The sequence below is a fragment of the Glycine max genome, chromosome 8 (genome assembly GCF_000004515.6).
Source record: "Glycine max cultivar Williams 82 chromosome 8, Glycine_max_v4.0, whole genome shotgun sequence".
Classification (NCBI taxonomy): domain Eukaryota; kingdom Viridiplantae; phylum Streptophyta; class Magnoliopsida; order Fabales; family Fabaceae; genus Glycine; species Glycine max.
In genome coordinates, this window is record NC_038244.2 from 38410075 (window position 1) to 38482163 (window position 72089).

Below are 72089 nucleotides of genomic sequence, written 5' to 3' on the forward strand. Positions count from 1 at the left end.
AATGACAGCTAAATAATCTTTCATTTAAGATAGATATTCTAATCTATGTAAATACATGTATACTTTTTTTTAGTTGTATAAATTTATTTAAAATATAAATATAAAATATTGTGTTTTTTTTTTTATGAAAACACGCGTCTTTTTTAAGAGTTTTAATTTGTAAAAGAGTTGACTTGCAGATTAAAAAATTATTATTATATAGAATACTGTTGATTGCCTTGACTTTAGACAAATTTCAAACCCAATTAAAGAAACTTCATTATATGCTTGAAGAAGATTTATTACCCCTTTATATTATATTCAACTAGTTTTTTGACCAACATTTTGAATATGTTTATTTATTTGTAATAAAATCCATTTTTGTATGGAGGTTAAATAAAAAAATAATGATGTTATATTATATATTGATATGATATTATATATGAAAAATATCATAATCATTAATATTGTATACATAAATATTGGGTAAATACAATAAAAAATATCTCATATAGTTGATCTTAATATAATACACATGATGGTTGCCTTCTCTAACTTATCTAAAAAAAAAATGATAAAAGAAATAAATGAAGATAATTTTTACGTAAATCCATAATAGGTACGATTGAATTGAATATTTATTTATATAAGAAATTGAAATTTTGATGTTGGTCATAGTGGTTGATGTATCAAAATGGAAACAACGATCATGATTGTTTATAACATGAAGTCTTCATTAATTATGTCAAAGTTTTATTTTCAATTCAATCATTATCTTTCATTATTATGTAAATAATAAACAAGGTTATCAAATAATATTTATATACTTATATGTCAATAATATATGAAAAAAATAAATGTTGAATAACTTGTAAAAGTACCCTAATCAAATTCTAAAAAACTTCTTTATAATATATGTGTGCATATGTAAGTCCAAGTTTCTGAATCTCAATTATATAAATTATAAAGATGTTTTGATATAAAAAATATAAACATCATTTATATAAAAGTTGTATATATTAAATTTAAATATAAATATCTCAAAATTTCTTGACATAAAAAAAACCAATGATAAAAAAAATCATTCAAATAAATTTTCCCTAGCTAGTATGATTACTCATATGACAAATGAGTATAAATATAGATTAGCACCATATAAATAAAATATATAATTTTTATAAATATAATTTCCTATACATTCAAATTAAAAAAAGAAGAAGGATGATTTGATATAAAAATAAATTTAAACATCATTCATATAAAAGTTGAATAAGTGAAAATTAAATATAAATATCTAAGAGTCTCTTAACATAAAAAATAATTAAAAATCACCCAAATATAAATTTATCCTAGTATGGATACTTGTGTGTCAAATGGATATAATTATGGATTAGCAGAATATAAATAATATATATAATAGTTAAACAATATAATTTTATACTTTAAATTTTTTGAAAAATAGAGAATATTTTGATATAAAAGAAATTTAAGCACCATATATATAAAAGTTGTATATATTAAATTTAAATATAATTAAGAGTTTCTTAACATAAAAAAATAATGATTATAAATAAAGTTATTCTACCCAAGAGATTTATCCTAGTATGATTACTCGTGTGACATATGAATGTTAATATAAATTAGCATAACATAAATAAAATATATAATATTTTTATAAAATTAAATTTTGATACTTTCAAATTAAATAAAATGAAGGATGCATGATTTGATATAAAAACAAATATAAACATCATGTAAAGCTTGTATACATTGAATTTAAATATAAATATAAAAAATCTCCTTACAGCAATAAAAAATATGGTATGATGTAATTTGATTTAAGTAATTATTAATTATATAACTATTAATTTACATATTGATTCAAGTTAATATTTAATTTAATATATCAATGGAAATCTTAAATTAAATCGGTACAAAGAAAAAAAAGGGTAAAAAATTTAATTTGAATTCATATCAACTTATTAATAAAAAAAAATATTCATCAATTTTTCACATGATATTAATTTATTAGTAAAAATTATTTTTTTTACAATAAATAGTGGCTTTTTTAGAAAAAATGATTGAATATAGTAATAATGCTTGGTTTAGGATTTAGAAATTGAGTAAGGTTGTTTATAAAAATGATAGAGTTCCTGTTCTATTTTAAAAAAATTCTAAGCTTTTCGTATCATTTCCAAATGTGTAAATTGAAAAAAAAGTTAAGAAGTAAAGTTTTAATATCAAATGTTGAATAAAAATAGAGTTTAATGCTTATGTATTGTTATCTAATCATAATTCACCGTTTGACTTATTTTAAAATAATTATTTTAAAAGTTAACAAATTTATTATACATGATAAGTTGTGATTGGACGATTGTGTAAAACTTTTTATATATAACCTTTTTTCTCATAAGTATATTTAAAAATCATAAAAAATATATAATCTCAAAATTAAAATTCATTATTATGAATCTTAAAATTATGGGCTAAGATTATAGGAATAAGATTTTGTAATTTTTATGAAATAATATTTTTTATAAATTAAAATAGTAAAATATTACTTTTTAAATCTAAATATAAACAAAAGTTAACTAATTTTTTATTTATTTAATGAGACTATCTTTAAAATTCTTCATTTAATATGATCAATACTTTTTTATGTTTGATATCAAATTTCAATGAAAGATAGTTTTAAAATAAACTTACATATTTGAATATTTTTTAATATAGTAATAATTTGGTTCTCTTTTAAAATTTATATATTAGTTTTAAATAATAATAAAGTAACGTATTACAAATAATTAAACATATTTTAATAATTTTTTTCTTTGTTTTGGATGTCTTTTCTGCTTTGTTATACAAATAAAGTCATGTTATTTCCGGGTATTTAATGAAAAATGTGTTTGGTTAACTACAAAATTAATTGAGAATATTTTTTATATTCCCAAAAATAATTAACACATATGTTTGGTTAAATTATATTTTCTAGAAATATAAATTATAATTACTAAAATATTCTTATTATGTTAAAGATGTTATTTTTTTCTTAATACAAATATTTTTATTATAAAACCAACAAACGACAAGCAAATTGTAGTCAAAATGTTATACATTCCATTTTCTCATGATGAAACCTCTCTCACTACTCTTTTATTATTCGTTAGAGTATGACCCAAAATATAAACATACCCATCTGCATCACATCAGACATGAATAAAGAACAATTAGAGGGAAAACAAAAAATTATTGTGGGTAAAATTCATGAGACTGATGATAAATAAAAATTGGCACATGAACAAAAATTTTAGAAATGAAAAAAATTAATGAACGTAAATGAATGGATCATTAAGATGACAATATGATGGTGGGTAGAAAGATGATATGTGTATTTTTTAAGGGAATTTTTGTTTCATGGGAATAAATATTCTCTATCCCTCTCTCAGAATTAAATATTGGTTGAGGGTGAGATTATTGTTTACCTAAGTTAAAAATATACTCATAATTAATTAATTTATTATTTCATAACAAACACAAGATTATTTTTTCTCCTCCTATATTTTTGTGATTAAAATTTATCCGTGAAACAAACATCCCATAAAGTGAAAAGAAATGTTATCATAGTCTCTCAAATGCAAAATTTTACAAAGACAGACGGTATGTAAAAGTTTCAATATGTAAATAAGTTCAATATTATTAATCATTAACTTATAAATATTTATTTGCTTTTCTTCACAAAGAAAACTTAACAAATAATTTTGTCCCTTATAAATATTTATCACTTTCATTTCATTTATCATAATTAGAATCTTTAATCTTTTTTGGAATTTGAGCTATACAATAAGTTTGAATTTTTTAAAATGACCATGAAACTATCGGTTAGTAATTTAAACTGAGGTCTATCCTTCATAAAAAGTTATGTATGTACATGCTTAACAAATTGTTTTCACAACTGAGTTGAATGTGACTTTCATCTAAATCGATATTGAGTTCAACTTTTCTAGGTATGGGTGAGGAATCCTAGGCTCTAGCTCAATAAGAGTTGATTTAAGAACTTCATACATGACACCTTCTTTATGCTAAGCTCTTTGGCACAAAAAAAAGATTGGTTGAACTAATCACCTCTTTTTATGTTGAAACTTGAAAGTGATCTGCGATATGGGTTATGTGATTGCTAGAAGTTGGACTTTCTTTTTACTTAGGAGTTGAACATTATCTGTTACTCAACGAGTTATTGCTATTGGACTTGTTAATAGATATCACTTTATGAACATATACATAATCTACTTAAGAGACAATTTAGTATTGTAAGCATATAAATTTGTTCATTGACTTTACCCTATTGTATCATGAATTTGATTTTTTTTTCCAAAGATAGTTGTCTCCTACCTCCTATTGCACCACAATGGAGTAGTTTCATTGAAGAAACTTGTTTATGGTAAAGACTGTACCTGGAATGCAAACAAAAATTAAATTTAATATCGTTTCATTCAACTAGAGGATTTCAATATGTAGTGTATATTACCGGGGACTTGTTTTAATTATTTACACTTGTATTAAATATTGTTATTGCTTTCTAGTTCCATGCTATGTGTATTGATTTTAGTCCTCTAATATTGGTTGGAAAGGTTGTTAATTGTTCACATTTTTTACATTTCTTATATATTAATTGTGTGGTGTTGTCTTAAAAACACTAGAAATATTATTTTGTAGAGGTATAATACAAGAGAATATTTTTTTTTATTGAAGAGAATCATATTTATGTTGTAGTATAAGAGGTCAAAAATTAATTAACTAATGAAAACATAATTTCATTGCATAATAGTTCAACATAGTCATATTTCCATTGTACTATATGGAGGTAAAAAAATTAAACATTGAGAATATGATTTTATTAAACTATTATGCAACAAAATTATGTTTTTATTGGTTAATTATTTTTACCTTGTTTACCATAACAAAAATATGATTTCATTGTATTATGGTCCAGCGAAATCATATTTTTGTCAAAAGGGTATTTTTTGAATCCATAACTTATAAATTTGAAAACCATTAGAAGAACATGTGTCACATTTTGAGCAAAGAGAAGTTACCTTTCTCTTTCTTCCTATATGGTTCTCTTACATTTTCTCCTCTTTTTGTTTTTCATGTTTTTTTAAATCAGATAATGTGTTCTTTAGATTCTTTTTCTCTTTTTTTCTTTCTTTTTATACGTTTTTTCTTTAGATTTTACTTTTATGTTTTTACTTCTTTGCATTTGTCATTAAATTTATTTATGATTGTTTTTTTTATTATATATTATTTTGAATATATTATTTATATATATGACAAGAACCATTACATAGCTTCATTTCTTAATAAATAAGAGAAATTTTTTCTCTCATTTTATTGGCTAAAAAACATTATAAATTCTATTATAATTTAATAATTTTGCTGTAAATTGTTCATATTTATTGTTTATTTTTTTATCATTTTTTTAGTAATATGAGATATATAGTGATATTGTGAAAAGAATTAAATATTAAACAAATATTTTTTTTAGTCATTTAAGAAAAAATTATTTTTACCTTCATTAAATGAGAAGTGAAATCTGCTAAAATTAATGATTTTTAACAAATAAAATATTAGAAAGAGAGTATCATACATTGATTTTTTTATATTTGTAAAATTATTGTTTATAATATTGGATATTATTTATATGTTATAATATAATAACAATATAGTGATACTAAAATATGCCATATTTTAAACCGATTAATACTATTTAAACTTTGGATTATACTATATAAACTAATTATTTTAATCTTAAAAAATGTCTTTTTAAAACATGAATAATATTTTAATTATAAATTATTTTAATTACATAAGCACTCTCATCAACAAGTCGTTGATTTAAATAGCATTAGACTCAATTCTCTTAAGTTAAATCTTGGAGTCAGAATTTTCGGCAAAGAATAATCATAAATAAAACTGATGAATATTCTACATCAATATCACATTAACTCAAAAAATTATATGCACTCTCTCTATTATAAGTGAATTTGTTTACATTGAGATCTAATTATATTTTTTCTGTCAAAGGCATATATAATAATATTAATCTTCAACATGTAATTTATCTTTTTTACTATTCTTAGGAATAAATTGGACTCTCTAGTACTCCCTTGGTCCTTATTAAAAGGCAAACTTTTAAAGGAATTGATGGTGTTTTTTTATAATGCATAATGCAATTCTTATGTAATATTTAATTTTTTTCCACCGGTTCTCCTTATTAAATACTTAAGCATTTGTGTTTTTTTTTTTATTGATAGTGGTGCATAATATTTTTAGAATTTAATATTAATAAGGGTAAAATTGATACAATAGTAAAAAAATTTTAAAAATTAATAAAATCAAGCATTAATAAAATTGATGCATAACTCTTTTTATTGTTCTGTGTGATTATGTCCAAAGTGCCTTGTAATAGGATCAAATGGGAGTATAAATTTAGAAACTAAATTGATAAAAAAAATGCAATATGTAAAGAGAATAGAAAGGAAGACGTACAGAAAAAGAAAAGAGAAGAAAAGTTCTATCTTATTTGATTTTTTTCTACATCTTTTTTCCTATTCTCTAGTATAATTTAATTAGTTACTTTTTCTCTACATAATTTTAGGGACTAAATTGATAAAATTATTATAAAAAAAACTATATATAAAGAGAATAGAAAGAAAGATGTAAAATAAATTCACATGACTAATTTATCAAAGTGAAATTGTGTTTGGATTTCTTAAGTAAAATACAAGATTTAAGTTTTATGAATAAAAAACATATTTAAAAGAGAAATTTTACTAGAAAAGACCAACTAATTTTTTTAATAAAAATTAGTTATCGAACAAATTCAATTTCATACATACTTTACATCAATATGATGATAACCTAAACTTAAATTCCGGTACGTAAACAAATTTGAGTTGAAATAGATAGATAAAGACTTATATTCTATCTTTATTATTATCATTGATAAAAATAACGTTAAATCCGCATATACCAACTGAAATTATTACCAATATAAAAGTCCACATTCTTCTTCATTCCAAGTCAAAACCAAAAGATTCCAAGTCAAACGATCAACTTCCACATTGTTCTGCATGATTGTATCCGATCCCACTTGAAAAGGAAAATGTCCTAAGGGTATATAATATTTTTTTTTTTCTAAATTACATATATTATTTATTAAAGATAATTTTGTTTAAGTTGAATAGGATTACTATCAATAACAAAGTTTTTTCTTCAAATATTTAATACAATTATATATTCAGGACTCAAATTTAATTCTGATTAAACTTGATTAACCTGACTTTAATTAATTTACGGGCTTGATGATATTAAGGGTATATAATATAGGTTAAGAGAACAAGACTTTTCAATAAGGTATCATATATTTCAATGAAAAAATTTATTCAATCTTCACTTGGCCGTCAAGATATGACCATAATCAGCTCCTTAATTAGTTTTAATTGGAAGTGGTACAATGACTGGCAAGAAATCTCAGCATTTTTCTCCATATTCTAAGTCAATCACAAATCACGAAGCCTAAAATAGAGGACAACATGTCTTAAAGATTGGTCATACAGGTAACTCCAGATTCTATTCTATGTCTCTCACCCTTTTTCTAGCGAATTATATTCTACGCTGGGATAAGGTACCTACCTAGCAGAATTTTGTGTGTGTAAAAAGTGGAATAATATCGGGAAAGTGTGGCCATATGAAAAGTAGAGAATAGAATCATGAGAAAGAGTGGTAGGTACTTGCGGTTTAAATGATGAACATAAAACTGGAGTATCCTTTTTTTCTAATATCATATATTAGATTATACTGCCTCCCCTTATAAAATGAGGTTATATAATTCGATCGATACTTTGTCCTATATATGTGTATGGTATAATATTTAAATTCTAAAAGATTTTGAAAAAGTAGTCATACAAAAATATATTTATGTATAATAGATTTTTGAGGTATTCGGCTGTCCTACCAGCTATAGCAAGAACTATGCCATGTCAGCTCACATAATAAAGTAATAAAAATACATGATTACGGTTAAAGATGGATGGAGTCTTGTGGTAAAAATACTATTCACTCATTTATTATCAAAATTCATTATTTAGTCAAAATATTACTTGAAGATTAATGTGTCTTTTGCATGTATTTCATCCTTTGAAAGATTGTATTAATGAATGAATACTAATATAGAATACTTTGGAGCAAAGATACGACAAAGACTAAAGTATACGATCATTTATCGGAAGGAAGAATATTAAATAATTATATTCCAAGCATTTAACAGTGATGCTAAGCAATAATTTTGTATTTAGAGCCTAAGAGCAATGACCTACTTTCCAAGTTCAAAGTGTTCATACCGATAAATCCCAAACTAGTTTGTGACGAGCCAGTGATTAAAAGATGCCACCAACCGTTTCATTGGTCCAAAAGATTGTTTGCATAAAACATAATTTGGGATAGTGGGATTGTTAAAAAAAAAAAAACAATGTTTTAAAGCTGCCCATTTCTTCACTTATGGTGCACTGCATGCTAGCATCATCTCTTGGGCCATTCTCCTCTAGTCTAATGCATCAACAATTCAACATGATGTTGCTCCAACCATATTACATTGTTCAAATGGGAATGTCTTTATGTTGTTACAGTTAAGGGGACAAACAATGATGATCAATCATACGCATGGATGTGAAACTGCTCCTTGAATAAAAAGCTCTTCTGACTTCCAAGATGGTGGCGATAAAGCAAATTGATTGAAGAGAAATGTTGGTTTCGTGTCAAACAGCATGAACAAATTACACACAAAATGACGTGTTGTGAATTCTCAGATTTTTTAACATTTTTTTCATTAGTAGTAGTAATCATCTAAAAAAATATAGAAAACAAGATTTCGTGCAATTCTTGCCTAGGTTTCCTACCATATAGAAAGGTTTTGATTGAAACAGATATATTAAAAATATGTAACTTACAGAAGTAATTAAACTTTCCTAATCATATCTGCGCAGAAAATGATGTGCTTAGACCATTTATCTTTTTATACAACTACTTTCATATTGATAAAACAATTATAAATGAATGATGAACAACGTTTATTGTGTAGTGTAAAAAAAAATAGTATACATTATATGATGACCAACTTGACTCATTTAAATCTAACAATGTTCACTTGGAAAATGTGAAAGAAATTTATTTTTTATTTAGTTATAATTATAAAAAAATTACATTTTCATAAAAAAAAGGTATTTAAAACTATAATTTTATTTTTTTAGTTTTTCAAATAATTAAAAATGAGATTTTATTCTTTTTAAAAGCTTAAACTGATATAATAAAAATATTTTAAATTATTTCTAAAGTGATTTTTTATGAGAAAAACTGAAAAAATGGAAATTTAATTTCTAAATTCTTATAATTTTTTAAAAAATAAAAACATCCTTCTATTTTAAATTATAACCTTGGGCTTACTTTGAAAGCCCCAACGAATTATTAAAGGTTTGATCTATAACTTAATGCAAATCCTTTTTGTTTTTACTGCCAATGCACATCTCAAATTTGTTTTGGGCAATTGAATTTTGCACCTCCCAGTTTTTTAAAAACCCCACCATATCCCTTCTATCTTCTTCCAATTCTCTACTTTCCTTCTTTCTCTTCTTTCTCTTGCAGACAACGCAAGTCCAGATCCTCTCTTTTCATGTTCTTCTCTTCTTCTCGACTCAATTCAACTCTTCTTCTTGGAATTGGTGTTCCTATTTTGAATTTTGGATCGGTTTCCAAAACAAGGTATTCTATAAGGGTATAAATACTCTAACAAAATGATCTTTCTGGAAGGAAAAATCTTACGAAACACATTTTTCGTAAGCAAAAATAATGCTTCCAAAATGACCATTCTAGAAGATACAAAATGTACTTCTGGAAAGGCTATTCTACATTGTAATTTTTGCTTGCAAAATGATTCTTCAATAAGCTAAAATAGTGCTTTATGGAATGTCATTTCCATAAGATACAAAATACACTTTCGGAAAGGCTACTCTTGGTTGCAGTTGTTGCTTCCAGAATGGCCTTTCCGTAGGCACAATAATGATTTTTGGAACCCCTTTTTAGAATATACAAAATACACTTCCGAAAAAGGTTGCTTAAGTTTAAAAAAGTTGCTTCTAGAATGGGTTTTCGTAAGCAAAAATGCTTCCAGAATAGTCATTCCGTAAGTAATTTTTGCTTATGAAAAGACCATTTTAGAAGCATTTTTTGTTTATCAAAAGGTCATTCTAGAAACATTTTTTCTTACAAAAAGGCCGTTCTGGAAGCTTTTTTTTTTATAGTTAATTAAATTTGATAAAGGAAGAAGGAGGAGAAAGAAAAGAAAAAAAGAAGAGAAGGGTGAAGGAGCCACTTACCTTCACAGAAGGAGGAAGGACAATGAGAGAGTGTGAGAATGAGGGGGCGTGGGGGAAGGAGGAGTCACCACGAGAGGGAGGGGTGTAATCGTTGTGGGTGTGTTGTCGAAGAATGGATGTCGTCATGGGGGTGTGCTGTTGCGTGTTGAGAGAAAGGAGAAGGGAGGTGAAAATTTCATTAAGGGTATTAGTGTATTTTTACTAAATAATGGGAGGTGCAGAATACATATAGGGAAGCACAAGATTCAAGTCCCTTTATTTTATTACTGTTGACCGTATATGGTCTAAAGCTAGTATGAAAATTTGTTAGCCCAATAAACTACTTATCACGTAACAGGGTTGTTATTGGCACCAGCGATAGTTGCTCTTGGCACCCACCCGCATATATTAGCTGCCCTTACTTCTTGCCCTAGCCATAGCTTTCCTTAAACATACCCCAATCATAAAAAATAAAAAAAAAATCCCTCATACCTACTCCATTTCCTCTCCAACCCCTCCCCTCTTCTCTTCTCCCTCAACGCTTGCTTTTCCCCTCCTTTTCACCAAAAAGTTTTTGTTAAATAGTATGGCTCACACCAGGTATTGCACACACATTAAAATTTTGTGATGACAAAAAAAGAACAAAAAATTTTTGCAGAGAAGAAAAACATATTTTAGTCACAAAATTATTTATCATAATTTAATAATTAGATATTTATAGTATTTCAATCTTAATATATAATATGACAAATTCATTCAGTTTATTCTTTGACATAGGTAGTCTTATATAAGATTTGAATAATTTCACTTTTAAGAAAATATTTTTAGCAAAAATAATAGTTGTGAGTATTATCAATAGTATTTTAAAAAAAAACTCAAGAGTTTGAAAAATAAAAATATTTTTTTGATATAATATAATACTTTAAGTAGATTGTAATTTTTTTTATGCACTTCTTGAAATATCTTTATTTTTAAAAAATAAATTAAGAGTAATATAATATTTTTTAAAATTAATTTCAATAAAAAATTTTACGCAAAAGATAGATAAGATCGAAAATAGATGTAAAATAATTTTCTTAATTTCTTTAAATAAATAATAAAATTACACTTAAATGATTTATAATAACACTTATATTTATATCTTACTAATAAAAATAGTAGTAAATTATATCGTATCATACCAAAATTTATCACCTTCCCTAAAATATATTTATCACCTAACAAATTAAAATAACAAAATAACTTATTAAAAAAGGAATGAAAAATTGAGGCCCTAAAAAACTAGGGGCCTAAGGTCATTGCCTCAGTTGCCAACTGCTCTACACGGCCCATGACCCGGAGGGTACAATTGCTCTCTAAAAAAATTTCTTGATAGTCCTAAATTATGTTTAGAAAGCACTTTTAGCTTATGTTTAGCAAGTATTTTTTAGCTAATTTCTAACTTTTTATTAGTAATCGGAAAGCTTGTTCAATCTTATCAGCAGTGTTTTGGTAAACAATTTTTTTAAATAGCTTGTATCAATTTTTGAAAAGCTCCTTTAAATAGTATGTTTAAATGCTAACTTCTCACTTTTAACGCTTAACATTTTTCCGTAAAAAAAAAACACTCTTAACATTTTATTTTTCTTTTACCTTTAAAGTATTCATTAAATTTCCTTATGGCCTTAATTTTTACATAAGTTGGGATTTTATTTTCTTTTGTTTATCTTCTTCTTACACTGTTTATTTTAACCATCACACTATTTACATTATTTGTTATGTTATCTAAATATTATACTTCACCATATTTTAATTATTACATTCATCAACATATTAAAAGTATGACATATATTTAAGTGTTTGTTAATTTATTTGTTTTAAAACTTGGTTGCCAATATTTTAAAACATAATATAATATTTATAGTAAAATGCATAATATAAAAAAATTAAAACTAAAAAAATAATTAAAATAATTAATCTACACATAAAAATTACAACATTTTAAAATCAATAAAAAATTAAAGTTATAATTACCTCAAAACATATTTTATCAATAAAATAAAATTATATTATTTATAAATATCAATGAAGATTTGTTATTGGACTTTAGCCAGTGACATCGACCAGTGCCCATAAATCAGAGGTATTGCCCCCACATGATGTTTTTGTTGGTACAATTAATGCTAATGGAGCTAAGATGATCAACACAACAACATTATAAAGTGTCACTTTAAAGAAGTGGGAGACAAAAAAATCATACTGTAAAGGAATATATATATATATATATATATATATATATATATATATATATATATATATAACTTTGACAATTATTATGTATTTTAACTTTTAATCGAATAATATTTTTTTAAATCTAATAGTCCTAACCCAAACTCTTTGTGTTTAACCGTTTGAGCAGATGACCAAAAGTTAGCTAAATTCAAAACCTATACCAACTTCAACATTTTATGCTAGCATCATGGTAGAAGGCATATTTTTGTATACCGAGCCAAAATAAGCTAATTTTCATATCTTCTTCCTAGTTATTATTTGCTACGCTTCCTCAAAAGGAAAGCGGTAAAAGTAGCATTCATTTTATTAATATATATATATATATATATATATATATATATATATATATATATATATATATATATATATTAATCCAAATTAGGTAATACAATTGACATTTTTTTAAACCATCGTAGTTAAGATTTTTTGCTCTCTAACAAGATTCTGTTGTATCCTCACAAGTTTCGATCATTTGGATTGATTATAAGACTAATCCTTAATTTAATACTTAGTTACACTTAAAGTTCTTCACCCCTTCTCAAGAGTATATTCTATAATAATCAAATCTAAATTCTCTCTCACAAACTCAGTGCATATTACAAAAATTGTTTGCCATGGTGCCCGTTGTGTATTTGGGAATTGATTAGGAGCTCCGACAAGGAAAAAAATTCCGTCCTAGAGTCAATTGTGCATTTGAGAATCAACTAGTGTTACCCATCACAACAATTGATCAATTTTTACCCCAGTTTTAGAAATGGCACAACCCATTCCTTTAGTCATTCAACAACAGATGGAAATGGTGTCAATGACATCATGCTCCAGATTTCTAAGCAATTGGGTGATATTGTCAAATCAATAGTCTTGAATTTCAGAAGGCTAAGGAAGAAGAATGACGCCAGTATGACCTACAAGAGGGCTTGGCTACCTTTATCTAGAGAAATCGATCAACCCAACATCTCAGCATTTATCATGTGCAAGCTATAGATGTTATTGGTGTTGAGAATAAATTTATATACCCACGATCCAAGTCATCATGTAATCAATTCTAATTTTAATAATAAAGTATTATTTTATTTTCATTGTCATATTTTACTATTTGATTAAATGATTTATTTGATAATGTCTTTGATTAAAATTAAAGACTTGTTATTATAATAGAGATTATGATAATGAGAAACAAGTTTGTTCTAATTTTAATTTAAATGGTTCTTGATCATAGGATTATTGTAAATAACATATCAATAATCTAGATAGATTAATATATATGTGATAGTATTTATTGGATAAATATTAATAGATCTCATTTATTAATTTGCATATATAGATGAGTCACATGTTGATGTGATCATTGAACTGACTCAATTGAAATTTTCTAATGGTTAAAATTTACTATAAATTGTCAATAGAAAATTCTCAAGAAGAGGTATAATAACTTTCTTTGACCTGAGATTGTCATAGTAATTAACAGGTTATTTGTTATATTTTGATTCTAGACACCTAATGCTTTAGAGCACTTGTTGGAAAAAACTTGAAGTCAGAAGTACAAAACAGAAAAATATAACACAGATTGGAGGTTTGTTGTGCCGTGAAAAATCACTGCCTTGAAAGCAAAATTCGGCTAGACCTTGATGCAATCTAGTTTGCCGACTGCTTCCCAAGGTTAACACAACGAGCCTATGAACACGTGCACTCGTGGCCTTAGGCTATGGAAATCACAGAACAATTGCCCAGAATTTTAGAAGTAGATAATAAGAAAAGAATTGAAAATTATTTTCTGCCTGTGCAAGCCCCTGCAAGACTATGACAGTCCTCTTTTTAATAGCAAAACCAATGAAAAACGTCTTTCTCTTTTCCTGTCCACAAATCATAATTATTAGCTACACATTTAACAAATTGACCGTTAGAGAATTGCTAATAAAGTGGAGGTTATGCTATTTGGTTTATAGCTAATCAAGAGCATTAAATAAAAGGAAATATTTGTTAAAAGAATAACAATCAAAACTGTTCAAAATCAGTTAGGAAATTTGGGAATAAAGAAAAGGAATATTATATTTCCGATGTGGGACATCACAATGAAACAATTGTGGCTTCAGTTTGCCATTGTCCAACAATCCCCCACCAATGGTAAAGCTGGAGTTAAAAAAAAAAGAGCAATTTCTGGGCAAAAGAGAGAGTAACATTTAAGTATCAATATCATAATGATTGAATTGATACATAGTGAAGTAAGGAAACAATTGTGTCTAGGTAGTGAATTACTCTTGAACTACCAAGTTTTCAAATGAGACCCTTACAACACATGTATTTCTCTAATATTTGTGATTTCCGCGATATTACAAACCAGCGCTTTTAATGGCCATGCGCACACCTTGGATACTAATGAGAGATCTATGAAAGAAAGCCTAATTCTTTCATAGAAGGCGGCCCACCTTCACTCTCACGAAGTTGAATCCATCAAGTGTGTCTCAAAAGCACCACCAAAGAGGCTATGGATTCATTAAGAGCAAAAAAATTCTCTTCTTTCAAAATAACAAGCGGTGAGTCCATCAAGTCCAATTCATATGGACCACCTAATAATTAAGGCTATGCACTCATTAAGAACTGAAAGTTCAACCTATCCACAATGTATTACCACATGTCATGGAGATGAGAAATGTAATACAATAGAGTAATCATATGATTTCGTTTGACCATTGATGGTATCCACCATACTTTCCTCAACACAAAGGCTTAAGCCCCATCCCCCTCGACGATTCAAGTACAACTTTCTTTGTTAGACCTTTAGTGAACGGATCTGCCAAGTTGTTCTCTGATCTAACAAACTGTAATGAGATCACACCATTTTTTAACAATTCTCTGACTGAACTGTGTCTAATGCGTATGTGTCTCCTTTTTCCATTATAAACACTGTTCTTAGCAATTCCAATAGCTGCTTCAGAGTCACAATGAAGAGAAACTGGTATAGACCGTTTCCCCCACAATGGCACATCTGCCAACAAGTTTCTCAACCATTCAGCTTCTTGACCTGCTAAATCAAGAGCAATAAATTCTGATTCCATAGTTGAACGTGCTATACAAGTTTGCTTGGAAGACTTCCATGATATGGCACCTCCACCTAAAGTAAAAACATATCCACTAGTGGAACTTACTTCATCATTATCAGTAACCCAATTTGCATCACAAAATCCTTCTAACACAGCAGGAAATTTATAAAAATGCAAACACCAATCCATAGTACCTTTAAGATACCTGAGTAAGCGACGAAGTGCAGTCCAATGTTCATTACCTGGATTGTGAGTATATCTGCTTAGTCTACTCACAGCATATGCTATGTCAGGTCTAGTACAATTCATGAGAAACATAACACTCCCTATGATTTTAGCATATTCAGTTTGTGAAACACTAGAACCATTGTTTTTCTTAAGATGTATGCTAGGATCATAGGGAGTTCTCACAGGTAATTCATCATAATAGTTAATTTTTTTTTTAAGTATCTTTTTAATATAATGTGACTGACACAAGGAAAAACCATTATCACTTTTTCTCATTTTAACTCCAAGAATCACTTCAGCTTCTCCTAGATCTTACATATCAAAATGAGAAGATAAGAATAATTTGGTCTTTTCCACTACAGTCACATTAGTACCGAAAATTAGCATGTCATCAACATATAAACATATTATCACACATTCTTGTCCAAACAATTTAGAGTAAACACAAGTGTCAGATGAATTCACAATATAACCATCACTTACCAAAGTTTGGTCAAATTTTTCATACCATTGTTTGGGAGCCTGTTTAAGGCCATATAATGATTTTCTCAACTTACACACTTTGTTCTCTTGACCTTGAATCACATAGCCCTCAGGTTGTTCCACATAAATTTCCTCTCTCAAGTCACCATTAAGAAAAGCTGTCTTTACATCCATTTGATGCACTATAAGTCCATGAATAGCAGCCAAAGCAACAAGAGAACAAATTGTGGAAATTTTAGTAACAGGAGAATATGTATCAAAATAGTCAATTTCTTTCTTTTGTGTGTAACCAACAACTACTAATCTAGCCTTAAATTTATCAATGGTTCCATCAGTTCTTAATTTCTTTCTAAAAATCCATTTGCATCTAATTGGTTTACTTCCCTTAGGTAAGTCAACTAAATCCCAAGTATGATTATACATGATAGAATCTAATTCACTATTAATTGCCTCTTTCCAAAAATTGGCATCAATGGAAGTTACAGCCTCATTATAAGTTTTAGGATCTTCCTCAATGAGAAAAGTAGATACAAAAACATCATTTATTTTATCGACATCATTGTTTTCAACCACGAAGGCAGTAACAAAATCTGGTCCAAAACTACTTTCTATTCTCTTCCTTTTACTTCTTCTAGGTTCATTAACTTGTTCATTTATTACAGAGGAAGAAGTATGCAAATGTAAAGGCACTGAAGTAGTATTACAAGAAGAAATCAATTCATTAACATGTTTTGTTAAAGGAAATTCTTGTTCAAAAAATTTTGCATTTCTAGATTCACAAATAGAATTATCATTCAAACGCAAGAACCTATAAGCAGCACTATTTTGAGCATATCCAATAAACACACAATCAAAAGTTTTGGTACCTACATTAGTCCTCTTGAAATCTGGTAGAGCTACCTTAGCAAGACATCCCCATACTTTTTAAAAAAAAAAAATAAATTTGGCGCAAATCCTTTCCATAATTCATAGGGAGTTTTATCTAGTCGTTTATGGGGAACTCTATTTAGTATATAACAGGCCGACAAAATGGCTTCCCCCCACATTTGGGTAGACATACCAGAACTTAATAACATAGCGTTCATCATTTCTAGTTATTACTACTTTGTCAGCTTCAAAAACCAATTTTAATCCAGCTCTATTTAGACAACTACCAGAAATTAGGTTCCTACGCAGAGAGGGAACATACAAAACATCACTCAAAGATAATGTTTTTCCAGAAGTAAGTTTAAGGAGAATCTTTCCTTTACCAAGCACTCCAGCTGTAGCTGAATTTCCCATGAAAACACATTCTCCGTCATCAGCATCCTCAATCTGGTGAAAAGGCTCTTTGTTGGCGCATAAGTGTTTAGAAGCACCGGTATCTAGAATCCAGTCCACCTTGTTGTCGACCATGATTGCCTCCACTACCACAACAACTATCACTTCTTCATTTTCTGCTAGATGTGCTTGAGGAGCATGTGGTGCAGCAGGTTTCGAGTTGTTAGATTGTTGTCCCTTCCTCAGTTTGCACTCATAAGCTTTATGACCTGTTTTGCCACAAACATAGCACTCACCCTTTCTTTTCTGAATCTTGTTATCACCTTTGTTGATATTAGTGTGTGTTTTCTTTTGTCCTTTTTTCTGAAATCGTTTTTCTTTTCCTTTTGACCTGTGTTGATCAGCAAACTCAACAACATTAGCATTAACTGAATTTACAGAATGTAAAACATGCTTATCTTTAAGTCGGTTGGCCTCCTCTGTCTTCATATGATTTATTAATTCTTGAAGTGACAAGTCCCTCTTCTTGTGTTTCAGTTGGTTGCGGTAGTCACTCCACGAAGGTGGAAATTTTTCTAGAAGCACATTAGCCTGCAATATCTCACACATCTTCATTCCTTCATTTAGTATATCACCAACTAGATTCTCATACTCATGAATCTGCTCCATGATTGGTTTGTCATCCATCATTTGGAAACGCAGCCAATTTCCTACCACATATTTCTTTCTTCCAACATCGTCATCGCCGTAACGTTTCAGCAGAGTGTCCCATATTGTTTTCGCAGACTTTTGATTAATGAAAAGATCAAACAGATTATCTGCCATATGAGTTAGCAGATGACCTCTAGCAGTTTTGTTGTCCTTTTCATATTTCTTCTTTGCTTCTTCGTCAGCTTTCTTGGTTTCTGCAGGAAGCGGTGTGACGACAGGGGTGGCAGGAGTTTCAGGAGTAGATGATTCAGAAGCGTTGACATCAGCGGGAGGATCTTCAAATAGCACATAATCAACCTCTAAGGCTTCAAACAAAATCAACAGTTTTTGAGACCATCTCCTATAATTTGAGCCGTCTAGAGGTTCTATTTTCGACATATCCGGAATGATTTTTGATAGACTTCCAGCCATTTCTGTTTAGTACTTGATGCAAGGAAAAAATAAAATTTTGCTTTCAAATTGTTGGAAAAAACTTGAAGTCAGAAGTACAAAACAGAAAAATATAACACAGATTGAAGGTTTGTTGTGCTGTGAAAAATCACTGCCTTGAAAGCAAAATTCGGCTAGACCTTGATGCAATCTAGTTTGCCGACTGCTCCCCAAGGTTAACACAACGAGCCTATGAACACGTGCACTCGTGGCCTTAGGCTATGGAAATCACAGAACAATTGCCCAGAATTTTAGAAGTAGATAATAAGAAAAGAATTGAAAATTATTTTCTGCCTGTGCAAGCCCCTGCAAGACTATGACAGTCCTCTTTTTAATAGCAAAACCAATGAAAAACGTCTTTCTCTTTTCCTGTCCACAAATCATAATTATTAGCTACACATTTAACAAATTGACCGTTAGAGAATTGCTAATAAAGTGGAGGTTATGCTATTTGGTTTATAGCTAATCAAGAGCATTAAATAAAAGGAAATATTTGTTAAAAGAATAACAATCAAAACTGTTCAAAATCAGTTAGGAAATTTGGGAATAAAGAAAAGGAATATTATATTTCCGATGTGGGACATCACAATGAAACAATTGTGGCTTCAGTTTGCCATTGTCCAACACCCATCACAACAATTGATCAATTTTTACCCCAGTTTTAGAAATGGCACAACCCATTCCTTTAGTCATTCGACAACAGATGGAAATGGTGTCAATGACATCATGCTCCAGATTTCTAAGCAGTTGGGTGATATTGTCAAATCAATAGTCTTGAATTTCAGAAGGCTAAGGAAGAAGAACGACGCCAGTATGACCTACAAGAGGGCTTGGCTACCTTTATCTAGAGAAATCGATCAACCCAACATCTCAGCATTTATCATGTGCAAGCTATAGATGTTATTGGTGTTGAGAATAAATTTATATACCCACGATCCAAGTCATCATGTAATCAATTCTAATTTTAATAATAAAGTATTATTTTATTTTCATTGTCATATTTCACTATTTGATTAAATGGTTCATTTGATAATGTCTTTGATTAAAATTAAAGACTTGTTATTATAATAGAGATTATGATAATGAGAAACAAGTTTGTTCTAATTTTAATTTAAATGGTTCTTGATCATAGGATTATTGTAAATAACATATCAATAATCTAGATAGATTAATATATATGTGATAGTATTTATTGGATAAATATTAATAGATCTCATTTATTAATTTGCATATATAGATGAGTCACATGTTGATGTGATCATTGAACTGACTCAATTGAAATTTTCTAATGGTTAAAATTTACTATAAATTGTCAATAGAAAATTATCAAGAAGAGGTATAATAACTTTCTTTGACCTGAGATTGTCATAGTAATTAACAGGTTATTTGTTATATTTTGATTCTAGACACCTAATGCTTTAGAGCACTTGTTGAATGGATATTGAATATGATTAAATACCTATAGAATTAATGATTAATCAAGAATAAATCCATCAACTCTTGGTAATGAGTTTGAGCTCTATGAATAAAATTATATCCTGGCCAGGAAAATTAAATGAAAGAAGAAATAAGTTTCTTAAGTCATTATGAGTTAACTCAAAAGAGTTTGACAGTAATACCATACTCTAGAGTTAACCCAGAGCTGTAAAGATGGAAGAAACTATTATACTACTCTTCTAATGATACTTAAAAGTAAAATGCTACTTCATATTATTCAGACGTTAAGGAGTGTTGCTAGACGCCTACCTTGATTAGTATATTAATTTGATTAATATATTGCCGGCTTAGTATTGAATCTTTGGGGTCATACACAAACGAATGTTCTAATCTCTGTTAAAGAAATTATTTTAATATTTGATTAATTAAATTAGAGAATTTAATATGATCAAATGATTAATTGATTTCAAAAAGGTGGAATATTATTATATTTTTGCTAGCACTGAAAATATAAATAATATAAAAGATTTGGTGAAAGAAAAGAAACAAACATGTATGATTTTGTATTTGAAATTTGGGTAGAAAAGGCGGCTAGATACAAGTTTGATTTGGTCAATTATTATTTCAATTTTAATTGCTAAATGGTTAGCAATAAAAGGTAACAAGAAATAATATAGCTTAAAAAGGATACTATCAATAATGAATTTGATTTTATCAGAAATTTGGTATCCTTAACGTGCTATAAACAGAGCCTTAGGCTGCACATTGAAACCATTCCAATATCACTTCTCTATTCTTATTTTTCCACTTGTCAATGTTGTTGACGAATAAAGGTCAGTCTCGGTGTGGATACACGTTGAGTCTTCACACTATTGAAGAATTTTTATGCTTCAAGAGTTCATCAACAGGTACACTTTTTAATATGTCATCTATTTATAATATAATTTAAATACAAAATAGATCCTTTTATTTCACAATGTGTGTTTTTTGAACACCTTTTTTTTATTACAATTGGATCATCTTCATTCTAATTTGGAATAGTGCAAATGGCTAGGCGGTCACCCAATGCAATAGGGACAATAGGATTGCTTTGTATTTACCCCAATTCTTTAACCCCTATGTTTGTTCACCAGGTGACAGGAGTAATGGCTAACATAATAGGGAAAATGGATCAATACGACCAAGCTAGTTATCATCCACTAGTTGGGGGGGGGGGGGCATTCTGGTAACCCACCTTCCTATAAGTCACAAGGCATCCAAACTGTCGCCTAGATGACCAACAAACAACCGTACTATCCCAAGGAATCCTAATCCAGACTATCGCCTAGATGGCCATCACGTAAACACTTTGAGGTACAAATAAAACCAATTGACATACATATTTACAAGAAACCTTGCCCTGAGTGTATTGATAAGGCAACACTATTGCCACAAGGGTTGAAGACTTTTGCAACATTCTCATGTGAAGACGAGAAATTGACAATGAACAAAGGCAAACAATACTCTTGTCCAAATTACTCAAAGACAAACATATTTACAAGAAACCTTGCCCTGAGTGTATTGATAAGGCAACACTATTGCCACAAGGGTTGAAGACTTTTGCAACATTCTCATGTGAAGACGAGACTTTTGCAATTTTAATAGTAGCCGACAAAAGAGAGTCGAGCGTATGAAATTCAAATTACTCAAAGGCAAACAATACTCTTGTCCAGCCTTAAGGCCTTGATCTAAGGAAGAAAGTCTAAGGATAAGAGCTTTATTTTGACATTTCGAAGGTTGGTAAGTTATTTGACTGTCTAGTCAAAGACCAACAAATCAGACAACATGATGAAAAAAAGAGTCTTCCACCTAAGGAAGTGAAAAATAAGAGGTAGTGCAAATTAAATGGCACAATGCATGCAGCCACACTACGACTAATTTTTTGGTTTTCAAGAACATAATTGTTGGAAATAAGAAAGAAATTTCAACAAAGACATAGTAAAGTAAAGGCTGAAACTCATACTTTACTTCATACTTTTCGATCTTTAAATACAAAAGATTCATAACGAAAAATAATGGCAAATAAAGCTACCTATCAATTTGTAACAACCCATAAACTCACATAAAAATAGGAAACTGTAATAGACATAATAGAAATTCCACCATAAACTCTAATAAATTATAATAAAATAGGCATTGATTCACATTCTCAATACTCCTCTTTGCATCAGTAGCTATTAACTCCAAGTTTCTCTCTTAGGTTCTCGAACCTTCCTTTCAAAAGAGGCTTTGTAAAGATATCTATCAATTGTTTTTCTGTCTTACAATAATGTAAGAGAACCTGCCCTTCCTTTTTCACTTCTCTAAGGAAATATTAAAGTGCTCTGTCTTACCATAAAAAAAACAAAATTATTTGACATTTCAATTGCAACTTGATTATCTACAAACACCTTAGTTGAATCTGTTTGAATTATTTGCATATCAGCAAGAATTTTCCTCACCCACAAAGCTTGATTGACAGATGCAGTAGCAACAATGAACTCTACTTTTGTAGTTGACTGTGCCACATTATCTTGTTTCTTTGAAGTCCAAGAAAAAACTCCAAAACCAAATGCAAAACAATAGCCTAAAGTGATTTTCATATCATCTAATGATCCTCCCCAATCACTGTCAGAGAACCCATGAAAACAATAGCCTGAAGTGTTATCTTGTTTGAACTATTTGCATATCAGCAAGAATTTTCCTCACCCAAAAAGCTTGATTGACAGCTGCAATAGCAACAATGAACTCTGCTTTTGTAGTTGACTGTGCCACATTATCTTATTTCTTTGAAGTCCAAGAAAAAACTCCAAAACCAAATGCAAAACAATAGCTTGAAGTGTTTTTCATATCATCTAATGATCCTCCCCAATCACTATCAAAGAACCCATGGAAATTAAATTCTTGATTAAAATAAAATAGGACATCATAATTAAGAGTTTCTTTTATATATTTAAGCACATTTTTAGCTACTTGAAGATGCACTTCACTTGCACAATGTAAGAACCTTAAGATAACAGTTACAACATGCAAAATATCAAATCTTGGTGTAAGATACATGACAAAACCAACAAGACTTCTGAAATTAGTCTCATCCACCTTTTCTATGCCATCATCCTTGCATAGCTTCAACTTGTGAAGCATTGGAGTGCTTACAATTTTACAATTCTCCATCAAGAACTTCTTCAAAATCTCTTTTGCATATTTTTTTGGCTAATAAAAATTCCTTTTTCATTTTGTTTGACTTCCACTCTAAGAAAGAAATCCATTTCTCCATAATTTGTCATTTCAAAGACCTTCATCATATCTTACTTGAACTTCTCAACAAACACAATATTGCTTCTTGTTACCAATGTATCATCCACATACATAGAAACAATTAAAATATCATAATTCAAGCATTTCACATAAAGAGTTGACTCGCTGAGACTCTTTCTGAAGCCAATACTCAACAAGTGCTCATCAATTATGTTGTACCAAGCCCTTGGAGCCTGCTTCAAACAATACAAGGCTTTTTTCAGCAAATAAACCTTCTCCTTTTTCCCTTTAATTGCAAAACCCTGAGGTTGTTCAACATATATCTCCTCCTACAAATAACCATTGAGAAAAGTAAACTTCACATCTAGCTAAACCACCTTCCAATCTTTTTGTGTTGCTAATGCAAGGACCAATCTAATTGCATCAAGATGAGCCATCAAAGAAAATGTTTCAGAAAAATCAACTCCAAGTACTTAGGCATACCCCTTCACTACAAGTTTTGCCTTGTGTTTATTAATGGAACCATCTGCATTGAGTTTGGTTCTAAACACCCATTTAACACTAACAACATTTTTGTATTGGGTTTTAGAAACTAATTCCCAAGTTTGGTTCTTCTTGATCATATTTAATTCCTCCTTCATTGCATCTATCCACTTTGGATCCTTCTCTGCTTTTGTAAAATTTTCAATCTCTAACACAACAACATTACATCTTTCATAAATATCAAAAAACAATCTAGTTCCTCTAACAGGAGAATCATCAACATTTTTATCTTTAATTAAAGAAAAATTAGAAACTTTCTTCCATTCATCTTTCTCCCAATTCCATTGTTTATCTTCAGCAAAATGAACATATTTGCTTATTAAAATCTTACTAAATTGTGGTTGGAAGACTCTATAAGCCTTTGATGTTGTGTTATAGCTAATGAAGATTCTAACCTCTGCCTTTTTTTATCTAACTTGTCCCTTTTCACCTTAGGCACATAAGTAAAACAAATACAGCCAAAAACTTTGAAGTTTTGAACAAAAGATTTATGGCCATACCTTGCTTCAAAAGGAATTTTCACTTGTACTACCTTTGTAGGAAGTCTGTTTAACAGAAACACAATTGTATTAGCAGCTTCAGCCTAAAATTTCTTTGGAAGTTCTTTCTCATGCATCATACATCTAGCCTTCTCCATTATTGTTCTATTCTTCTGATCACTCACTCCATTTTATTGTGGAGTGTAAGGGGTAGTAAGTTGGTGCTCAATCCTAGCCTCTTCACATAAAGAATTAAATTGATATGAGACATAAGAAGAAAAAAAAGGTAAGTTAGGATACTAATATGCAACTATTAGACTACTGTTACACTTGTAATTAAGAAAAAATATGAGACAAGAAAACAAAGTTCCTGTGTTACTCTGTTTCTAAATTTATTTTGATATTGAAAAGAAATTTGTGTAATCTAATCTAATAGCCTGCAACCTGTCAAGAAACAATGAAAACTTAATTTGACCAAATTAGTAAGAAACATACAAAACATGTGTTTGAACAAATTTGTAATAACAAAGCTTTGTTACCAATTATTTGAATATTTAATTTGACCAGAAAAAATAAATGTTCTTCATGATTTCAGATCATGGTTAGAACACGAGGTTTAGGTCGTGCGTTAGGAGCTGGTAGATGTAGAGGCATTAGTGAGGATACGCATGAGGCTGATGTTCCTCTGCGTCGCAGACCTACTGCTTCAGCACGTAGGCAACATGTTCGTGTGCGTGAGGACGTGACAGAGAGACCTGAGGATGTGCCTCAGTTGCATGAGGATGTTCCTCATGTGTCTGATGCCACCCCAGAGATGACAGGCGCCGCCGATGCTGTTCAGACAGAGGGAGTGGCTACTGATGGGAGCTTGGGGTCACCTGCTGCAGATAAGGGTTTCCCCGGTGGATCACGCGACCCATCGATTTTGACCAATTTTGCTGAGCATGTCGCACACAACATCTGGAGTGGACGGGTACGTAGTTTTTAATGTTGACTAATTACATAAAAATTATTTGTAGTTAGATTGTTTTTTATATACATGTTATTGTAAATTGTTATTCAATTTAGGAACGACCCGATCTGAAGTTGGTCTCCCACGATAGAAAAGTAGATAAAATTGGGAGACCAGCGCCTGAGATCGAAGGGTTGATTGCTGGCACCGGATTGAGTCCACTGATCAGGTGTTCTGTTATCACCACTGATCCTGGACTGATATCCGCCTTCGTCGAGAGGTGGCATCGCGAGACTAGCACGTTCCACCTGCCAATAGGCGAGTTGACGATCACGTTGGATGACGTGGCGTCACTCCTACACCTTCCCATCACTGGCGTGCTGCATACGTTCGAGCCGCTTGTTACTTTAGACGCCATTGGTCTACTGACAGAGCTTCTAGAGGTCAGTCATGAGGAGGCTACATTTGAGACCTGACAGGCTGGTGGGCCTCATGTCCGGTTGGGATGGCTTCGAGACTTGTATCAGAGCCAGTGCAGGACCAGACGATGGGTTGTAGTAGCCCGCACGTATCTGCTCCACTTGGTGGGTTGTACTCTTTTCGCCGACAAGAGTTCAACCCATGTACATGTCGTGCACCTGGAGGCTTTCAGGGACCTGGCCCAGGCAGGGGGATTCGCCTGGGGGGCGGCTGCATTAGTCCACATGTACGACCATCTGAATGACGCGTCGCAGGCCTCTACACGGCAGCTGGGCGGTTATATTACACTTCTCCAGGTACGTATTATCACTGATAATTTAAATTGAAGTAACATTGAATCTTTTTTTTTTTGTATTGATGTTGACTATGTCTTTGTAGTGCTGGATATACGAGCACTTTCCTACAGTGCATACATCCGTCGTTCATGATGCTTATGATGAGGGGAGCCCCCGGGCCTGCAGGTGGCTTACGGGTAAGGCTCATATGACGGGGATCAAGGGGGCCCTGTATCGGAGACGTTTGGATGCCCTGAGTGTGAATGACGTGTGCTGGATGCCCTATGGTGAGCACCGGCGAGTCAGGGCCTTTGACTTGATATCGTCGTACACCAGCCAGCTTAGATGGGGTCAGATTGTGGTGTACGTTCGACCTGAGCGGGTTCTTCGACAGTTTGGCTACCTTCAGACGGTTCCTCCGCCGCCGGTTTGTGATTCTTTGACGGGTGACGATATAGATGACCGGTGGCTGAATTTTTCAGACCATTTGGTGCCTTTAGGGGAGCTCTGTGTAGTTCCTGGACAGGTGGCGGCATACTACATGGAGTGGTTTTTTCGGATATCGCACCCATTTGTCACACGGACCGAGGAGACTGCTGCGCCGAGACATCCGCCTCCCCCTCATCATGAGGAGTTCGTCGAGCCACCCATCCCCGAGGTTTCAGTCGCGACCGATCTCCCTACGCATTCAGTGGTAAGCATAACTTCTGTAGTTTTTCATAATTTAAATTTTTTTAAAATGTGATACTGACTTTGTTATTTTGACTATGACAGGTTCACTGCGAAGGATGTCAGGGGATGGCTCAGGATTTAGGAGCGATTGCTGAGGATTTGGAGCGGGTCATCAACCTCAGGATGGTCACTGAGGGCATTAACTTACATGACATCATGACTCGTTGTCTGAGGAGAGCTAGAGGTGACACCGCAGATGGAAGTCTTAGGCCACGCCAGAGATGCCGCATAGATTAGGATTTATATTTTTATTGTACTTAAATTATTAATTTTTGTATTTGTTTATGTATGTCATAAAACACATTTACTTACATCATTTATGATTTTTGTTTGTCTCTCTATAAATATATGGTTTGAAATTTAAATATAAACCACACACATGAGTCACATTTATAATGACATTTGAATATATAAAATAAAGAAGATAAAATAATTTGTAATTTAAATGTTAACATTTATAACTATTCTGAAATTATATATTTTAACCATATATATACGTACACTAAAGAATAAAAAAAATTGGTTTTGTGCCTTTTAGAAACATGCCTAAGTACCCCTGTTCGGGCTTTTTTTAAAATTATGTGGGAGCCGCTTGAGACTGTCCAGGACCGCTATTTGGCATGTTTGCACGTTAAGGAACCTAAAAAAATAAAAGCAGTGCCCCGTTCTATCGAATCGCACCTCAAACGGAGGCACCAAAAATCAAAAAAGTTGGTTTTCGGCTTATTAGAAACATATAACTACCATTCAGTTCAACACAAATATAACAATTTGACACAGTAACACTTGTTCATGGAACAATTGATTAATTACATGAACATAAATCCAATGTACATATACATACATAAATATTACAAGTTCAGTGTCCGCTTAGGTCTACATGCGTTGTATTAATTGTCATTAGGCTTAAGTATTGCTGCATTCTACCTACATATGCAGTTGGCCATTGTTTTGCCTCCGGATACGCATTGCTTGACCACAACAATGCCATAGGCGGTAAGGGACAACGATCTTTCAGAAAAACCTGTTGTAAGTGAAATTACAATAATAAGTTAAACAAACAAACCAACACATTCAATAATTGAAATTATTTGAGTAAACGAATTTTCAATGGACCTGAACAAAATGACTGTCATACACATGGCCGACGCATATTATGCGGTGCGCAACAGAATTGGCCGGTGGTCGACTTCTGAGAGGAAAAAATGTGAAGCTCTGTTGTTGTGACAATGATACAAGGATTACATTATATCTTGATGCAATTACATATCCCATATCCGTTATATCCATCCATTTGTCCATGCTAACCTAAATCAAATAACAAATACATGTGTCAGTCATGTAAACATTACTTATATTTTTAAAAAGCATAAAACACATACCTTGGATAACCCATCCACGTGTAGGGACAACCTCAGTTGTTCATATCTCTCCGTGCCACCAAAGATCTTTATGTAGTCTTGCGACCATTTGCCAAGTTCTTTAATCAATTCATTACGCATCATGGCCCAACACTCTTCTCCCATACCTAACAAAGCGGAAACTGACCGATATCCACAATTACCATCCGTTTTCACATCAACAACATCCTCAATGAAACCATGCATAAATGGCAGAAATTGATCCAACATGGGGATCATCCTTGCTGGCTTCGGTGGTGCAAAAGATGATGCACTGGGTCTGACTGAGGTGTTGCTGTTTTGAACCGAATGATAAGCATCAACATACTCCCAATAAGATGGATCACACTTTTTCGATCTTTCGCTTCTTTTCATTACCTTTTTCGGGGAACCTTTCGTCCTAACCTGTGTTGGAGGAGGACACATAGAGGTCTCATCGGGAAACGCGAATTCTCGGAGTTTACTCTTGAAAGTAACTTTCCCACAAACATCAAGTTCATCGAATCTTTTATGTATTCTATCCGTCTCTTCCTTGATGCTCACTTCGGCCTCACATAGCCCCTGGTCTGAAAAATTAAGTCTTCTCCAGTACATATGGACTGCATCCAGTGGGATGCTGCCACCCTCATACCTTTGTAGCTCGCATGCACAAGGAAGACCTAGTGTGGTTCTCAAGACACACCCACAAGAAGACACATTGTCTTTCAAATAACGTACGCGCTCAAACTCAACCGAAATTTCATTTAAAGCGTACCTTGACATCATTCCCAAAAGCCTCTTGTATAAGGTTTTGTTAAAAACATGACCAACAACATGCGCACTTGTTTCGAATGATGCTCTAATTTCAGTGTTGCAGCGTCATCATGTTGTTCATTGCATCCCAAACACTACAGAGGTCTCCAACGCTATTCTGTAATATCCTCTTCAAAGACCAATGAGCAGATTCAACCCTACATTTAAAACACACAACAGAGAAGACAAATTAATAACAATAATGTTCCAAACAATCATTAAAAGAAACTTGACTAATATAATAAAACATTTAAATACCTATTTGTTGTTGTGTTGCCTAGGTGCATCACCTTATTCGTCCAGGCCAAGATAAATTTCTCCTTGTGTGGGACAATCCATGTCTCACATACGTAGTCAATGAACATTGGTCACAGGGAACACGCTACTTGAAACCTTTGAAGGTGCTCAGGGAACTCCTGTTCCGAAGGACAATCTACCAGGTTACCCCAGCTATCCATTACGTAGTCCCAAACATTCTTCTGACCAACAAGCGATTTACACTTTGCCTTCACATTCTTGTCTATGTGAAACCTGCACAACAAATTCTTACACTCCGGAAACACAATTTTCACAGCATTCATCAGGGCTAGGTCTCTGTTTGTGACAATAACAACAAGAAGGCGATCATTTCTTTAAAAAAGGCCTCGAAACCGTTCCAATGCCCATACAAGATTGTTCACGCGCTCACCCTCCAGATATGCAAACCCAGCAGAGAAAGTCATCCCGGTTGGTGTCACCCCCACAATGTCAAGCAATGGGAGCCTGTACCTATTTGTTTTGTAGGTATTGTCTATCAAAAAAACAAGATGACATGTGTTACATAACTTAACTGCATCTGGGTGACACCAAAACAAATCACGCACCACATCTTCATCCTTCAATCTATGCCAATGAATGTATTGGTCACGTTCAAGGAGCCTCATTAGGTGTTGCATTTCACTGTCATCTCCTCTGATTGAAGAACGGTATGCTCTTCTTGCGTTGTAGATTGTTTGATTGTGGTGCAACTGCTGCTATTGTGCTACTTCAAGGTTAGCAGGATGTTTCTTGGTTTCACATTCGACTTTGTCATATTAGCAATGATATTCTTCTCATCATCTGTCAATCTCCCAGCATATGGATGTCCAACTAAGGTCGTCGCCAATTCATGATTGTGAATCCCACATATCAGCTTCACCGCCCAACCTTCACCTCCATGCACTGGTTTTCCACGAATCTTAAATGGACAACCACATTTTCTAGTACTTGTGTCTTTTCTAACAAATTCTTTCTTCCTACCCTTGTACTTACCGCTCCTTTCACATCCAATTAAGACAAATGAAGTTCTTCCTCTGCTGCCAGTATATGTATCAGACCTCATAATTACTGCAACAAAACCATTTTCATGGGCAACCGTTCGAGCCCACTTCAAAACATCTTCTCGGGTTTCAAAGACCTAGGACACAAGCACAACATATTAATTTTTACACAAATCATACATTAGACCAAACAACTAAAACTGATCGACATGATTACCTGAGAAGTATTAAAAGCATCTGAACAATCAACATGTGCTTCATTCACACCACAATCTTCTTCTTCATTTTGAAAATCCATATCAACTTCTTCGGACATCGTACTGTAATATGCCCATTGATCTTAGTCCATCTTAATTCAAAGTATAACTATCACCTGATTCAACATTCAACTAAATAATTTGAACAATACAGCAACCCAAAAAAATTTACAAACTATCAATATCAAACTAATTCAACATTTGTCAACCTCACAAATATTTAATTTACATATACATAACCAAATTCAACTTTTAATTACATAATTCCAAAATTATAACCTACAAAGCTCATTTAACCAAAAAATACCTCAACCTAGGCAAAAAAAACCAACAATTCAACCAACAAATATATTTTTATGTTTCACATAAATTACAAATAGAATTAACCAAAATAACATTCAAAATAATCTTAAAACAAAAATATCATAAAATAAAACAAATTACTCCACGGAAGAAGCAGTCTTCCGCAGTTGATATTACAACTGCAGAAGACTGCTTCTTCCATGGAGTCTCGCGCTTCCGTGGAGTCTCGCTCTGCGGAAGACAGCTTCTTCCGTGGAGACTCACGGAAGACGTCTTCCGCGAGACTCCACGGAAGAAGCAGTCTTCCGCAGTTGTAATGTCTTCCCCGGAAGAAAATTTTTTGCGTCCAAACTTACACCATTCTACTACCAAAAATAAACAATCAACCACACAAACCAGCTACGTACCTTACTTGACAAATATCACACCAAAGAAGAGCACAAGCACAACCAGCACCGACAAAAATCGCACAGCACAAGCACCAGAACGGAGAAAACGCGCACCGGAGTGGAGGAAACGCAGGAGAGAGAAAGCAAAAAGGAAGAATGAAAAAAAAAACAATTTTTTATATAAGGAAAAAGTATAGGGGCATTTTTGGGTTTTTAAAAAATTGTTGGGTGCACCAGCAATGTTGCTGGGTGCCCCTAGCAATTCCCAAAGTTAGATGCACCCTAACAAACAATATTCAATCCACGCAAGTCCAATCTATCTATTTTTCTTTTTTTGGGTTTTTCTCTGTGCACCATACAAATTCTGATACACCAAACATAACATGTGAAATTCTAGTTTTATCCTTCAATCCATATGAGACTTACAGATTAATAATTCGTATGAGACTTACGGGTTATCAATCTGTATTAGGCTTACGGATTGTCAATCTGTAAGTAGCCCATAGAATTTTTAATTTTTTTTTTCAAAAATATATTTTACCAACTAAGTTAATAAACCAATTATGTTATAAAATAATCAATATCGTTATATATAACACTAAAATTTCTAATATATATTTAATGCACATGTAAATTTACATAATAAATTTTGTGACAATTAATTTTTATCTAATAATTAATTTGTTTACATATATAAATTGTAAATAAAAATCATAGGTTTAATTAAAACTTATATATGTAAAAAAAAATACATTATTAACATAAATCTACTAATGTATTTTTTGACCTTATTACAATTAATTTGGATCTAATAATGTATTTTTTTTACATATATAAATTTTAAATAAAAATCATAAGTTTCATAAAAATTTATATATGTAAACAAATTAATTATTAGATAAAAATTAATTGTTTCAAAATTTATTATATAAATTTACATATGCATTAAATATACATTAGAAATTTTAGTGTTATATATAACTACATTAATTATTTTATAATATAATTGATCTATTAGCTTAGCTGGTTATTTTATAACATTATTGGTCTATTAGTTTAACTGGTCAGAGCTTGTTACTAATATCCTGAAAGTCATAGGTTCAATTCATGTGCGAAAAAAAAAAACCTTTTTCCTCTTTCAGCTTACTACACAAGAGTGATATATTCCTCAAGTTTAAGAAATGGAAATCTCTCGAGGAGAAGCAAACAAAAAAGAAAGTGATAAAATGACTTTAGGATAGTTAAAGTTGGAATTTCGTAACATGAAGATATCATAATAATAAACTCAAAGTTCATTGTACTAAAAAAAGGTAAAGCGTGAAATAAAAGCTTTTAAGCATAAACTAGAGGAGGAGACATGTAAAGATGCTATATTAACAATGCTTAATTATATTGTAACTAGAGATAAGCCAATATGACAAACCAAATCAATCAAAAGTATAAGAAGTTTGTTGCTTTTGCACTCAACATGGCAAAGAACATCGATGATTAGGAACCTAGTTCATTCCATGAGGTAGTTACTCGTGGAATCCCTCCACAATGGATTAGTTCCATGAAAGAACAAATTGAACCCCTCTACAAAAATTAGACTTATGAGTTGTCAAGAAAATTAGTCGATCAACAGATTTTTATATAGAAAAACTCAAAAACTGATTTTTAGATAGTAGAAGCTAGGAAGAACCTGTATCAAGGGTTGAGTTAGCCGTGGGGTTAAATATCAAAACTACTCTTATCAAACAAGTATCTGAGCAAGTTTCTTATTTGAGATCCTCCTCGAAACTTCATTTCATAAAGAGTGCTAACATCAAACTCAATGAAGCCATCGAAATATCTAATACAACAGTAAACTAATGATTTTAACTAACGCAAAATCTAGAAAGATACTTTGAATAGCAATTTTAATTAGGAAGAAGTAAGTAGATACAATATATATAGTAGGGAAAAAGAATAAGACCATCTAATTTTTTAATTAATTTACATTATTCCATGTTTATACACTTATAAATTATTCCTTAATTTTCAATATATCACGTGTAATAAATCTATAAGGCCAAATTTGGTAATCCCGCGGGTTACTCTTAAACTCGCAGAAGCTGCCACGGCCACGTTTGAAACGCCATGTTGCACGGGAATGAACATAGAACATAGTTGAGGTAGTTGGCTTAGAAGACATAGGTATGGAGGTCTACATTTGTGGTCTGGTCTGGACAACATAGACTTTTCCATCCTTGATGACACCTTCAATGTCCTGAGGAGTGCCATACAACTCTTCAATTTCATTTCCTGCACGGGCAATGCTGGACAAGATTGACTGGCGAAAACTGCCATCAAGGATCAGTTTGTCTGAAGAATAATCAAGCACCACCTTCTCGGCTTCATCCATTGGCACACTGTTCAGAAAGGAAACTCAGTTAACGAATGTCAGGAAGCGTGAAATGGAATTGCAAAGTAATTAATTCAAAAGTTCAAAGGACAGATTAATCTCTCAAATCTCAATGCACATACTAATTTCTTAGATCCTAAGGGTTGGTATTGAAGTTACGGGAACTGAAAGACCCAAAAGTGAGATACACTGAAATAACTTATGTATCATGGATATAATTTTTACCTTAATTTCATACTGATTACAAGGGAGTAACAGTAAAATGATTGCCATTTCTTTAAGATAACAAAACATATGGAACAATTCAGTGCCCTCAATTTATTAGTTATGACCTTATTTGATAAACTTCTTGATAAGCACTTGTTGCAGAAGAAAATAAATAAAAAATAATAATTAAGTTTCTTCCATAAGTTAAAATTAACTTTGCACATTTGCACATTTCAACTCTTATAGAAGCTCACTTTTAACTTCTTCAAAAAGCTGATTTTGACTTGTGCATTAGTCAATTTTAACTTAAAGGTTAATTCATCCAAACAAAACTTATATTAAAGATGCTCATTGATGAAGAGAGATGTCAACGTTTACCTGTCATAAAGACCTGCACCAGCATAACCTTCTAGATCTTCACCATTGGAATCAGATCGAAAAATAATTGACCGTCTTATAAATAGGCCGACAGGTTTGCTAGGATAACCTAAGACCTAAACAAGCCCAAAACAATTAGCAGAATATGGAAAAATTCTTAGAACGCATGCAGTACTGGTAAAGGTAATTTTATGATCTTATATTTGAGATAATCAATAAATGAATGATAGCGAAGGCACTAAGCATAGAAAATACTATAAAAACAAATACATATTACAAAAGTACCTGAGGAGAGTTCAAATCACGTTTCTTGCAGATAAAACTCAAAGCACGACCTGGATAAGCTCCAACCAGTGTTTCTCCAAGTCCCTTTACCACCTATATCACGAGTATCACACTTAAAATCATTGCTTTGTCCCATTCTTTCTTCAATAGTGAATATGTTTCATTAAATGAGTGGAAAAATAGGGGAAAAACACGACATCATTAAACATACCTCAGCATATATTTCCGATGAATCTCCAGAGGCAGGGTTAGTTGTGTGGATGACAAAAGCATAGTCAGCATTTATCACTTCTTGAACAAGGACTGCCATGGAAAGATATTCGTGGTCGAGTTTCACTTTTCTTGTGCTGAAGTATGCTCTTTCATTCCACTTAGAGCCCCACACCTTTTGTGAATCAAACAAACAAATGATATTGATTCATGAGCAGTAAAATAAGATTATACACAAATATGATAAAGGTTTTTTCACTAAAACTGGAAATAAGATAAATATAAATTACACATTTAGCATGGATATTTTGTAAGATATTTGCATTGACTGTACATTGCTAGCAATCTACCGTGTCCTGGTGCAACAACTGAGGATATTTTAATAAAATAAAGGAGGAACGAGGAAAATCTGTGGGCACTAGATTGTGCATAAAATTGGATAAGGAAACCAACGTTACAACTTAAATTAACTTAAACTTCAAGGTTTTAACCCATCACATGCATCATATTAAGGATTTCTACATCTTGAATGTTCTACATCTTGAAGAAAAAAAAAGAAATTCATGAAAAATATTGTTCAAAAATGATTCAGGGAGAAAGCATTAGAACATATAATTTCCAGAACACATATCATTTGTACAGTACAAAGTATTGATATGATGAAAATAAAAGAAAAATGAGCTTAAGTATTGACCCCCAATAGCATCTCAAGAAAAATATTTTGAATTTATATTGACCATATTGAAAATGTAAGGGAAGTGGCCAAATATACAAGAAAAGAAGTCTTAACCTTAAATGAAACAGGCATCGAACCTAGTTCATACAATATAATTTACATCGAGAGAAGTCTTAACCTTTTTTATAGCTATCCAAGCTTGCTCCCATCGTTGTTCACCTTCATCACCCGGCCACGGCATTCCAGAACTCTTCATTTTAGTTTTCAACTCCTCTACCTGAATGTAGTTAATATTTTAATTCACTGGCTTCATCATTCATGTGGATTGGTTTAGAAACTTAGCCAAAATAGCAGGCTTTAATATCAACTTTTGGAATTCCACTAGGAATAACACCAGTAATGCTTTGTGCAGGAAACCAAAAACAAAGGCCATCTTCTATAAACAACTAAAAAAATAAAGGAGAGATTTGAAAATAAATATTTGGAAATGGAAGGAAGGGGTATTTGGGGTGTCATAACAGAAATGTTGAGACTCATTTTGGAATTCCAATTCAAGTGGAGTTATTAGATAGAGATTCTTTATAACTTAATTTAAGCTGTTTTCTTCAGGTAAGTTTCTAGGCTGATTGGCAGCTTTGTTCATAATAGTAGATTTCTATCCTTTTTCGTATTTGTAGTGTGTAATAAAAGGGACTAATAGTAGTACAGTTTGATATACAAGAAATACCAAAAACAATTATATTCTGATTACATGGAAACCCTGAATATATCAAAAGATCATATATTACATATTATACATAACAACCATCAAGACCAAACCTTGTCCTATAAAGCGGTGTTAGTTATCTCCATAAATCAAATATATTCAGAGTAAGGGCCCTTTTAATTTTATATGCAACAATAAGAAACAAAATAAAGAAATATGTTTATTGTATCATGTCAAAGTTAAGCCTAGTACTAAAAGAAACATACCAAATGGGATGGTGCATTCAATTGTAGAACTGTTTCACGAATCTCCTTGAGAACACTGAAGTCTCCCTCAATTAACTTCTTTTTCAAATTATTGACCCTCTCAGCCACTGCCTGTTAGTATATGCAGTCCAAGATTTCGTTAGACTACAGGAAAGGCTTGCATAAAGTAAATGAAAAATGAGAGGAAGTCATAGATGTCAAACATACAGTTACACAATCTTTGAGATTTAACCTATGGACTGCTATGCTTTAATATAAGTTTGCCTCTGCCATAATCTTTATACTACTAGTTTATAAGTTATAACACACAAACAGTAACTGCAACAAGAAGTGGGGGAACCCCATTTTCCAATAGGGTAGAAATGTATTAAGAAAGGTTCAGTTATCATAAAATTTGACATGAAAGTTGGATTTAACACCTAAAACTTCGTATTCAAATATATACACAAATTAAGAGGTACTATTCTTTTTGTATACAAATTGACAACTGCAATGGATCAAATACAATAGGTTTGGCTATTCAAAGCCAGAATCAGAAGCCAATGTGTGTGTATTCAAAATCACAATTCTCATAAGTTAACAGATTTCACTACTTGACAGACATGGGAAATCTACACAAAAGATAACCACAAAATACAAGCTGCACAGTTCGTTATGCAACATGAAAACATATGGGCAAAAGGATCACATGTAGAACCTGGTTTGGTTTATCAGAAAGAACATGTTCGAAAACTCCAAATGGTATGGCAACCGAGGTAGGAATTCCAATCCAAGAAGCTACTTTCCCTTTTAAATAAGAGATATTACGAGATTTAGCTCCAACCTGGGAAAATACAACCTTATCCAAGTTATGCTAAAGGAAAAGTGTATATGTATACTAACACACCTGGTGCATTTTGGTGGGTGGAAAGACACATACATAAGGATAAACAACTATAAATGCCCAAGTTAACAGTGAATTTTGAAACCTAACCATTTCACCAGTGAATTCTTCAGATGAGACAGCATATCTACCACTAAACTTCTTTCGGGCCAGAGATATGGGTGACACAGAACCAACATCTTTGAGTTGAGTTGATTTGTCATCAATTAACTCACCTTCCTTGACCTCACTGTAAGAAATGCCAAGAGATAAAGACAAATAGTATAAGAATGGATATAAAACACAGAAATATAGTTTGGGCAGCAGGAGATGAAGTGAATATTTTAGCAGAAAGGCATTTAAAAATCTTTAGAACTTTAATCTAAAGCAGAAATAATGTTACCTATAAACTACATCAGCAGATGTTGGCTTTAAGCGCAAAAGCTTTCCTTTATTTTCTTGGAGGTTAGCCAGGATATTGGGATCAAAGCATGTAGCAAAACACACCTGGAAAACTCAAAACTTCAGCATTTGACGGTCATTGCACATGAAATCTCATCAGCATGATAAATATGATACCACATAATAGCCATATCCCACAAGATGAAGTTGGCTACATGGCCAACACATCATTGGGCTTGATTAAAAAACCACAAGATAAAATATGATTACTATTTTATAATTTATTTCTTGGATTAATGGATATCACGTTCTGTAACAGGTTAGCTGATGAAGCCTGTCAAGTCTTTCAATCAAGTCTGCTTAGTTGGCAAGGCTAAATTTGAACTTCATATCAATTCTGGTAGAAACCCAAGCCACAAAAAGAGAAAAGATGGATAATATTGCTGAAGTAAGAAAGGATTAGAAAGAAAGTGAACTCTCACTACGCAGAGCCTAAGACCCTACAGAGAAGGAATTCTATGCTTTCAACATTCAGACTCCCCATTCTTCTCCTCACTAAGTCTAATAACTGGCTCCTGCAATTAGAATACCCCTATTAGCCTAGTAAGTAGTAACTGACTCTCCACAACGTGAATACAAATTCCAGCACTTGCCCAGCCTTTCACATTTTTACCTTTTATGTCTCTTCTGGTATACACCTTCCAAATCCTGAGCCTCTGATCTAGGCCATTAACCAAATGTCCTTAAATTTCCCCAAAAACCCTTTTGTATACATTATCAACTCTAACAAATTCACAGAACTTCACAGATTGGATGCTGACTTTAATGATAATCAAATTCTTAATCAGCTGAAAACAAAGATGAATTGTTTTCAATATAATAAAAAAAATTATTATAACTTCTAGGATATCATTGTTGTTGAAGTATGTTAATTTACAGATGGAGCATAGACTAAAATGTCATTATAGTTAAAGAGTGCGAGCATGTTATTTGACTGTGGATACACTGATCAAGTGCCAAATTAAACAAGAAACACACAGGTCCACAATTTAATAATAGTAGCCTTAAATATAAGCAAAATAGCCTGGCTATCCAAAGCATGATACCTTGCTATTTCTTGCTCGTACAGATACATGGGATAGGACATCGGGCATATCAGGTGTCAGGACAGCAACTGTACCATCTGGAATTTCTTCCTCTCCTCTCACACTCTTGGCTATCAAAATTGTAGGTCGCTCATATGATTTGTTTTGAACAGCAAGCAACTCATCTATGACCTCAACATATCCAACAGTTTCCACTGGGCTAATAACCTGCCAGCTGTTTAAGACAATTGTAATAGTATTTAGAAGGTTATAGTTATCAAAACAATAGAATGATGTGCAGTCTAGCATGCTAACAATATTATATTTACGATGAAATCAAGGGATTCAACATGAACAAGCATGATCAATTCCACCTTCCAAGATGAGCTGTCTTTCGGAGCACAGGATCCAGTCGATTTAGAAGAGTAGACAAAGAAGCAGCAGATCCAGCACGGATAATTTCTTCAGTAAATATTTCCACCTGCAAAAGGAGATTTTCAAGAGAGAAACAAAGGGGAAAAATTAAAGATAGAAAACAAATACCAAAAAATACATACAGCCCATCTGTCCACACCAAGCAGTGATCCAAGATATTCTGCCGATGGTTGCAGAATTTCCTGGTATAAATGAGCCTTGTTTGTGAGTGCAAGGCGGGTTCTGTCAAGGACTGATTTTGCGTACAATGCCCAATGAGTATCTTTACTCTTGCACATGCTTAAGGCAACATCCCATCCCTTCAAAAGAAAACAAAGAAATATTAAATTTTGGTGGATATTTTCCTTTGTCTAGACAAATATACCATGGACATCTACAAGACCTTACACTATAATTTAGCACCAATACTGGACCACCATCTGTGATTATCTAGTATTGTCATGAGCCTTTTACAAATTATACTCAGTTTGGAGAAGCTTAATTTTGCAGAAAGCAATCTCAATTCTCAAATTAACGTGGAATGAGTATTTATAAAAGTGTTGTTGAAACAAGCCCCTACATTGTTTGACCACATAACTTAAAATCATAATCCATAAAGAATAGTGTATTGGCCAAGCATCAAAAAAATAAAAAAAAAAATACACAATGAACAGCTGTAAATAATAATGAGGCCATGACATTGTTAGGCATGAGAATGTTCCCAGACAACTACAAGTTTAATATAGAAAAAGGAAAAAAAGGGGGGGGGGGGGGGGGGGGGAATTAGTTTGTAACAGGGGGGGAGTTTAGGGATAGTTGAAGTGTTGGTAGTCTTTTTGTAAGTGTGGGGTTTTCTATTATAAATAGACCTCTATAGGGAAAAGGAGAGGCATCGTTGATAGTTGTAAATTGAGCTTTGGCTCTTTGGGAAGGAGAAACCCTTGGAGGAGAACTGTTTCTCCTATTTCTGTATTTTCCTTACCAATCAATAAAACTCTTTCTATTCTTCTACTGTCATCTCTCGGTACCTAATAGACTTGGATTTATATTTTAATATTAATACTGATAACTGCTACTTTGACACTGCAATTAAATTCAGTTTGCATTAAAACAAAACACTTTAAAGTTGTGAACAACCCAAGTCTTTGTTGTTAGAGAAAACATTTTCAGATGACATGTCACATATATAGGCTTTATAAGCCTGAGTCTGCATTTTAAAATAACTTGACTAGTGAGTATGAAATAAAAATGGGCAAATCACTATACCTTCAAACAGTAGATAAGATCTTCATTGTCATCCGATGACAGTGCAAGATTTTCAAGGACCAAGCTAATGAAGTACATTATTTTCTGCATAGTCCATACACCAGTGTATCAGACTTTATATCTTTACATATTTCAGATCCATTAAAAATTTGATTTAAAATAATATATATCAACATAAACAAATTTAGTAAGCAACATTTTAAACCAATTAGACACCCTCAAAACAGGGAATCACCTCAGGTCCAGCATTGTTTAATTCCTCATAACTTCTTTCCACAGCTGTTCTAACTGTAGAATCAAGGGCAACATCCAAAAATATAAGATCTTTCAGACGACTTTGGGATTTACTGAGTGATGGTTGGAGTTCCTGACGAGCCTCAAGCAACCCCTATTGTATAGAAACAAACATATATGTTAGTATTAGTATAAATAGGGCTAGTGCTTTGTATTTCATATCTTTGTCAAATCAATATCAATTTCACATTATTCATTTGCATATTCTCAATTTTCCTTTTTCCATACCTAAATTATATAATTTCAATATAAACAAAAAATGATTATTGATAATATTAAAGTAACATATACCTCAAGAAGTGGTTCAACATTTTTCTCTTCAACGTGTTCGGCGACAAACTCAAGTAATTCCTACATGAGGTAGATCAAACAAATAATTGTTATAATCCAGAAGACATAACAGCATCATAAAGAAATTTATAACAAGTTAATTAACATTACAGGAAAACCATTAGGCAAACCCGGCACTGGATTTATCTGCACCCCTACCATGAAGCCCTGACCCTGAGGAACAACAAAGTATAAATTAATAGCATGAAAATCTTTCAAAAATATAAGAACAAGACGGTTCCCTGGGCACCAGAAATCTTATCTGTCTTGTTACCTCAGATTTGTAGCCCATACAATTTGAAATAGCAGATTCAAGATCTGCACCAGAATGAACTGCCTGCATATGATGTAATCAAACCAAAATCATCATATACACATATAATCCATGAGGTGAGCCAAATATGTCAAGGGCACTAGGGTGGGAAACACATGAATGGACAAAATTTTCTAAGAAGGCCACCAACAAGGGAATGAAAGGTGAAACAAATCTTCAAATCAGTAGCAGTAGTAGATTCCTATAAAATGTAAGGTAGAAACCCAATGAACCTCCCCTCTCCCCCTTGCAGCTTATCATTAGCAACGACAAAACTTATCCAAAAAAATTGAACTCCAATTCATTTACTTTCTTATCCTAACAGGAATACAAAGAGGCAGCAACTTTTCTATCATGATCATATCCCAATGTATAGGCACCCATGATAGCACAACGGTAAGAATTATAACAAAAAAAAAAAAACATTGAATAAAAGCCAAGAGCTTTTTCAACTGGCATGCATTCAATAGCTGAAAAAGAAGAAAAAGGAATAACACAAAAAATAACACATAATTAAGATCACATATATAAATACAACCTTTAAGGTCCTCATGTAGTTTCCCAGATCTCGCAGAAGACCTTCCTTCTGATCTCTCCTAAAATTTGGTTCAGAATGGATGGCACGGTCATAGCTCAGAAGTCGTTCTTTTGTTATTCCATTCGCATTCAATGTTTTCCAGTAAACACCAATATCAAAGTCACTATTTATATAATCAATTAGTGCCTGGAGAGATTTACCGAAACATCAACAGTGAGGAAGATAAGGCAAACCATAAGAAATTACAAAGAGAACAACAACCACATTACCTGACAGATTACAACATCATCAGGACTAGTATTATTGTGTAATTTCTGGTGCCATTCCTCCATCATTCCACCTTTACAATCATTATTTCTCTGCAAGTCAAATAGAAAATTTGCACGTAAGATAAGATCAATGCATATGCAGACAGGAGGGAAATAGGTAGAGACACTAAGGAAAAGCAAATAAAAATCTTATGTACCTGGATAACAAGGATTTCATCCCGAATCCTCTGTCCGACATCTCCTTCACCTCCACGACCAACAGTCGACAAGATCATCCTCACAATTTCCCTATACTGTGGGTAACTTGCATAAACATCCTGGAGCAAGTCTGTAAGCCTATCCTGTGCTTTACTTATCTCACTGTTCCAATCAGTAACCAATACTTATGATCAGAAGTGGATCAAGCACAGACAGGAAAGACATAATCATAAAATATATAGCAAATGAATTATCTTGTTTACAAAAGAAAGACAATAAACAAGCCAAATTTAAAACAGAAAGTTGATATTATGATTCATAATTAATATTTCCCATAAGGGTTAAAATTATTCATTGTCCAGAAGTGAATAAACCAAGTGATAATAAACATTTTATAAGGAAGTCTACCGTGGCTTCACATTGTAATTTTTGTTCCATATGAGCTGCCTAGTAGCCATGAATCTCATCCACACCAAAATCCCCGCAAGACCTTGTTGACCAGCATTTTTAGCTTCATCTATCAAATCCGATGCAATGTTAAATCTGAAGAAAAAGAAAAAAGGTGAGTGGCCAATCCAGATCCAATGGAACAAAGTAACATCCTAATAAATATTTCAGTAAGCACATTAAATCAGCAATGATGCCAGAGTACATCAGTTATTGATGAAGGTAAATTTTTAACTACCACATCATGGATTGATTGGAAGCAAAGTAATAACACATCAAAAAACCCTTATTCATGTGGCATTTTGTTCAGCCAAATGCATCAAGGTTGGTTTTACAATTGAAAAGGGAAATTAAAAAAAGGAGGAACTCTAACTTTTACACACTATTCAACACATCCTTATTATTAGGTGAAATTTATGTAGGTCTCACTATTTAATGGGACCTACATGAATTTCACCTACTAATAGTATATTGAAAAGGGTGTGTTAGAAAGTGTGTTGTTGACTATTTTCTAAGTAAAAAGTTATTGTCTATTACTATCAATAAGCAATGATGCTTAAACCAACACCAAAAGAGACTGAATGTTTAACAGGGAACTTAAAGTATGATTGATCAGTCCACAAATGAAAAATCCAATGAGAGAAAAAGAGAAAGGGGGAAGAAAATCAAGTTCTGTTCAAATTCAAATCCAATAAAGGAACCTAGGAAACTTCCTTTGCTCTGGAAATGCATGATTGTTTCTTTTCATGTATGTCATTAATATTGAGAAGAATTATCTGTAGCTTTGTTCCAAAGTTAAATAGAAGGAAAAATATAGTTAAAGGTAGTAGGGAAAGCAGGTTCTTATATTAGACTGGCTGAATATAGTAGCCGTCCTAGTTTTGTTCACAAAAGAGGCACGTCATATTTCAAACCCAAGAGAATATATTGGTGAACCCACAGTAAGTAGTCAGGGAATAGGTGCCAAAATGGAGAACATAAAAAATAAACCTCAAACAAGCAAAACGCTAAATATTTGTTTCAGAATATCCGTAAAAGTAATTGCCAGGTTAATTCTTGCTCATATGCTTGTATATACTTAACCTAGAAATATAAATATGAGGGTTGCTACAAATTGTAGTGTATCCCATTACAGTTTACTCATATGTATCTCTCTATCAACAAGTTGTTGGTCCAAGTGGAACTGGGCTCCGTCTCCTTAAGCAAGGTCTCAGGTTCGAGCTTTGTGAATGAAAAAAAAAACATGGTCGGGAGGCAGTGATGAATCCGTAAACTTTATATTGTGGGGGCAATATTCATAAAAATAAATTTGTGGGGGAAAACTTATGTTATAGATTAAATTTTCCCAACCCAATCAAAATAAAGTTATTTCACTTAAACCTTGTGATCTTCTTCCTTTTACAGTTCAATAGATGTCTCCCACTTCCACCATTGAAATTATATAATATTAATATGATTCTCAATATGATAGATCTAAGATTAATTTTGCCATGGATATAAAAAATAAAATAAAAATGATAGTTTCCAATACATCAGAGATGAGTATTTTCAACAAACCAAATAACTCAACTAAACCTTTGATATTATATGCACGTAACCCAAAGACATAGAATAAGGCATTGGTGGTGGGCAGTGGCGGATCCAGATTTTTTTTCAAGGGGGAAAAAATAGTCTAATATTTTCTCAAACCAAAAATTATATAAGCTTTATTAAAAATGGTAATAAAAAATTAAAAATAGTAAAATTTAAAAGGATAAAGTGGGTAAAATTAGTATCAATTTATTCTCTCTTTTATCTTTTACAACTATTCACATTCATCTCATTAAAAAAATACTATCTTGTGGGGAAAACATCTATTTATTTGTGGGGAAAACATCTATTTATTTAAGTAAAAACATTTACTTTGTGGGGGCAATTGCCCTCGTTACCCATAATGTAGATCCGCCATTGGTAGCGGGTGGCACAGGAAGCTCGGTTTGCCTTTAAGACTATAACTATCTGTGGCAGACCCTGGGCTAGTCTACTATAAACCACATGTTTTGTCACAATAGTAGTAGCAAAAAATGTTTTCTTAAGTTCCCGTACAAAACCTTGTTTCTAGCGTGTGAAAACAGACAACAATAATTTAATAAAGTAGTAAAAGTTTTCAAGGGATTACTCACCGATGCATGAAGGACTTTTGTGCCTCACTTTCCATTTCCGCTATTTTATTCAACAAGAACTTGGCTGTACCTTTGCCATCGCCAAAATCCTTTTAACAGGAAAAAAAAATATTGTTGCTCATGATAACATGGTAACATAGGCCATCATAATTTGATAGGGAGTAAATACAATCACAATTTCAGGAAGTGTAACCTTTTGTATCTGCTTCTTCCCACCAAATTCAATATAAAAATTTGATCCATTGTTCTTTATCCATTCTCCATCCGACAAAATGACAAAAGGTATTCCTTTAAAAGTATCATCATCAACCTCTATATCCAAGGACTGGACCTGAAATTGTATTTCATGTTATGAATTGTTTTTAGATTCAAATCTCAGAGGCCTAAAGACTAAAAATACTTCAAATTGATATTGTAGACACCTCATAAGAAGGATGAGACGAAGAGCCAGCTTTGAAAGGTGTTTCAGCGGCCTCATTCATAGTAACAGATCCAGGGGGCAGAGCAGTTGCAGGTGGTACCTAAGATTGCCATTGAGTTTTCATGTAAATAAAATGCCCGTAGAGATATGATGAAATGAGACAAAACAATTTTAACAGCCAAAGTCTTCCTGTCAGGTTTACAGTCAACAATATACACTCACCAACCACTCTTCAGATGTTCTAGATAAGGCCCAGTGAAGTGTAAAAGGTTTTTTCGAGTCTGTAGCTAGGTGAACCTTAATCTTACCAGCATCCTTGGTAACGAGGACCTTAAAGATACGAAAGACTATCAAAGTTAGGATGGTCAACAAAAGAAGATCCACTAGCAGAAAACATCAATTTGACAGAATTGTCTCACCAGAAGATCATTATCACCAAGCTTGTATATTGTCTTATTCAAAACAGGACCACTTTCATATTCTTCCCTTGCGTTGGCATAATGTTCAATTACTGTCAAGGCTTTTGGAGCATCTATAACTTGTTCAACTATATTTTCAGCGACATTTCGGTTGATAAGCTGCACCAAATCTCTCTTTTTCCTCTGTATTCTTTCAGCACGAAAGTATTTTTTGGTTTTCAATTGCTTGGCAACTTTAGTTTGTATCTCTCCTTTGGTAATCTTCTTCCGTATCTCATCCAGAGAAGCCCCCTTCTCAAGCTCTGCTAACAATTCTTTTCTTGCTTCCTCAAATTCCATCTAATTCAATTAAGCAGTGAGTGCCAAAAAGTATTGTTAGAGAAAATGAAATATAGTTTTGACAATCTAAGTAATTAATATTTAATACTCAATAGAAAAAAGAAGAAAACAGAAAGGATGTTATAAAGTTACGAGTTGTTGTTCCTGAGAGTAGTTAGGCTTCCCAGCTTTTTCCCACCGTATAAAAGCTTGAATCTGTACAAGTTCATCAGGGATGGTCTTTGTTTCAGAAACAGAAGGCTCCTTTACTTCGGCAGCTTTAGTTTTCTTAGTTAACTTTGCACGGAGATCTTGTACAGAAGTACCCCTAGCTACTTCCTCAAATAGTTCATTCCGAGCTGCTTCATATTCCTCCTAAACATAATTAAGGGGGAAATTATATACAACTAGTGTATGTGAAGACAAAGTGCACTAGTCCTGAATATACCAGTAAAATATATCAAGCTAATGTTGAATTCCAGAAACAGTACAAGATAGCAGTGGGATAAAATCCATTTCCCATATCATGTTGGATTATCTACACATGGACTATACAGTACAGATTGTGATCATAAACTTATAAACCAAAGGAAGGAATTGCGATTATCAAATTTTTAAGAAAAACAAGGAATCAAATACAGTAAAACCTACCCTCTCCCCTTCTTCTTCACTTTTTTTAATTCTAGTAATTTAATGCAGAGAGTTATTGCCTCAGACAATAATGGAAAGAGCAGGGAAAGCAGTCATTTTATATAAACAACGAACAATCAAATAATAACAAATTCTCAAGAGGAACTAACTCCCAGTGCCGCCTGTTTTAAAGGGACTTTTCCTTTTAACTTTATCCATATAACTCATTTATGGCAGAATAACTACGCTAACAAAACGGTCATTATGTCCTAACAACTGTTTATTCATGACAAAATCAGATGTAGTAAAAAATCCATCTAAATAAACACTATTTTAACACAATTATCAATCTTTTAAGAGTGGTTATCATGCTATAAAGCATGTATATTCAAAGAATAATTTGAAAATAATAATAATAAAAATAAATCTTGCATGCAGAAGTGTCCTTTCTAGAGGCACTATCCAGCAGGCAGAAGAAAATAATCTTCTTAGTTATCATATTAGAAAAGAAAGAGATTATGCTTTTGGTAGTTTATTCTCAATCACAAGTGAAAGCCTGCTAATTTTTCTGGATAATATTTCATGGAAGCTAAAGACAAGAACCAGAGAGTGGGTCATATAACATAATGTGAAGGATCCTAGAATCAACTTAAATCAGTATCAATAAACCTAGAGAATACATAAGCATAGCATTAATAGGAGATTGCAAAGAGTAACCTTTGTCAGAGGTTGTAATGGCAAGCATAATCAAAGCAAAATAGAAATATAACAGCAAAATTGGAGAGCAAAACAAACTTAATGGAGACTTGGGAAATCAAAAAAAGAGTCAGCTTAAAGGAACAAAATAGGAAGCAAACTTCAAAAAATTTGCAGCTAAATGCATGACATGAAAACCATTTGATTACTGACCTTCTCTTGCTCTGGAGTGTACATCTGCTTACCCTTTCGTTCCCACCTAAGATACGCTTGAATCTGTACAAGGTCTTCAGGAACTGAAACTTCTTGAGATAGCTTACTTTTAACTGGTAACTTGATGTGAAAGTTCTCACCTTTATTCTTAAACCTACACTTAGAAAAAAGCAAATAAGTATGTTTAAATTTACCATGAAACAGTTAATTGAATAAAGGGGGGAAAAAAACAAGATTATGAAAAGCACACCACTTATTTTTAGCCTCATCAAGTATGAGGAACTCAATGGCTTGTGCAGCAGGATCGTCAATTTCTATTTTAAGGAAGGATCCTGAGTCAGACTAATAAGAGAAAAACAAAAGAAAAAATAGTCAAAAAATAAGCAAATCTATATTTAAATCAGTAAAGTCAGTTTACAAACATTCCTAGGAAACTTTGTTTTGTTTTGCAGTTATTATTGAAAACTTACTTTCACAAAAGGAGTTCTAAGAGCTCTGTTCTTATAATTTTTAGTTCCATCTGGGTGATGAGAAGGAAGAACCCACTTCCTGAAAATTAAAAAAGAAAAAAGTAAATAAATCTCCTTCAAGTTACAGGATATATATTACAGACTATTATTAACTCATCCAAACACCTAAAACTCTTGAGGAATATCAAAATAACTTACAAAAACTAGTACAGAACATACCCTGGCTGATCACGCACAACTCCCCAATGTAAAAACAGAGAGTCGCTATTATATGAAACCTTAATATCTACTTGTCTTGCAGCTCCTGGTTCTGAAGAACTAACAGCAACCTGCTCCATTGAATAACAGCATCCATTAGCTAGTAACACATTACTACAATCTCATATTTATCATTGATAACCAGAATTCAATATTTTGGGCCACAGTTGAATACCTGCAACTCAATATTTCCATCAAGGTTGAACTTCCCAGAAAGCTGGTCCATGCCCAAAAATGCAGTCAACACAACACTCAAATTCAAGTTGATAAAAGCAGACAAGAAGGGAAGCACATTGAATGATTGATTAAAATTTACGTGGACAAACACACGATATGTTGATTTTGCGCCCAAATTAAGTTCTTTTTTTTTATCTATAGAAATCAAAAACATGTCCCGGGTGGTTTATAACAACTCATGCAACCTGGCCTTACTCTATCAACTAAGCTAGACCCCTATACAATGATACACAAGCTATTGTCTCATGTACAAGTATTCAATGCCTCAAGCGGATTAACGTTATATTTTCAATGTTCCGCTCGAGACATTTGTCAAGAGTGAGCATGCTTCAGTATTTCCATTAAAATTACTGTTTCTTTATAACATTGTTAGAGCTACATTCAAGGTTACCTACCAGGCATCCAATGCAATTTTATCAGCAGCATTAAATAATAATAATAATAATAATAATAATAATAATAATAATAATAATAATAATAATAAATAATTAATTAAATAATAATAATGAGATGGACTCCAGGAGTTACGCTTCGTTCTGACTCATCCAACACCTTTCATTTTTTTTTCTTAATGTAACGGTCGAAGTAGCTACTTTAACCATTAGATTAAATTGTTAGATCAAGGAAAATGAAGGATGGAGACAGGAAGTAATTCTCAGAGTAAATTAATCATTCTCGTTAATAATTAGAATTACAATTATAACTATTATAATAATGAAGATAGCATTATAATAATTATAATAATGATGATTGGATTGAAACGACGTGATGATGATTATATTCATACCTCAGAAGCCGGATTCGTTGTTAACACAGCGCGTGGAACAGCGTCGACGTGGCGGTGGTGGTGCCTTCCCATGGCTAATTTGCGTTTCCTCACACACAGCCTATTCCCGCGAAAATTTGTAGGTGCCAAAAAGAGGTTCTTCTTTCCTTTGTTCGCACTCACCGACAAGGAACTAACCTTACTTCGATGCTCCGCAACCGTTTGCGTTTGACAAAGCACCGTTTGGTGGAAGATACTTTGGCTCATCTTCCTGGATCCACACTTTATCAATACTCTACACAAATCATTAACATGCGTCAAATTCAAATTCACAATCAGCGAAAAGAAAATTGCGATGCAAAAAATCAGAAATGGTGAATAAATTTCGAGAAAAGGATAAGTCGAATTTGAGAGATAAGAGAAACCTTTGTTGCGTTGAATCGGTGGAGGTGTGAGATTGGGAATCACGTGAAAATGGAAGAGGAAATCTACGTTGATGATGATGGAGAGAGCTTTGAACTGTGCGTGCGTGTATGGTATTGGTTCACTTGGAACGATGACGGAGAGAAGGTAATATCAACGGGGATGGACACGTGGCGCGATGGTATTGGATGGGGTTCGGTCTGGAGAAGTTGGTCACGTGCGTCGTCGCATGAAAACAGTGACTGTGAGACGAACAAGGCAGTGGGGCACGTGGGGCCCGTGAGAGACGATACTTTCTCTATGATATTCAGAACCGCGTTCTTCCTTATTTGCCCCTGCTTTTCGACTTAATTTCAATAATGCCATGATTCTACTAATTGTCTATCGAGTGAAAGGAAAATTAAACGTGAATCACACCGGTGAGAATCGTTCAATCATACAAATTATTAACATCTACTCCTATCTTTTAGGATAAGATTAAAAAAAAAAAACTTTTAGGATAAGACCTCCTATAAGTTTTTTTGTTTTTTTTTTCTTTAAATGACTTTGAATTCCAGGGGGAGGTAACGTATTTTAACCATTAATTATTACAATTTTATTGTGATTTATTATTAATGAAGTTACTGAAGTTATCTTTTAGGATAGGATTCAAAAAAAAATCTTTTAGACTTAGTTGGCATTGGTTTATTATTATTCGGGAAACTGAGACATTCAATGTTTGCGTAAATGTTTTGACCACGAAATACATCAAAATCATATACTGTATTACATATTATCAAAATTTTAAAACTCTTATAAACTTGGAAGGAGTATTTTTTTTTCTTGTTTGTGTAAAATTCATTTTAGAAATTAAAGCAAATTTTATCATATATGTGTTATGTGATGGTTTTTAGCATTACGTTATTCATTGAGAAAATATGATATGTTGAGCCACTCAATATTGTTTTGGCTCCTTAATTTGTTTGAAGAGGATTACTAACTATTGTACCAACAATGAATGGTGGTAGCAATGATATATTCCATCATCGAATTCTAATGATGAAACCTAGAAAACATCAAAGGGAGTGCGCGTTAACATGGGAAACAGCGTCCTTAAAGATTTTTGTGAGATTCAACATGATAAGGATAGAATCGATTTTCTTAATGTTGATACAAATGTCATCAAGAGGAATATTGTATAGGATATAGAGTGATGAAGAAGGTCATATGAGTTAGTAGAGCATTTAGGGTAATTAAAAATCTTTCACGAAATGAGATATGACAAGATTGTTTTGCAAATGGGTATTTTAATTTTGTTTATTATGTTAATTCATTTTGGGAAGTTTTGAGAGATTGTGATGCAAGAAGGCTATAAGATAATTGGGATTATTAGTAATGAAAAAACAAGACATTTAGTAACGTGTGTAAGAAAAGGAAATAAATGGTATTTGCGTGTTAGTAAAAATAAAGAAATGACTTTCTGAAATGATCAACGTGTACAAGTGCATGCATACTTGTGTTAAAATACTACTGTTATAGCAAAATACGCATGGATTAAAAAAAATTAAATACATTTTTAGTTTTATAATTTAGTATTTATTTGTCCTTAAAAAAATTAATTTTAGTCCTTATAAATTATATTTATTTTGTTTTTCATTCATATAGCAATTTAGATATCACTTTGAAATATGAAAAAAGTGTTATTAAATCATTTTAAGGATAAAAAATAAAATAAACATAATTTGTAAGAACTAAAACAAAAAAAAGTTATTCGAACAAAAAACAAAACAACACTAAATTACAAAGACTAAAAATGTATTGAAACCTACAAACAAAATATCATCTCAATTTATAGTAAATCTAAATCTAATTTTGAAGTAACCCTAGAATTATGAGGTTGAAGTATCTTAACTCAAATGTATCATGATAAAACGAAGGGAAATGATTATTTTAGTTCCTAAATAAGTCGTTGATAATTTATTCTATGAAAGAATGAAAATTTTAACTCTGTCTATTAATGATAAAAGTGTGATAATTATGTTGTTATCAAATTTCATTTTGGCATTAGATTGTGATGTTTAATAATCAATTTGACATTAATTTATATTTTTATGATTAATTTAACATGAAGTTGTACAACATGATGTAATTATCATATTTTTTACACATTTAGGACTAAATCAAATTTTCATTCTTTCAAGAATTAAATTGTCATTGATTTACACATTCAGATACCAAAATGGTTATTTACTCTAAAAAGAAAGTGAGAAATATTAATGGTATATTTTCTAGCCTACCCTTTTGAATATACTCTATATTGGTTGAAAGGAAAATTATGATTGGGTATACCTTGAGTGTAAACACATAAAGAGAGATAGGAAGAAATGAAAGAAAAAGGATTGATGTGTGATTGACAAGGGGTGTCAATAAGGTATATGCAATTTTGGAGTGTCTAAAAGTATAGATTTAGATGATTTCCTATCATGGGTTTGGTTCATGTCCCCCATGATTATTGCACTTATTTTTCTGGTTTTTATATATTTTGGGTGTTTGCAGGCTAGTTGGTTCAAGGGGTGTTAGCCTTGATAGTGAGATGCAATAAATCATATTAGAAGGGGGTTGAATTGTGTGTTAGTCAAAATATAAAAGTCTTTTTTAGAGGAAAATGTTTATTTAATAAACAATTTTATTAAAAACTCTCATCCAATGACTAAGATAAATTTTCTTAAGTTCAGGTGGACTATCGTCCAATGATGTATAAATCTTATTTTTCAGTGAAAATCTTGTGTGTAGAATATATCAATAATGAACTTTGAAATAATTTAATAAGCTAAAGAAGAACAGTAAAAATATTTCGCTTTATATTGATTCACTCAACTTGAGCTACGTTTAGTTCTCATTTATCAACAAGTAAAGGGTTTTACTAATCAAACTTGATTATAACAACAAAAAAATTTATCATTTCTGAATTACAAATATTCTCAAGGTCATTACTGGCACAACCATTAGACTCCCATTAAATTTAAGAACATTCAAATATTATTTTGTCACTAAATCACTTCTACCTTTCACAAACAAAAGTTTGGTTTAGAATCTGAGATTCTTTACAATACTCGAGAAGTGAATTTATAATGAAGTTCTAATTTCTCATAAGTATTTTATAAATTAAAAAGAATAAACTCAATTAAATTTAATGTATTTCTCTACAAATACTTTTCTTTTCTTCTGTTACTTGATTCACAACTCTTGTTTTTTATAAGTATTCATCGCTGCTCTTCAATTCTTTATGTCATATTTATAGAGACATACTCATAATTGTGGAGAATATCGGGATTGAATAATATGATCATTGTGCAACTTGATCTTGTTTGTTCCTTGCAATAAGCATATATTGTGCGTCTTTGTCTGATAGAATCAGAACTTTTCATATCTGTTATTCATAACTTAATATGATTGTTAGACTTATAAAAGGAAGTATAAGATTGATTTGCATATTTATTCCTTTTAAACAAAATCATATAAACCGGCATAGATTGTTAATTCAAATAAATGTGCATATTTCAATCGATGTTTAGATGTACTAGATAAGTACTACTTGCTTTTAGTAGACAAGGTATTCACTAATGGATAAATCTCACTTGATGTGCTTCCAATAATCAAATATGTTGACTTACATGTAACAAATTAATTAATATAAATTTATGTCTTTATTTTCATCAAAATCTTAAGAAATATCTGAATTATTCGATAGTAAATCGTCCAATGTCAAGTAAAATTTTTGCCACAATAATTATGCATTTGCATGTCTAGTGTTTATTCAAAAAAAGATTGAGCTAAACATCAAACAACTGAAATTTAAACTTCGGATCCACCAATTTTTTTTTTTAACAAAACAGAAAAATACCATATAAATTTGATAAAAAAAAACACACATATTTTCACACAAAGAAATCTTAATATATAAATTTAAAATAAAATTTTCTCTCAAAATTCTATTTGGGCCCTGCTCATCATTGAGTTAATCTTTATATGAAATTTACAAATAATCTTCATATTTTCTTATGAATTATTTTAGCGTAATTATATGGAATTTGCAAATAATATTTTAATATACAAGACTTATACTTCAAATAAATTGGCTTTGTCAGATTTCCCTAATCTTCGGAGCACTGTATAAATTATTTTATATAATTCTAATAATTTTTTTTCTGACAGCATAATTCTAATAATATTTAATAATGCGTTTATATTTATTGCTTTTGTTTGTTTTTTTCATTATTTTCAGTATTGCACCTGGCAGGTAGTACAGTGGTATTACCATTTTTGTAGTTTCATTCATTTGACCAGCCAATTTGGTAAATTCCACAGATCGCTTTTCTAGATTCCGAGTACTTGATGGATTCAAGATACACTTGGCAGATACTTGATATTTATTTCATTTACTACAATATGTAGATGGTTAACACATCAACGGTTTGGAATAGCCCGACTTAAATATCTTATCCTTCGACACATTATTGCAGCGTGGTTTATTTCGATACAATTATACATTACTCTCACAAAGAAAAATCATTTTAACTTTTACTGATATTTTAACATTATTAATTGATTTTTTATTTATATAATAGTTAATAATTTATCAAATATCATAATTTTTTAATACGGACAATACTGATCAATTGAGTTTATTTTAATTTAAAAAGTCAGAAAACAAAAAAGTTTATGTACACTTGTACAGTTCTTAAAAGTAAACTTGTGAATTACTAATATATGTATTATCACGGACAAAAAGTCCAACATATAGATTTAGCTGTAAGGAAGAGTAAAGCCTGTAAAGGTAGGGTTGAAAATGCACAACTTTCACAAGCAAGGAGCTGCAAAACAAAGTAAAGTTGATAAAAGAAAAAGACTTAAAAAAAATTATAATTGCTAATAAATTTCATTAAAAATAAGTTCCTTATATTCATGATTTCATACATTTATTTTTTCTTTCATCCCACTTTCATTTTATTTTTCTTCTTACTTTTCTCTTTATTTTTCATCACATCATCTATCATATATTTTATTATTTTCTCTTTTTTCTTTTGGATAAATACCTATTTTGATTTTTAAAAATGTAAGATATTGGCAGACTGATCCCTAAAAAATAAAAAATTAAAATTTAATATCCGAATGTGTAAAAAGTACAACAGATTCATCATACCATTGAGTCTTATCCATTAACTCAAGGGTTTGTACCTAGGTGATATATCTAGACTCAATTGTCATTGAGAAGAACACCACCGTATAGTGCTTATTTGATGAGACTAATTTGTTAGCATATTACTGATGAACTAATTTGTTAATTTTAAAATTGTTATTTTTTAAATTTATTCTTTGAAATTAACAATTTGTTGTCATTTTAGTTTATCAACTTAATCACTTACTAACATTTTGGTCTCTAGATTTAACCATATTTTATCATTTTGGTTCTTAAAAGCACTTTCAAATTTTTAATTAAGTCTCATGCTGTATTTAAAAACAACTCAAAAAAACAATTAATTATATTAATTAATTAATTAGTATATTTTATGGAATAACATTAATCACAAAAAAAATAATTAAAAAACCTTGAGAATCACATAAGGGAGATAAATGAAAGTGTTAGGACCATTTTCTTACATACATTCTTGATGAAGCAAGTGTAGTATATCGTGCCCATTAAAAATTCAAAAGTATATCACGGACCAAAATGATAATACGCAGGTAAGTTCAAAGATCAAAATGTTAGTAAATAATCAAATTTAAAAACTAAAATAAAAATAAACAGTTAAGTTCAAATATTAAATTAAAAAAGTAACAATTTTGAAAACTGACAAATTAGTTTCTGTGAATAAGCAACACACATGACATTCTTTTCAATGAAAATTAAATTTATAAATATCTCATAGACACAAACATTTAAATTAACGGATCAGACTTAACGATAGATTAAATTTATCACATTTTTTACACATTTAAGAATTTAATCTTAATTTTTCATCTCATGAATTAATTTATTATCGTCTTACACTTTCAAGAATCAAAATAATTTTTTCTCTTTTTATTTTTTTCTCCTTATCTCTCTTTTGTCCATTCATACACCCAACTCCTTATCTCTCTTTTGTCCATTCATACACCCAAAAATAGAATGCACAAGCACAGTGATCTTTTTTCCTTTTAAAAAAATGTGTTACTGTCATTTATCAGAAACCAACACGACTTGTGCTTCTTTGCATGAAAACGAAAGGTAAAATATCAAAGAGGAGCGACACTTGCCCAACCGCTCAAGCAAAGCCACACTTTATATTTGTCGAGACATGGCTGAAGGCAGATTTGCACGCTTTCGCGGCGAACCACATCATATAATATAATACGGATCACCAAAGATATCATTGGCGTCTAGATTTTTCCACTCACTAGAAAATAGCAATACAAAAGGAAGAAGACTAGAAGGAAGGAACATGTTCCATTCTTATATATTTATAAATCTTGATTCCTGCATTAGAGTATCTAAGAATTTATTTTCATTGTAACGTTTTTATTAAATCATTTTAATTTTTAATAATATTTATATTAAAATAATTTTAAACCTAGTTTATTTTTAAATAAGAGATTTTTAATTTCTTAATTAATTTTAATTAAGATTTCGATGCTATATAAAAACTAATGTGTTTAATTTTAATTTCTTTTTCAGGTTTAGACATGTTGTATCTTTATCTCTATAATAAAAAGAACATCAAAACACACACGTGTTGGCTTCTCCATTTTTTGTTATTTTTTCATTCCTTCTCCTTTGCAAACAAAAGTCTTCTGTTGAGGTTCAAACACTTCTATGCTTTCTTCTAGGTCTCTTCCTTCAAAATTCAAATTCAAATTTTAATTTTAATTTTGGGCTTCACCTTTTCTTGATTTTCTATCCCTCATTTTAATTCTTATTCATCTCTCTCTTCTACACTTCCTTCTCCTTCTCTTCGTCGATCCCACTCTTGTCTTAGTCCGTGCAGGTAATTTATTTTTTGTTTTGTGTTTGTTTGAGTGAAATTGGAGTTCACTCCAAAGTCAAAATTTTTGTTTACTTTGTATTTGATTTTGTTGTTGCTGCAAAATGTTTGGCCCAACAAGCATGAGAAACTTTGTGAAAGGGAGCACACGATTTATGAGCTGGAAAGGAAAATGAAAAGAGAAAGACAGAGTTCCATACTACTAAATTAGACAATGAAGCAGTTTGTTGAAAGCTGTTAGCTTAAGGATAAGCAATCATATTCAAGAAAATATTTGTTCATTTACAGGGTAAAACATTTTGTAGAATGGAGCGTGATCATTCAGAAGCTGAACGAGCTTAGCATATAAAACATATACATGATCTGCAAGAACATATTCAAGACAAAGATAAGAAACTTATTGAGTTGTAGGAACAAGTAGGCAACCTCTTTATTTATATAATAATTTGTTCATTAACAATTTTCAAAATAGGAAATGACCAAAATAGGAAATGATTATATATTATATATATTTGGAAACTAATTAAGGAATGCTTAAAAAGGATAAATCAAGAGTAAAGGAAGGTGTTGTCATCTCAATCTAAATGCCAAAAGTCAATGAAACTTCTTTATATTATGAACCAAGTTTGTAATAGGAGACTTTTGTACCAGAGCTTCTTTAATCCTTAAATATTATTACAATAAAATTCATGTTAATTTTTTGTGGTGGGCTTGTGGTCTAACTTATCTTACATATAATTAGTGATTACATGATAATTTTTCCACATATTTCATGGCTTTCCACTTATATGAATATGCAACCTATGTTGAATCATAATGAGTAAACCTGGGGATTTTCCTACTAGGATTTCATTGATGGCCTTCTGAATCATTATTTTTGGCTTAATGTTTTATTGGACCTATCTCATCTATACCTTGTATTAATTTTTTAGTTATTTAAAAAAAGAAACCGGAAGTCTCATTTTTTATATATATATTTTTTATTCTTCTATTCTTTCAACTCACCAGACCTAAGTCCATTTTTGAACATCTTTGCAGACCCTGAAAAAGGACATCCATCAAGAGTATCACGAGGTGGTTGAGAGACATGTTTTTACAAGTTTGAGTTGTTTACTCATTAGTGGTTGTATTCTATTTTATACCATTGATTTTCATTCAAACAGAGTTAATTTGTTTTTATTCTATGTTTTTCATGATTTTCAGTTACGGGCACAAGAGCTGATGAGGAGGTATTCTTTCTTTTCTTAACTATTATTCATCAATTGATGATGCAAAGCTGATGGATATGTCTTTTAAAAGTTTGTCTTCTAATCACATAACTATGTACAAACAATTGACAAATTAATAGAAACTGTAGATATTGAACAAATTTTCCAGAAGGCTATTTAGGAACAAGGACAAGGCCAGGTTCATATCTTCCTCTTGCTTTCTCCTTCAATTCCTCCTCAAATGCATATTCAACTTTTTATATTATCCAATATCAACATGAATATCATTCACTCATTTAAACCCACCATTCCTACATTGTCAATAATTCAATCCTTCAAAATAAACCCACCATCTTAATTTGTTTATTTTGTTGGACAAGTGACCTCAATAACTTAAGAAGGAGGTGAATTAAGTTTCAAAATTTTTCCACTAACAAATTTTAATCCCCTCTTTAAATGATATATGATAGATTTAAAGTACAGAAGAAGTAACAGTAATCAATTTAATTGATGTTCTTTAAATGTGCAAGACAAAATCAATTGCAATAAAGTAAATGAGATAAGGGAAGAAAGAATTGAAACTCGATTTATACTGGTTCAGCCACTTTCCGTGCCTGCCTTCAATCCTCAAGCAACCCACTTGAGATTTCCACTATCTTTATAAAACTCTTTTACAACTTCTGAACCACCTAGGGATCCATTTCCCTTGTGTTCAAGATTATCATAATTCAAGAGACAAACAGTCCCTTGATCACAACAAATATTTTTCATAAAGTACAAATGTTTTTCTCTCTTTTAGAGAAGATAATACAAGTTGAAGATCTTAGAAGAATACTCAAATGATTTGCAAGTGCTTGACCAATGATTTGTTTCTTGAGAGAATAAGATAATAAGGTTCTTAAAAACTCTAAAGATTTTCGTAGACAAGTCACATATTTATAGGCCTTTGATGACTTTTCAAAAACTTATGAAGAGATGTGACTTTTCAGAATATATTTCAAAAATTATCTTACTGGTAATCGATTACAACTTATTAGTAATCGATTACACAAATACACATTGAGGGGTCATGACTTTTCAATTTGAATGTCTGAAGTTTTGTTATTGGTAATCGATTACAGGAAAGTGGCAATCAATTACAATATTTAAATTTCAAATTTCAAACTTCTTTTTGAATAGTTTTTATTGTAATCTATCTCTGGTAATCGGTTACTAGGCATTGTAATCGATTACCAGTGGAAAAATTGTTATTTCAGAAATGATAAAATATTTTAAAACCCTTTGTGATTATTTTGAAAATCATGTTTTGAGGCCAAACTTTTTCAATCAATAAGAGATTCTTTTAGCATGTAGATGCACTATGTCCTTTCTTACCACAATAAAAATATGTAAAGAAAGGAGACTATTCTTTTTAGTAGATGCAAATAAGTTTTTGTACAATTTTTGTTGTTTGTTAGGTCTATATCCTAATCCAGCCTTATCAAACACACATCTTTGCTTTCCTAGTATAATGTCTAAATTATTTTTGCCAATAGTAAATTTGGCAAGAGAATTTTTCAGATCTTTGATTTCTTCTTTAAATTTGTTAGAACATTTACATGAGTTAGATGCTTCATTACTATCTTGTATCAATTTTATGGTAGAAAATTGTTTTGTATCAATTGGTTTTAAAGTTTTGACTTCAGTTCTAAGATTTTCTAATTCTTCATTTAATTTCAAAATTTCTTTTTCTAAATTTGAAATAGTTTTCTTAGAAAATGAAACTAGTTTGGCAAGTTTGATTGATTCTTTATGTAAGTCATTGAATGCATCTTGAAGTTCATAAAAGGAAATAGATAAGTTATTGTCAGAAGATGTTACCTCTTCTTCGCTTTCATAGTTTTTGGCCATGAGACTTAGATTCACGACTTCATTTTCAGAGTCGCCAGATGAATCCATATCGTTATCTTCCCAAGTGATGTAAGCTTTCTTTGCTTTCTTATCTTTGCAGGTTTTCTTGTCAGATTTTTCCATTCTTTTCTTGAAACTAGGGCAATCAACTCTCAGATGTCCAATTTGATTACATTCATAGCACTTTGGAATAGAAGATGAATCTTCTCCTTTTTTCTTTGAATCGAAGTTTGTTCTTCTTTGATTTCCTTTGTTCCTTAGAAACTTATTGAATCTCTTTACGAAGAACTGAAATCATCTTCTTCTTCTATTTCATTCAAGTCCTCTTTGTCACTTTCTTCTTGAATAAAAGATGAGGCTTTAAGTGCAATTCCTTTCTTTTTCTTTTCATTTTCTTCATGTTGGTTTAGTCTCTTTAGTTCCATTTCGTGTTCCTGAAGCTTTCCAAAAAGAGTTGCAAGAGACATGTTAACGAGAGCTCTCGATTCTACGATTGCAGTTACCTTTGGTTGCCATTCCCTGCTTAAACATCTTAGTACTTTGTTAATGAGATCCTCGTTAGGAAATATCTTTCCTAATGATGCAAGATGATTAACTATATGTGTGAATCTATTTTGCATATCATGTATGGTCTCATTTTGGTTCATTCTAGAAAGTTCATATTCATGTGTTAGGGAGTTTATTCTAGATCTCTTTACATCAGTTGTTCCTTCATGGGTTACTTGTAATGTATCCCACATTTCTTTTGCATTCATACAATTTGATACTCTAAAGTATTCATCTATGCCTAATGCAGAGGTAATTATGTTTTTGACCTTTAAGTTATATTGTACCCTTCTTCTTTCCTCTTCATCCCATTGTTTCCCGGGTTTTTCTATAGTTGCATTTGCTACTACCATTGTAGGGATGTAAAGACCGATTTCAATGGCTTCCTAGATGTTTAAATCTATATCCTCTATGAAGATTTGCATATGGATTTTCTAGTAATGATAACCCACACCATTAAATATAGGAGACCTATTAATGAAATTTCCTTCAGGAAATAGAAAGTTTGACAAGACTGTAATTATTCTTGAAGTTTCTAAACTTTATACAAGAATCAAGCTCTGATACCACTTGTTGGACAAGTGGTCTCAATAACATAAGAGGGGGGAGGAGGTGAATTAAGTTTCAAAATTTTCCCTCTAACAAATTTTAATCCCCTTTTTAAATGATGTATGATAGATTTAAAGTATAGAAGAAGTAGCAGTCATCAATTTAATTGATGTTATTTAAATGTGCAAGACATAATCAATTGCAATAAAGTAAATGAGATAAGGGAAGAAAGAATTGCAAACTTGATTTATACAGGTTCGATCACTTCCCGTGCCTACGTCCAGTCCTTAAGCAACTCACTTGAGATTTTCACTATCTTTGTAAAACTTTTTTACAACTTCTGAACCACCTAGGGATCCTTTTCCCTTGTGTTCAGGATTATCACAGTTTAAGAGACAAACAGTCTCTTGATCACAACAAATCTTTTTCAGAAAGTACAAATGTTTTTCTCTCTTTTAGAGAAGATAATACAAGTTGAAGATCTTAGAAGAATACTCAAATGATTTGCAAGTGCTTGGCCAATGATTTGTTTCTTGAGAGAATAAGACAATAAGGTTCTTAAAAACTCTAAAGATTTTCGTAGATAAGTCACATATTTATAGGCCCTTGATAACTTTTCAAAAACTTATGAAGAGATGTGACTTTTCAGAATATATTTCAAAAATTATCTTACTGGTAATTGATTACACAGTTACACATTGAAGGGTCATGACTTTTCAATTTGAATTTCTGAAGTTTCGTTATTGGTAATCGATTACAGGAAAGTGGTAATCAATTACAGTATTTAAATTTCAAATTTCAAACTTCTTTTTGAAAAGTTTTTATTGTAATATGTCTCTGGTAATCGATTACCAGTGGAAAATTCTTATTTCATAAATGATAAAATATTTTAAAACCTTTTGTGATTATTTTGAAAATTATGTTTTAAGGCCAAACCTTTTCAATCAATAAGAGATTCTTTTAACAAAAATAAACTAAGTCTTATCTTTCTGTTGATCTTGTTTTCTTGATCTTGAATTTTGACTTGAAGTAATCTTATGTTGCTTACACCTTGGCATCATCAAAACCTTTATACACATACATTCACACATTTATATAATATTTCCTTTGCTAGCCACCATTATTTTTTCATGTAACATGTTTCAAAATAGGAAATGACCTAGTGCAAGCTCTATGACTTAAAAGCCAATTTTTTATTTTAACTTTTCTTTTTCAGTCACATATATAAGGCTGATCAAGAGCCACTTTAAATATTATAGAACATTGTTAGTCCTGAAGGTAGCTTTTATCAAAGTTTTTAGCTCATAAGGATAAACAAATCATACCTTCAATCAATATTTTTAATTATAAGATTCTGATATCATTCTCATTCTCATGCTTTGGACCAAAATAATGATAATAATCCATTGTTGGTACGGGAAGCTAATTCTTACCCAAGAGGAAGCCGTTGAAGCCTATGACACTGTTGTTATTAAATTCGAAGGAGTTAATGTTGTCATTAACTTTGATATAACAAGATATGACGTGGAAAAAATTATGAAGAGCAATAACCTTCTTAGCAGTGAACAAGCTATTTGTTTTTGTTTCCTTTTCAGCTAAAGAAAGGCGTAGATGGATTGTCTGGCAACTTTGCAAGGTTGGATTCACAAATTTCAAGTGTTGGTCAGACAACAACAAAGATAGGTGATCATCTCCAGGTAGAGAGTTCTTCTATTAGTCGACTATGTTTGATGGATGGATTTTGATCTTACATTTTTTTGTATTATTATGTTTTATAGGTTGGTCGGTTACTCCTTTGCCTTTGAAATATAATCATTTTTCTAATTTTTAATTCTGTTATATTTTTTCAAAGTGCAGATGCTCAACGAAAAACTTCTAATCAAAGAATTGAGTTGATAAAAGTAATACCAGTTTGTTCCTTTTTTTAAAAAAAATTTACCATCATTTGTGTTAGGAAATTTACCTATCATTGTTAATTTCTACAATACTTAATGGAATTCAATAGCAACCTAGGCGACCTGATGGAGCTTTCACCTCTTTTTTCTGATGATAGTCGTGTTGTTGATGCTGCTTCGATTGCCCAAAAATTATGTAAAAATTAAGATTCCTTTTGAATGTTATACAACTCTTTAACCAAATTATGTCAATGCTATGCAATTATGTTTATTTTTAGGGTCATTTGCTAAAGAAGATATAAGAAGACATGAAACACCTGTCCCATTAGCTATAGGTGTAGAAGCAAGATTCATTGCTTCATGATGATGAATCAAGATTGATTCAAGGTGTTTTGATGATAACAAAGATGATGACAAAAAGCCCATGAGAATGATTTCAAGATTCAGTCAAGAACAATTCAAGAATCAAGAGAAAGATTCAAGAGAAGTTTCAAGTTTCAAGTTTTCAAGAATCAAGAATCAAGAATAATCAAGAACAAGATTCAAGACTCAAAATTCAAGAATCAAGAAAAGACTCAATCAAGATAAGTACTGAAAAGTTTTTCAAAACATTGAGTAGCACATGAATTTTTCACAAAACCTTTTACCAAAGAGTTTTTACTCTCTGGTAATCGATTACCAGTTTATTGTAATCGATTACCAGTAGCAAAGAGTGTTTTCAAAAAGCTTTCAACTGAATTTACAACGTTGCAATTGATTTCAAAATGGTGTAATCGATTTCAATGATTTGGTAATCGATTACCAGTGTGTTTGAACGTTGAAATTCAAATTCAAATGTGAAGAGTCACATCCTTTCACAAGAATGTTTTGTGTAATCGATTACCAGTGATAAGTTTTGAATAAAAATCAAAAGATGTAACTCTTCCAATAGTTTTCAAGTTTTTCTAAAGGTTATAACTCTCCTAATGGTTTTCTTGACCAGACATGAAGAGTCTATAAAAGCAAGTTCTTAACTTGCATTTTAAAGACAATCGATTACAATCTTTTACATCCTTTGAATCTCTTGGAACATCCTCTTGAATTTCTTCTTCTTCTTCCTTTGCAAAAGCTTTATTAAGTTTTCTGGTTTTCCAAACCTTGAAAACAAAACTTTTGCTATTCATCTTTTTCATTCCCTTCTCCCTTTGCCAAAAAGAATTCGCCAAGGACTAACCGCCTGAATTCTTTTTGTGTGTCTCTTCTGCCTTTTCCAAAAGAACGAAGGACTAACCGCCTGAATTCTTTTGTGTCTCCCTTCTCCCTTGTCAAAGAATTCAAAACGACACAGTCTGAGAATTCTTTTGATTCTTCCATTTCCCATAAACAAAAGATTTCAAAGGACTAACCGCCTAAGAATTCTTTTGTTTCCCTCTTCACAAAGTTTCAAAGGACTAACTGCCTGAGAACTTTGTCTTAACACATTGGAGGGTACATCCTTTGTGGTATAAGTAGAGGGTACATCTACTTGGGTTGTTGTGACTGAGAACAAGAGAGGGTACATCTCCTGTGGATCAGTTCTAGTGGAGGGTACATCCACTAGGTTGTTCAAAGAGAACAAGGGAGGGTACATCCCTTGTGGATCTTTGCTTGTAAAAGGATTTTTACAAGATTGAAAAGAAATCTCAAGGACCGCAGGTCGCTTGGGGACTGGATGTAGGCACGGGTTGTTGTCAAACCAATATAAATCTCTTGTGTTTGTCTTCTTCTTCCCTACACTCTTTAATTTCTGCTGTGCAATTTAATTACCGCTTTTACTTTTGGTTAAATTTATATTTTTGTTCTTTACTTTCTTAACAGTATTGTAAAAGCCTAAAAAGGGTAAATTGTAATTAGTAAAGGTCATTAATAATTAATTCAACCCCCCCTTCTTAATTATTTCGAGGCCACTTGATCCAACAATAGGAAATGCAACTGCTAACTGCTAGCAGAGGATTAGCAGTAGCAGTTGCTAATTTACAGGACTACTACAATGGTCAGTATTTTACAAAAAACTTGAACCATAACTTATTATTAATATTTATACATTTTTGTCAAACAAAATAATTACAAGAATCAAAGTTGTACACAATTTTCTGTTAAAAACTATTGCAATATAGTTAGTTTTTTCTTTAGGAATATTATGACTGACAAAGTACATTATTCAATCTAATATTTTTTTTATCTGCTATGTTATTTACTTTCTATTGACTAGATAAAATGTTTAGCATGCTTTAAAAGTTGATTAGCTATGTCTAGGGGGAATATCAAAACTCACTTTGATTTATCGATGATGTTGAATATTTATGTGGTTATTTAACAGGTTCTTCCTATTAAGCGAATAGGCCATAATTAGACCATTTGTCATGTTAAACTTCTTTATGATCTTCTTATATTTACTATATTTTTTAATGACATTTACCGTATTTGTTACAGTGGCAATGTATAATTTTGAATAAAAACTTACTTTACTGAACAATGACGAGCTCACTTTTAATTTTCTAGAGGCACTTCTTTGTGCCTTTTTGTCTTTTGCTTTTATCCGTGTTGTGCATTCCTTATCTTGAAATGCTTGTGTCTAGATTTAAGGACATATGCTTTTATCATATCCTATCTTTCTTCAATATGGTGTGAGCAAAATGTAAACAATACTCAGGAATTAAATCACATGGAGTTTTTGTTTACTACATTTATCTTGTAATTGTAACTTCTTGGTTGGTTGTTTGGTGTTAGCTTCAGAGTCCTCTCTCTATATTTTCAATAGATTTTGAATACTTTGTTGTTTACTTTAGGCCCCGTGGCTTTTTTTATTTCCTTTTAATTTTTTATTTCCTTAATCTATGACTAACTTTTTCCATATGGGTGGTGGTGTTCGGTGGTGGTTGTGGGTGGTGGTGGTTGTGATAAGCTTCTTTTGTTGCTCTTTTTTTTTTCAAACTCTTTTTTTTCCTTTCTATTTTCACTCCGTCAATTCTAATATTTGATTACTTTTTCGGTTTGGGATTCTCAAATTGGCATAATGGTTGTATGACTAAAGAAATTGATGGCAAAAGAGAAATATTGAAGCTTGGAGTAAGAATTACATGTTTCTTCAAGTACATGTGAGATGCAAGTCTGATTTGTATACCTTTAATATGATGGTGCTCAGTAATATTGTTTTCAAGTCTTACTTAAGTTATTAATTTTGGGTGACAAGTTTTTAATTTGATACACTATTTTTTGGGTGAATCTTTGATATACTATTGAGTTTTATTATATTATAAAGTTTCAACTTCTCTTATTTTCATTTTTCTTCTTTGATGGTTGTGTGGCGGTTGAGATTAAAGAGATCATGAAAGGAATTTCATTGTGGGTATAGTTGCAATTTTGACAGATCTCAAAGTGTGGTTCATAGTGATTGATGGATGAATTTCTATTGGAAATTTTTTTCAGCCTTAAAGCTGAAGTTTAGATGTGTTTGTTTGTTGTAATTTTTTGTCTCTTCTATTTATATGTTTTTTTCTCATCATAACATATACATTTCTATTCTCATATAAGAAATTGAACCTTTTTTATTAAAGCATTGTTACTTGTATGTGATATGATATATGGTGTTGTTGTATGGGATTGGTTTAATGTTTGTTTCAGCCTTGCAATGATTGATTAGATCCTGTATACAAGATTTTTCTATCACACAAGCTGAAAAGTCAGCTTCCCCTAGGCACAACTTTGATGATACTCATATGAGTGTATATTTTTTATAACTAGGTTAATAGATTTATCTGGTCAACAAAATGTAATATTTATATTTTGTTTCAAAATATGCAGCAAACTGTATTTGGTAGTGTAGACTATGATCCTGAAATGTTGGAATGTTTCACACCAACCAAAAGGTTATCCTCTGAATCAAAGTTTCATGATGTTAGTGCGGAAGACCTTGCTTCTGTTCAGCTTTCAAGCTCGAAGCTATCTAAACAAATGAAAATTGAATGAATTAGCAAGTTAGTAGATAATTTTTTGGTGCAATTGTGATTTCCAGGGGTGGAAATTTCATTATGTAGCATTTTGGTTTACATATGATTTTGAAATAGGATTTAGATGAGTGAATCATTGGTGGGGAAACTGTATTTTTTTTGTGTGACTTTTATGGGTACATTTAGCACATCTGTTTAAAGTTAAGGGTTTCATCCCTTTTGGTTTGTAATCGCATATCTTTTAATTTCATATCTAACTATATTTTCATATTACTTATAGTTTAATGGTCTATATATAAAAGTCTGATATTTACAATTTATTAAGTTCTTAAAATGGGAGTGATTATTTTTAAGTTATTTATTCGAATGAATGATAACAAGTAGTAAAACAAGAGCACGTGGTTACATATAGATGTGTTAACATCTAAACCATAAGAACCCAACATATATAAGCTAGAGTAAGAAATAACATATATGTTGCCACTTCTTAATTAGGATAGCAAATAAAAACGGTTTTCATCTTCAAAGTTATTTTTTTCTTCCAAACAAGATGTTGACATAATTAATCTCTTGTCACTTTATATGACAGATTTTCACTTCCTGTTAGTCCCAACACAAATAAAAGGTCTCAATATATGAGTATATCTTTACATTCATAATATGACTAATTTGAATATGTCAAATTGAAGCATATATGATCTTTGCATGTAGTGTGATGATAACCCAAAGACATTTGTCTTGTTATGAATATTTTAATTATTCTTAATGATATTAAGTGATTTGATAACACATATTTACTAGAGGCTATTTTTCTGTGTTGGCAGGCTATACCAGACTATTTGTGCCCCATCTTTGGTTAGCTACTTTTGTTCTCTCACGTGCATCAAGAAAAATAGAGAGTTGTAGTTGTTGTGTCCTCTTCTCTTCTACTACTTTTCACGAAGTTGCAACAAAAGGCTTCTCTTGCTTCTCTCTTTCAGTTCTTCTTTAGATAGAACCCACTCATTTCATCAAGAAGCAGGTATGATCTATTAGCATTATATTTGAAATTACTTTACTCTATGTCTTTCTTTGTTAGTGATTTCTTTAGTGTTTAGTTTCTGACCTGGTCTCATTTCTCCATCTTATTGTTACTTATTATTTGAATGCCAGATATGATGGCTTTGTCTCTGCTACGACAAATCCAACTCAAAGATATACACCCTGGCTTCCATTCGTAGGTAGTGACAACACAAATCATATAGAATATGGACTATTGTTAATAATGACCAACCTATCCAAGTCCTCATTTTGCATTTGACTTTGTTTGACTCTAAGGTATGTATAATATCAATAAAATTTTGGACTTTTTACCTATCACTTAGAATATAACAAATTCGTTTATTTTCCTATTTATCATACTATGAGGTCTCATAATTTGTTTTTTTGTTTTTGGTTTGTAGTTTAATAAAATTAAATTGAATAATATATCAAATTGGGTAGAAATCAGCAAATACATATTATTGTATATGTTTTTCTTCATGACTAATAAATTTACTATTATTATTAAAAATAAACAGGCACTACTAAAAAAAGCCTTTCTACATCGGTCAATTAACATCAGTTATTGCAAAAACTAATGTTATCGAAAGCGCAGTGGCATTTTTGTAAATAAATGGAGTTACTTAACATCGGTTTTATAAAAACCGATGTTAACTACTTAATGTTAACAACGGTTATTTAAATAACCGATGTTAACATGAGGTTAAGATGAATATGTTAACATCGGTTTTGTAAAAACCGATGTTAACTTCATAGTGTTAACATCGGTTTTGACAAAACCGATGTTAAGGAGTTGAACTGAACATCGGTTTTTTGAGAAACCGATGTTACCTTGTTGAAGTTAACATCAGTTTTTAGAAAACCGATGTTAACAGATTCATCCTAACATCGGTTATCCTTAAAAAACCGATGTTGATGTTGTTATGTTAATAAGTTAAAACATGTTGAAATTTCACAACTCGCGTGCTCGAAAACCCTTTTGCACTCTCGATTCTCTTTCTCCTCCCACCTGAAATCTGCCAGAAACCTCTTGGTCAACACCCACATTGCCCCACATTCATTTCGATACTGTCGGAAACCGCTGGCTGGAACCCACAGAACCTCCTATCGAAGAAAAGTCGAAGAAAACCCTACACTGCTGTTGGAACTGTGTGGGTCGAGAAAACCCTACACTGCTCTTGGAACAGTCGTGGGTGCTCAAAGCTCAAAGCTTTCTATGCTGCCAGTTAACAAGGTATGAGCTCTACCTTAGTTTGTTGCTCTTCTTAGTAAGTTCTTAATCAGTGCGGTGGCATTGTCCGAAGGTTCTTATCAAATTATTGGGTCATTTTGTCCACTTGGCTAACCATATAAAAGTATCAATAAGAATGGTAATGTGGGGTTTCATTTTGTTGTGGCAGTTGATTGTGCTTTTTCTGGTTTTCAGCTTTATTAGAGGTTGCACTAGAACTATCAGCACCAATCTGTGCTTCTTCCTCGTCTACCAGCTCAATATCTTTCCTTTCAATTTTTGTTTTGTAAATTACAGTGTAGTTTACAAAAGCAAAGGTGAAACGAAAGATATTAAGCTGGTAGAGGAGGAACAGGCACAGATTGGTGCTGATCCTTCTAGTGAGACCTCCAATAAATCTAAGAATTATAAGGAGGAAGCACAAAATGCAACATAGAAGCATAAACCAAAGAAGGTAGAGAGTGTCAACGCTGATGCAGAAGCCTTTGGTGATCACTGGAAAATTCTGATTGCTCTATGCATTCTGAAGCTGAACCACTAGAACATACGAACAAAAGAGATACAGGCCATCAAAGTGTGTCATTGGAGAATAAGACAGGAGATTCATCTGTGCTGAAGATAGGAAATTCAGGTAAAGTTGTGATAAAACAAGACATGAAGGGAAGAAGACATAAATATGGGTTTAACAACAACAAACGTGAGAAGCCAGAGAAGAAAAGGGTCGTGGATGATGAAACTGGCGACAAACATCAGCTGGATGAAGTCCTAAGGATGCCATGTACATGTGTATTTCTGAAGATATAGTATTTATATTCCATCAAGCATACCGTAGGTGATTTTTATAGCATGGTTGCCCCAAATCACAATTAAAAAGCACAACTACCAATCTTTCGGAGTCCTTTGGTTAATTTGTCTTGTCTCCTTCTGTGGTGGGGTTTTGTTTAATAATATTATACTTTTGCCTTCCAAAAAAAACTTATGACTGATCCTCTTTTCATTAATCCTATTTTATATGTTGTTGTATATTATTGTATAAAAGATCATGGGTTCTCCACCTGCCTCCACTCCTCATCCTCCTCCTCCTCCTCCTTCGGACGCATCGGCTTCGCCGTCTGTAGTGAAGCGGACACGCAAAACCTCACATCTACGATCGTTGTCCACTAGACCACCTGGTGTTGAGAGACCAGTGGTGCATGTTGATCCTGCTACCAGGAAGGCCGACGATCCCCACAGGAAGAAATTAAGAACATATTTGGGGATTATGGCACGTGATAAGGTGAACGTCACCTACAAGAATTGGAAGGAGGTCCCTACTGCTCAGAAGGACCTGATTTGGGAGGATATTCAGGTATTTCTCTTTTCTTATTTGATTTTGTTTAATTAATAGCCAAAAAATACATTATTGTAACAAATAAACTTTATTTCATGTTGTCAAGCGGAATTTGATATCCTAGAGGCTTCTGATAGTAGGACGAAAAGGAAGTTACTATAGACCGTGGGGGAGAGATGGAGGCAGTTTAAATCAGACCTCCCGAGGAAATGGGCCCTTGCAGCCGATCAGACGGTGTCGAGGACACTGTCTATGAGAAATACGGCATTAGCAAGGAAAAGTGGGCCCAGTTTTGCCAGACTCGCAGAGACCTTTCTTGGGAGGTATGTTCCTTGCCATTTAAGTTGTTTTTCATATTAAACATGATGTTGTTATACTTCATTCTACCCATTTCAAACATTATTGTTTAATTTTTCAGGATGTGCGCAAGAAAGCACAGGCCATCCAGAAGCAGAATACTGCCCCCCACGTTGTGTCTCGTGGGGGTTATGATTATTTGGAGCAGAAGCTCCTGGCTGAGAAGATGAAGAAGAAGCTGGAGGAAGCTGCACAGTCAGGAAGCGTTGATGGCGTCATCGACCCTCCATCCCCGGTCAGACGCCACGTGAAGTGGAAGATGGTCCGCACGAAGAAGACAAGGGAGATGACGACTGAGGCCGCAAAGGAAATCACTGTGAAGATTGTAAGTCATTTTCAACTAACCATTACAATTATGTTTCAATATTTAATGCCATGTACCACTGTGTGTTTTCCGTGCAGGATTCGTTTGAGGAGCAGGCCACACAGGGATCGTTCGTCCCCCATGGACGTCAGGATGTTCTCGCTGCTTCTATTGGACGTCCAGAGCACCCTAGACGTGTCCGTGCTGCTGGAACCGGTGTCACCATCAAGAAATACTTTGGATCGGCTCCACGGACGTCCCGCAGTGCTTCCTCCCTGCCTCCTGACGAATTACAACAGCTGACCCAACAGATCAGGGACCAGCTAGAGGAGTTCATCACAGAGAAAGTGACGAGGCAGGTCATGGCATCCTTCAGCCACATGCAGTCCTTGCTTCAGTCGCAGATGCAATCTCAGGGACTTACAGTGCCTCCTAAGCCTCTGGTTGGTCCCTCCGGTCCTCGAGTGAGCACAAAGGGGAGTTGTGTTGATCCCTGACAGGTGCGGCTTGTACATAGAAGCAGATCCTGCCCGCCTGGTTGCCATGGGGAGAGTTTATGAGGGATCCACTGTTGTTCATAACACTTCTTTGTTGCCTGGCCAAGTAAAGGTGAGTGTGGAGGAGGTTACAGATGCAGATGCTCCAGTTCCTGTACCCACTGATGAGGTTTCCTTAGTGGGGCAGACACTTCACACCTTCCTTGCTTGGCCGACACATCTGGTCAAGTCTTTATCACAACAGGTACTTATTGTCTTTACTATATGTTTCTTCTTTTTAAATTAATTCATTAAGTGTGCCTCAAATTAGGC

At 32.1% G+C, this 72089-nt stretch overlaps 3 protein-coding genes and 1 long non-coding RNA gene across 4 annotated transcripts; 2 read left to right on the forward strand and 2 right to left on the reverse strand.

Moving 5' to 3' along the window:
- Positions 1-26196: 26196 nt before the first annotated feature.
- Positions 26197-27216, forward strand: LOC102667332 (protein MAIN-LIKE 1-like). The gene is made up of 3 exons (XM_006586475.2): positions 26197-26268; positions 26351-26941; positions 27022-27216. The coding sequence occupies exons 1-3, from the start codon at positions 26197-26199 to the stop codon at positions 27214-27216; spliced, it is 858 nt and encodes a 285-aa protein (XP_006586538.2).
- An 870-nt stretch (positions 27217-28086) lies between these two features.
- LOC113002332 (uncharacterized) lies at positions 28087-29141 on the reverse strand. The gene is made up of 2 exons (XM_026129433.1): positions 28362-29141; positions 28087-28287 (listed from the first exon to the last, which is right to left on the reverse strand). Exons 1-2 carry the CDS (start codon positions 29139-29141, stop codon positions 28087-28089), a joined length of 981 nt encoding a protein of 326 aa, XP_025985218.1.
- A 4225-nt stretch (positions 29142-33366) lies between these two features.
- Positions 33367-50111, reverse strand: LOC100802675 (alpha-glucan water dikinase, chloroplastic). Its single transcript, XM_003531945.4, has 34 exons — positions 49963-50111; positions 49559-49832; positions 48710-48751; positions 48496-48605; positions 48277-48355; positions 48057-48148; positions 47807-47960; positions 46421-46642; positions 45950-46288; positions 45753-45860; positions 45532-45630; positions 45303-45440; positions 45110-45198; positions 42909-43043; positions 42500-42662; positions 42303-42392; positions 42034-42219; positions 41457-41519; positions 41294-41356; positions 41144-41203; positions 40794-40946; positions 40559-40642; positions 39436-39612; positions 39253-39359; positions 38900-39113; positions 37795-37898; positions 37503-37641; positions 37227-37352; positions 36530-36640; positions 35736-35834; positions 34883-35056; positions 34672-34764; positions 34387-34502; positions 33367-33808 (listed from the first exon to the last, which is right to left on the reverse strand). The coding sequence occupies exons 2-34, from the start codon at positions 49802-49804 to the stop codon at positions 33604-33606; spliced, it is 4380 nt and encodes a 1459-aa protein (XP_003531993.1). The 5' UTR covers positions 49805-49832; positions 49963-50111; the 3' UTR covers positions 33367-33603.
- Positions 50112-56830: 6719 nt separating this feature from the next.
- LOC102667626 (uncharacterized) lies at positions 56831-67290 on the forward strand. The gene is made up of 6 exons (XR_003267949.2): positions 56831-56964; positions 58000-58035; positions 58165-58190; positions 58319-58368; positions 62750-62851; positions 66872-67290. It is a non-coding gene; the product is annotated as an uncharacterized lncRNA (long non-coding RNA).
- The last annotated feature ends 4799 nt before the right edge of the window (positions 67291-72089 follow it).

What these genes read in the sequence shown, in the direction of transcription:
- LOC113002332 (XM_026129433.1), bottom strand. Translation starts at nt 29,141, where the DNA reads ATGTCAAGGTACGCTTTAAATGAAATTTCGGTTGAGTTTGAGCGCGTA. An exon ending in ACGTGGATGGGTTATCCAAG is followed by an intron (nt 28,288 to 28,361) that starts GTATGTGTTTTA and finishes TATTTGATTTAG; the next exon opens with GTTAGCATGGACAAATGGAT.
- LOC100802675 (XM_003531945.4), bottom strand. Translation starts at nt 49,804, where the DNA reads ATGAGCCAAAGTATCTTCCACCAAACGGTGCTTTGTCAAACGCAAACG. An exon ending in GTATGGGCTACAAATCTGAG is followed by an intron (nt 41,357 to 41,456) that starts GTAACAAGACAG and finishes GTTGTTCCTCAG; the next exon opens with GGTCAGGGCTTCATGGTAGG. An exon ending in TCTGCTGATGTAGTTTATAG is followed by an intron (nt 37,642 to 37,794) that starts GTAACATTATTT and finishes CATTTCTTACAG; the next exon opens with TGAGGTCAAGGAAGGTGAGT.
- LOC102667332 (XM_006586475.2), top strand. Translation starts at nt 26,197, where the DNA reads ATGTACGACCATCTGAATGACGCGTCGCAGGCCTCTACACGGCAGCTG. An exon ending in GTTATATTACACTTCTCCAG is followed by an intron (nt 26,269 to 26,350) that starts GTACGTATTATC and finishes ATGTCTTTGTAG; the next exon opens with TGCTGGATATACGAGCACTT. An exon ending in ATCTCCCTACGCATTCAGTG is followed by an intron (nt 26,942 to 27,021) that starts GTAAGCATAACT and finishes TGACTATGACAG; the next exon opens with GTTCACTGCGAAGGATGTCA.